Below are 60,013 nucleotides of genomic sequence, written 5' to 3' on the forward strand. Positions count from 1 at the left end.
AGTAGTTCGGAGCGCCAAAGTCACGTGATTTCAGTAAACGAGGCTTTGTTATATCATAAGTGTTTCGAAATTTCAATAATTCACGTGACTTTGACAGTTTGATAAGCGATCCGAACCACTGATTCGAAACAAAAGATTCATAAAGCTTCAAAACAGTGTTTTGAATTCACTAGATATTGTTGAAAAGTCGTTATTTTGGGGGTTTTTTTGGCAAAAAGTATTCTTGTTGCTTTATAAGATTAAGGTTGAACCACTGTAGTCACATGAACTGATTTAAATATGTCATTAGTAGCTTTCTGAGCATCTGATAGTGTAAATTAACTTGTCAATGCAGGCCTCACTGAGCCATCAGATTTCATCAAAAATATCTTAATTTGTGTTCTGAAAATGAACGAAGGTCTTACAGGTGTGGAACGACAGAGGGTGAGTAATTAATGCCATTATTTTCATTTTTGGGTGAACTAACCCTTTAAAAACCTGCTAATTTGCTTCTACATTGGGTGGGACATACTTTTCCCCTGCTCTAAATGTGAATTTTTTATATAATTCTGTTACCTAATAGAAATGTATTTAAAGATAAGAATATCTCAGAAGGTGTAAAGGTCAAAATGAGAACACTCTTCCTGTGAGATTTGCACAGCTTCAGGGGAATTCCTTAGTTCAAAACACAATCTCCTCGACAGACAGCTTTTACATGACACCTCACACTTTCCAGACAGGGAACACCTGTAGTGCTCATCAGGTCATTTGCAGTCTAAACAGTTAAAGAGTTCACGATACTACAAAAACCAACTGTCTGTTTGTGAACCAGACTGTGGATATCTGGGACATCTCACAAGATTTATCAACAACCTGGCGGTTAAAAGTCCAGACAATGCGGCAATAAATATTTTGTTTAAAAAAGAGAAAAAACAACATGCCTCAGAGGAGATGCAACAGACAAGCTAGTTTCCTTGAAAAGTCTGGAGGACTCCTCACAGGATCGACCCACAGAGTCTCCATCTGCATGAGATCATACTGTTCATAACATCACAAAATACACTGTGTCCATAATTTATGTCTGAAGAATCCTGCACAGCAGCCAAACATGCCTCGACCATGATTTAGGAGAGCAAAGTTTATATTTTGGCAATAATGTCCTTGGAGAATTGCCTTATCGCAGCCTTTTAACTGCTACATTTTTTCACCCCTATCAACCTCTGCTGTGCTCTATTTTGAAGATGTTACTGTTTGAAGTGACTACAGTACACTATTCATCAGCATATTCAAAACAACTGGGTTGAGCTGATTTGGGACGAATTTGAAATCTCAGTATCATCTTAAAAACAATTGCAAATGATTGGTGTGTTTCTCAAGTCAGCGTTGTCCCATGGCTAGTCTTTATTCTTTTGCCCTACTTTTTTATTTCTCTATGCTATGATGAAACATTTATTTTGCTTGCACATGTCCCACAAGAGTTCATACCATTTTATTTACAAGGTTCTAAAGGTTTTATTTGTCTGCTACCAGATACTTTAATTGGTGGTTCTTTAAATAAACCAAAAAATAAAGGCTTCAATGGTAATTTTGCAGCAGAAAACCACATTAACCATATGTACTTCTGTTGAGATGGACTTTCTTGTTTTTATGTAAAACTTTTAAAACTTTTAAACTTTTAAAACTTTTTACTTTTAAAACGTTTCTCTCACATAATAATCAAAACCCATCCAGTTGACAGATGTTATTGAAGGTTTAACCCTCCATAGTATCTCAAATTTTCAAAATGATTGTTATCCAGTATAGTACATTGCTGTTGTTTGGGCCAAATTGACCCCAGCAAAAGCATTGTAATAAAATAAAAATAAATAAATACAAACCCGATTCCAAAAAAGTTGGGACACTGTACAAATTGTGAATAAAAACAGAATGCACTGATGTGGAAGTTTCAAATTTCAATATTTTATACAGGATACAACATAGATGATATATCAAATGTTTAAACTGAGAAAATGTATCATTTTAAGGGAAAAAATAAGTTGATTTTAAATTTCATGGCATCAACACATCTCAAAAAAGTTGGGACAAGGCCATGTTTACCACTGTGTGGCATCCCCTCTTCTTTTTATAACAGTCTGCAAACGTCTGGGGACTGAGGAGACAAGTTGCTCAAGTTTAGGAATAGGAATGTTGTCCCATTCTTGTCTAATACAGGCTTCTAGTTGCTCAACTGTCTTAGGTTGGGTATGGGTAAACTTGGGTATACCTTTCAGCATTGATGGTGCCTTTCCAGATGTGTAAGCTGCCCATGCCACATGCACTCATGCAACCCCATACCATCAGAGATGTAGGCTTCTGAACGGAGCGCTGATAACAACTTGGGTCCTCCAGTTTTCCAAAAAGAACTTCAAATTTTGATTCGTCTGACCACAGAACAGTTTTCCACTTTGCCACAGTCCATTTTAAATGAGCCTTGGCCCAGAGAAAACGCCTGTACTTCTGGATCATGTTTAGATATGGCTTCTTTTTTGACCTATAGAGTTTTAGCCAGCAACGGCGAATGGCACGGTGGATTGTGTTCATGACAATGTTTTCTGGAAGTATTCCTGAGCCCATGTTGTGATTTCCATTACAGTAGCATTCCTGTATGTGATGCAGTGCCGTTAAGGGCCCGAAGATCACGGGCAGCCAGTATGGTTTTCCGGCCTTGACCCTTACGCACAGAGATTGTTCCAGATTCTCTGAATCTTTGGATGATATTATGCACTGTAGATGATGATAACTTTAAACTCTTTGCAATTTTTCTCTGAGAAACTCCTTTCTGATATTGCTCCACTATTTTTCACCGTAGCATTGGGGGAATTGGTGATCCTCTGCCCATCTTGATTTCTGAGAGACACTGCCACTCTGAGAGGCTCTTTTTATACCCAATCATGATGCCAATTGACCTAATAAGTTGCAAACTGGTCCTCCAGCTGTTCCTTATATGTACATTTAACTTTTCCGGCCTCTTATTGCTACCTGTCCCAACTTTTTTGGAATGTGTAGCTCTCATGAAATCCAAAATGAGCCAATATTTGGCATGACATTTCAAAATGTCTCACTTTCAACATTTGATATGTTATCTATATTCTATTGTGAATAGAATAATATTATATATTTGAAGAGTTTGGTTCCAAAACGCGATAAACGCCATTTTCAAAAAATTTGAGTTTCCGCCAAAATCAGTATTGTATCTGGTCGGTATTGAAAAGTCATTTATTAATTTTGCGCAAAATGCGATATCCGTTGTGTTATTCTGTCATGTTTTCTCCCTTTCTTTCCAAAACGCGACAAACGCCAGTCTCCCTTCTCTGCAGAACGCGATATATCCGCTCAACCAATCACAGCGCACCATTCCATGCACTGTAAACAGTAATGGCGGCGCTCTGAATACACCCCGCATCCTTTATCTACTTTGTACTTTGTGATCAACAAAAACAGAAAAATGAATAATTTCGATGAACATTGCTGAACCTGTGGTGCTTTCTGCGGTGGGGAAGAAACGCAAGCCATCGAAATCATTTACGTGAGGAGATTAAGAAGGCGAGGCACTCGAGTCGGGAGGAGGAAAAATGCCGGCTGTTGCTTGTTTCACGACAGCATCAAACTTCTATCACGCTCCCTAAACTGAACTGTTTATTTTAACCATGCGGTGACGCCAGATACGCCTTGATCGGTAATGACAAACAGAGACATAATTCATTTATAAGATTAACAAGATGACTCGTTGAATTCATTTTGGGAGCGACGAATGAATGTATTTTTAGTCAAATGCATGTACATACGATTAGTATTGACAAAGTTCAGAGGCTGTCATATATGTGAATCAACTTACTTTCAATATGAAAAATAACTTTTATATTGATGGATTAAGTGCATTTTGAAGAAAAAAAAATCAAAACAAAAAAACGTGTCATGCATTTATTGCATTTTGGGGAAAAAATAATAAATTTTTATAATAAACCTTTGAAAATCAAAATCTAGATTTGAATTTTTAATGTTTTTATAACCAAAAGATGCTATGTGAAAGTTTGAAACAGAAAAGAGTGGTTTTCATTTTGCCAATTTCTTGGTAAAGAAAACACCTTTTTACTCAAATTAATCAAAATGGATTTATAGCGTTTTGGAACCAAACTCTTCATTTTTTTATACTATATACATACATATATATATACATACATTTATATGTAATAATTGTATATATTTTTTATATTATAACATCATAAAATTAATATCATTGATGTCATTCGGAGTAACCAATATAAAGGGACCATTTTGGATCAAGTCATGCGGTCAATATCATGTGACAGGATGTGACAACATTCAGACACCTGCAAAGGACCACATGGTCATGAAGCAACGTAACTAACTCTATTTTAACTATTTGAAAAATGCATGTTTTCACTTGCTCATACTCATGTCCCGAAACATCAGGTCATTCGGTACAACCACTATAAAACTTGTAATATTTTAAAAACTTAAAAATTAAATATTTGATTGTCATTTTGCTATCTAGCAAAAGTTAGATAGACTAGTTGGCTAGATATCAGCCAGTTAACATTGTTAGAAAATATAGTCATTCTGTATAACCAAAAGTGTCATTCGGTAAAACTGAAATTTTGGTTAAACCGAATGACTTTTTTGGTGACAAATTTTGTCAATCTTGTAAAAAAATGACAAAAGCAGTGTTAATTGATTATAAAACCACATAGTCTCATTGTTAACACTGAATAAAAGTTTAAAATTAATTATATTTTTTTACACTTTTAAATACCTTATTCATCAATAACCCATATACAAAGTTGTCGTGAAACTCTAGATGGTGCAGGCTAATAGGTCCTTTAACTCAACCTGCTCGTAATCACATCATTATCTATAGGACACAGCTGATTGGTTCATGCTGTATCAGTAGCCAATGAGCTTGCATACTCAACCTTCAAATACGCAGGTAGCATTTGCCTTACACACTAAAAACTCCTGGGTCAAAAATAACCCATAATGGGTTATTTTTGACCCAAATCCTGGGTTAAAAAGGGACCAACTAATTTCTGGGTTATTTCAACCCAGAAAAATGGGTTATTCTTTTTGACCCAACTTCTGGGTTAAATACCTAACCCAAATTTTGGGTTAAAATAACCCAAAATTGTAGTTAATATAACCCAACTTCTGGGTCAAAAGAACAACCCCAATATCTGGGTTGAAATAACCCAGAAATTAGTAGGTCCCTTTTTAACCAAAGGTCAAAGGTAAAAAATAACCTGGGTTACTATGCCAGTATGCCTTATTTCAGAAAATAAAACTTCAGGCACTTACACACTTCAGGCACTTTTACATTTTTATTGCATTAAATTAAACTCTACATAAACTCTACACACTTGGACCTATTTATTTTAGGTCACACTGTAATAACATTAGACATTAGAAAAAATAGAAAAATAAACAACACATTCTCTCTCAAACATTTGACAACATTCAATAACTGGATTGAACTTGAGGGACAAGAGTTTTGATAGTGTCCTCATCTAAGAGAAGAAATGCCTCCTCATCTCTGTCTTCACCTGAAAGACAGAAAACAAGACAACATGAGTATTGTTAATAAGTCGAGACAATTGTGAACCACTCACCAGACACTCTTTGATTATCAAGCTAACAAATAATCACTTTTAAGGGAATGATGTTGTTGTTTTTTTTTTTTAAAAAAAAAAAAAAAAAAACGTGGCCCAATTTGCTAGTTAACTAATGTGGTTCTTTTGCAGCATTACCCATTTTGTGTGAATGACAGTCTATACTGTACATCTTTTCTTTCATTAACAAGTGTAATAATGACATTAATTCAAAGGTGAATATCTGGCCCATTATTATGCATAACAGCTTAAAGACAAGGCACAAGTATCTTTTAACTATAAGGGTTATTATAGAGATGCATTCCCCACTGTCGAAGAAGTTGTGACTGTCACAAAATCTTGCACTGACATATTAAAGCCATATTAAAGAAAATATTTAAGTATAGAGAGATGATATGAGGGCAGTTAAAGGGATAGTTCACCCAAAAATGAAAATGTGATGTTTATCTGCTTACCCCCAGGGCATCCAAGGTGACTTTGTTTCTTCAGTAGAACACAAATGATGATTTTTAACTCCAACCATTGTCGTCTGTCAGTCTTATAATGCGAATGAATGGTAACACAATTTATAAGAGTCAAAAAATAATCCAAAAATAAATCCAAATTAAACCCTGCGGCTCGTGACGACACATTGATGTCCTAAGACACGTTTGTGCGAGAAGCCGAAAATTATTTATATAATTTTTTACTTCTAAAACACCATGTCCAACTGCATTTAACAATCGCTTAGGTTTCTCGCACAAACCGTTTGTTTCGTGTCTTAGGACATGAATGTGTCATCACGTGCCGCAGGGTTCAGTTTGGATTTGTCTAAGCATATTTTTTGACTCTTATAAATTGTGTTACCATTCACTCGCATTATAAGACTGACAGACGGCAACGGTTGGAGTTAAAAATCATCATTTGTGTTCAACTGAAGAAATAAAGTCACCTACATCTTGGATGCCCTGGGTGTAAGCAGATAAACATCAAATTTTCATTTTTGGGTGAACTATCCCTTAAAAGTAAAACGCTCACCTCTAAAATTCTCTATCAGCTCAGACATCCGCCACTCAGTTAGCTTATCGGCAACAAAGCTGTCCATTTAAAATGACCTGGAGAAAACAATAGAGGTTAGCAACAATTTGAACACTTGACACACTTCTTTAACTCTCACTACTTAAGCCCGTAGAGCACTGTATAATATGATAAGCACAGCGCAGCTGGTTAACATAACTCAACTATTGTGTTGCCTCGTCGCTCTAGCCGCGGCTAAAGGGGGTCGCACACCGGAAGAGATGCGTATTTAAAACTGAAACACATTATTCTCTATGAGTGTACACACAACGGAAGCGCCCAGCAACGGTTCAGGACCTTGTTCAAAATCCTGCAGTGCCACGTACATAGATTTATATTAAATTTACACTTATTTGTCTCAAATCGTCGTTAATGTATATACTGACTTCACCATGTGCTGCAATATAAAGTTAATTTTACATTAATTTACAGTAATCAGCTGCATGAATAAAAATTGCTTATGTTATTGGATTTTCAGGTGATATTCTCAATTCATTCAGTTAACGGACACTCTGAGGTAAAGTGTTCAGACTGCAGACTCAGCAACAATTGTATTTAATTATACAGTACAACCATAACATAGTACTGACATTATCTTAATTCCACAATGTCCTAAAACATAACAATATTGCTGGCCATAAACTGAGAAAGTACATGATACCTCGAGTTGTCCTAGACGCGGCGCAGCGCGGTGCTTCTCGTCCGGTGTTCGACCCCCTTAACGCGGCATGAAGTCGCCACTAGCTGCACTGTACTTATCGTATTATTACGTTACGTCAAATTTGGCTGGGTGGTTAATAACACTTTCTTATTTAGTCTGACAAACTCAAAACACATATTTATTTTGACTTTACACAGACTTTAAGCTAGTTAATGTAGATGTTGTCGCGATATCCGCAGGCGGCTACATGCTCACCACAGAATTACCATGGTAAGCCATGGTCATTTTTTTAACAAATGGTGCTAAAATAGCAACGGGGACATGGACACAGACGTTTAACGTTACATTGACACTGAAAATACTTGCTTACCTTGAATACGCGACGAAGTTGCACCGAAGAAGCCCAGGCCAAAACGGATCGAGCGCGAAGCGACGGTTATTTCAAACGACTGTTGTGAGAAAATTCCAGAACAACTGCGAGAGAGAGAAAGCCAACCCTATAACCCAGAACATGGGTTACTCTTTGAAAAATAACCCAGAAACCCAAACAACCCATGAATTGGGTCAAAATATTAGCCCTATAACCCAGAAAATGGTTACTCTCTGAAAAAATAACCCATAATTTTAACCCAACACAAATAACCCAGAAAATGGGTTAAAGAAATAACCCAGGAGTTTTTAGAGTGTAGCATTGCAGCACGCTTTCAGAAACCCTCCACCTTCCCCAGCTCCACCTGTATAGATCTGCTACAGGTAATTCATTTATTGCTATCTTACAGCAGCAGCATGTCTTACTTTCTTACAGCAGCATGTCGTGTTTGTATTGCCAGTAGCAAGTCCCGTACTTGCTCCGAGAGTTGTCCTGACAGAAATGTATATATAATAATTTCTATTAAAAACAGAAAAGGCTGTTTGATACCTAAACCTTAAGTGTAATTTTTATTAATATTTGTATTTAAAGTGCCTTGAGACCCCAAACGGAGCATGGGGGTTTCAAAAAAAGTAAAAGAAAAAAAAAAAGTTGTCTGGGAGAGATTGGGCCAGATGTGTTTATATCTCCCCATTCTGCATTTATCTCCAGCAGGCATCTTGATTGCAGTTTGGCAGCAGATCAACAGCTGTATGTTGGCTTCACCTTAAGACAGCAACTGTGATTATCCACGCCTACTCTGAACATAGTGCTGATATTAACCCTAACACTCTTTACTAATGTGCTAAAGAAGTCCTCCCGAGATCCATTGCATCCGAATACACATAGTTATCACCTGGGCTTCGGTTTGTTCTTTATTGCTTGGTGATAAAAAATAAGTGTGGAAACAAAGAGTATAATAATCACCCACAGTAAAATAATATAGCTATGGAAAGAATGAGAAAATCTGTGTGATTTTCCAAAGGGTTATTTGCCAGAATTGTTGCAACCTAAAGTGGAAAAGCCATACTTTTTCCATGCATTTAATAAAATGCATCTTTTGCCACAAAAGGCCAGGGGTCTTGTGTCTCCAAAGGACTCAACAGCACCTGATCATGACCCATGATCCTGCAGCACTCAAACCGCACCACTGGAAGAATTTCCTGAGGAATACATGGCAAATTGATGGTTGCAGCAATGACTTCACATGCCGCAGATGACTATTCCCTCAAACTCAGCAGGGAGCTCTTATTTATAACCAGAGTGTCGGTAGATATAATCATTTTCAGACCGACGTGATAGAGCACCAGCCAGATGTGTGCGCACAGGCCTGCGACATCCAGTTCTGTAATTATGAAAAAACGAAGTCTCACTCATGGAATTGTAAAGAAAGGCTTGGAGTAGAGCACCAGCCATTCCATTATGCAGTTTAAATGTGGATATTCTTTCATCTTTCATTTAGGTCTGAGCTACTTCTGAGGTTCCTAATGCTTTCCTAGGATGAGTCCAAACATGTTTGTTTGTTTTGTCATCTAAAGACCCTCTTCTTGCTTCCCACACTTTGGGGATTTCCACAAAGAAGTCTGTGTGGAAAGACAGTTTCCACTATGCAGGAGAGGAGGTAAATAACCACACTAGCCGCTCAAATACTTTCTCTTCAAGTATGCTTTGGAACGCAACAGGTTTTGCTGGAACAGTCCCATCTGGAAGCCACTCGTTTGGGTCAAGAGACAAATGAGAGCTGGGGGAGGGGCCTGTCACGTAGGTGAACCTATGGGGTGTCCAAACAGGCTAAAAAAATTCACCACTATTGGTTTACCAAAAGCAAGTGAATTGATGGTTGTCTTGTATAACTGTAATGTGTTGAATTTAATTAAAAGTAATTTACAGCTGTTCAGAATTGCAATTCTTTTGGGAAAAAGTTAAATTTAAGTTTTAAAATAAAAATATATATAAATGCTAATAATTATTATGTCAAAATTTGTACTATATATAAAAAATACTTGATGATTTATATTATATATAAAATTAAAACTATACACATTATTTTAATATTTCAATCATGACAACTCTCGGAGTGAATTATTTCACCAGTATTTATTGGCACGGGGCATGGAATGTACATATGCTTGATTCTGCTGCTGCTAAGCTAATACAAGAACTTGTTCAGCTTAGATAAAATAACATGCTTAAAGGACATGCTGCTGCAAGAATATGTTAAAACCCCAGTAGCAGGTGGTGCTGGGGAGGAGGAAGGGTAAACAGAAGTTTACATTATTGCGCAGCAGGGCGATCGAAGACTAGGGAATGAATATATATGGATATGCGGATTAGGAAGTATGTCTGGTTGGCTAATGCCTCAACGGTAGAGGAACCAATCAGCACTCAGAGTTTCATGACTGAACTATGTATTTATGTATAAACGTATACTACCGTTCAAAAGTTTGGGGAGAGTATAAGATTTATTTATTTTTTGATTGAAGTTTCTTATGCTCACCAAAGCTGCATTTATTTTTATCAAAAATATAGTAAAAACTGTAAAATCGTGAAATATTGTTACAATTTAAAATAACAATTAAAACTATTAAATATTTTTTGTGTGCCAAAAAAAACTAAATAACGACTTTTTAACAATATCTAGTGACGGCTGATTTCAAAACACTGCTTCTGAGTGTTACGAATCTTTTGTGTCGAATGAGTGATTCGGATCACGTATCAAACTGCCAAAATGCTGAAATCATGTGACTTTGGTGCTCCTAATCACTGATTCTATTCAAAAAGCTCTGGAGCTTCATAAAGCAGTGTTTTGAAATCGGCCATCACTAGATATTGTTAAAAAGTTGTTATTTTGTTTTTTTGGCGCACAAATATTCTTGTCGCTTTATAATATTAAGGTAGAACCACCGTACTCACATGAACTGATTTAAATATGTTTTTAGTATCTTTATGGATCTTGAGAGAGGAAGTACCATTGCTGTCTTTGGAGGCCTCGCTGAGCCATCAGATTTAATCAAAAATTTCTTAATTTGTGTTCTGAAGATGAACAAAGGTCTTAAGGGTTTAGAACGATATGAGGGTGAGTAATAAATGACAGAATTTTCATTTTTGGGTGAACTAACCCTTTAATTACTGAATAAAAGTGTTAATTTCTTAAAACAAAAATTGTATACTGACCCCAAATGTTTGAACAGTAGTGCAAAATAAAATTTTATATTATATTGTTACTGTTTTATAATATATATAAAATATAAAATTAATTATTTTATAATGTAATATTATATATGCATATATGTATGTATGTGTATTTGTACGTATATATACACACACACACACACATAAATACATATGTGTTTAATATTATAAATGAAAATATAAAATTATTTAAATCTTTTTTGTTTGGTCTCAGTGACTTCAGCTTTAGCTACAGTATTAATGCTCCTGAGCTTTGAAACCCATGGAAAAGTCCTTGGGATAGAGTTTCGTCTCTGTTTTGAAGGCCTAACACAGTTGTCACGGTGTGCTGAAACAGGGAATGTGACGTGCATGTGCGGTGCAGATGTTGGATTCTTGGTGGAGATGAAAGTGAGGTGGCATTGGATATTCTGTGCCCACTCAGACCTCCCTGAGCTGTTTACTCACACGCCCACGCGACGGATCCAATCCTCATTATAGTATGACACAATGAGAGTGGGTCTACAGACATTGCTTATGGTCTGGATTGAGTCCTGTTCTCCATTTGTGCTTTTACTCCAGGGGGTGAAGTGCTCTCACAGAAGCACACATGTAATGGGATACCCTTCCATCCAGGATCCACAGACCAAAGCTGTGCAGACAGATATTTCCACCATATGGAAGTGACTCAAACCAAGCCAAAAGAACTTTTTTATATATAAATCCCTCTTTATGTTGCTCTGAAATAATGATCAAGCTCCAGAATTCAAATCTCATCCATGCTGCATGCGGAATGAGCTGTCATACAAATATTCTTTTTCAATTTTTCTGCCAAGTTCTGTAAATGGAGTTTGTGAATCATGTTAATTCAGTGATTTCACATATAATCCAATGAAAAGTTATTCAAAGAACATGATTTATCATCAAGGGACATCTTTTGTTTATCTGAAACAGATTTGCTGATGTCTGAAACAGGAGTATGTGTTTTTAAGAGCTGGAGAGTAGTTCCATGTGCAGCTCAATGTCAATACTTTCATTATAAATCTTACCAGCACCAGTGAGAGGATCTGAATGCCAGCACAAGTTTTGTTTGCAATTTATGCTTGCGAGTTCTGCTGGGCCAGCAGAAGAAATCCTTACTGTTGAGCTTTATTAAAAAATTATATTAAAGCTTATGACACTATTTGCTCTCAGTATGGCACTTGTTAAACTTAAACCTCCCTGATCCAATGCAAAAATCTCCTTTGTGGTGTAAATTCTGCATTAGAAATCTTCAGACACAAGTACAAGTTTAACCCAAATACCACACAAAAATGCTTGCCAAACATCACATTCTCAGGACATTTTCTTAAGACAAGCATTTCTTTGTTGTTACTTTAAAAGAAAAGGAAATAGGTGGCAGAATGCCTTATTTTTATATTGTTTCCTAAGTTATTATGTCATTGCAACACCTCATTGTGGATGTTTAGAGGAATTCAGTTTGAATGAATGCACCTGCAGACCTTTCAGTCTTTACAGGCTCATTAGACAGAGCATATCCGTTAAGAGACAGTCTGGGTGAAAACATACAAGAAGTCTTTTATGTGAAGGGTTACCTGGTTGTCACCTCATTATGGGCTATGCCTACACAGGCCTTTATTACATACATGTGCATGTGTGAGCTCTAAATCTTTGAATAGGGACGAATGCACACAGCAGGGAATGATGATTCTAAGGTGGTATAGATGATGATTACAATGGAACAAAAACAGTGGCTAGACTCGTCAGTGCATGTCCTACTCATCGTATTTCTGTCATTGCTTTACGTATTGAGGCAACAATCCTCACACTCACGATCAAACACACCAAACGCCTGGCACGCAAAAGCATTGGTATTGATAGGGACAATGTTGGGGAACTACTTTGAAACTGCAGTTTTTGAAGTAGAAAAAGTAAAGCTAACCTTTTGAAAAAGTGAGAATATTTCAGAAATAACTCTAAATCTATTGATCAGAGTAGCCTATTTGTCTGGCACATGATTGTACATGAATTGAAAAATGTAAACTAAACACATCGAATAGTAAACACCCTAAAGACAAAACATGATGAACATCAGAATTTAAAGGTGCCCTAGAATCAAAAAATTAATTTATCTCGGCATAGTTGAATAACAAGAGTTCAGTAAATGGAAATGACATACAGTGAGTCTCAAACACCATTGTTTCCTCCTCCTTGTGTAAATCTCATTTGTTTAAAAGACCTCCGAAGAACAGGCGAATCTCAACAGAACACTGACTGTTACGTAACAGTTGGGATCATTAATATGTACGCCCTCAATATTTGCATATGCCAGCTCATGTTCAAGGCATTAGACAAGGACAGCCAGTATTAACGTCTGGATCTGCACAGCTGAATCAACAGACTAGGTAAGCAAGCAAGGATAACAGCGAAAAATGGCAGATGAAGCAATAATAACTGACATGATCCATGATATCATGATATTTTTAGTGATATTTGTGAATTGTCTTTCTAAATGTGTCGTTAGCATGTTGCTAATGTACTGTTAAATGTGGTTAAAGTTACCATCATTTCTTACTGTATTCACGGAGACAAGAGCCGTCACTATTATCATTTTTAAACACTTGCAGTCTGTATAATTCATAAACACATCTTCATTCTTTATAAATCTCTCCAACAGTGTGTAATGTTAGCTTTAGCCACGGAGCACCATCAAACTCATTCAGAATCAAATGTACACATCCAAATAAATACTATACTCACATGATCCGACGCATGCATACAGCATGCATGACGAACATCTTGTAAAGATCCATTTGAGGGTTATATTAGCTGTGTGAACTTTGTAAATGCACTGTATTATAGTCGAGAGCTCGGGGGAGCAGGGAACGCGTGATTTAAAGGGGCCGCAGCCTGAATCGGTGCATAGTTAATGATGCCCCAAAATAGGCAGTTAAAAAAATTATTTTAAAAAATCTATGGGGTATTTTGAGCTGAAACTTCACAGACACATTCAGGGGACACCTTAGACTTATATTACATCTTGTAAAAACACCTTAAACTAAATATATATTTTTACAAAAAAGATGTAAATGCCACACAGGTACTTTTGGGTAAGGACTCAAATGAACTTGTGAATTGTTTTGTTTAATTAATTGTACTTCCCACTGCTACAAATGAATGAATGATTCGTTTATGAACCGAGCTGTAAGGTGCAGTTACATTTACCTTTGTACAGCAAAATTTCCATGTGTGAAACACAGCCGTCTCAATAGGAATCTACACGACTGAGAATTTCGAATTAGGGATGCATGAGGGCGAAACATTTCCAACACTCTTAAATGTTGAACTCTGAACATGCAAATTTCCATGCGATTGGGAATTTTGTGTAAAGAAGTTTTTCATGTGGATTCACTGCACTGACAAACAGAAAGGTGCTTGGTTTGAAAGTGACTTCTGTGTGAGCTGTGCTTCATACAATGCTACTCTTTTGACAATCAGTGTTGGGAAAAGTTACTTTTAAAAGTGATGCGTTACAATATTGCATTACTCCCTGAAAAAATAACTAATTGTGTTACTTTTGCATTACTTTTTCTCACCTGGGCTGTGCTTGTTTGTTTGATGAAATTCTATTATGGCAAATGTAAAGACCCTTTCACACCAAAAGTGACATGAATAAGCCTCCGGCTTAAGGAAGTTCAACCTTACTCTCAAGATGAGGACAGTAGAGGTGTCAAATGGGAAAACAAATTAACTTGCATTACTTTTTTGAAAAAGTAGGGGTGAAGTCAGCTAAAATGCACCACGTTTTGGTAAATGACTTATAATACTATCAAATAAGCTATGCATGAGATCTAATGATATTTTTTACAAATTAGCATGGGTCTCTTAAATATATAAATGTGAAAAAGTATAATTGTTTTACAATTATGAGAGTTAGGGTATCAGCAGGTCCCTGCTTGAACCATGGCACAACATTCAGGTAAAATGGGCCAAAATGAGATCAACACAGGTAATTTTGGCTGAAATCATTTTATTTTTAACAGTAAATTGACACTATTGTCTTTAGTGTGCCATAGCAACAACACTATAAATTTATTTCATTAAATAGAAAGTTGAACGAATATTTCATTAAAAATGCAATTAAAAATGAACTGATCATGTTGTACACAGGTGTGTGTTTCAGTGCATTGGTCTTTTGTGTGCATGTATGTGTATACGCTTGTCAAATATCTGTCAAATGTTTTGTTAAAGATTAGAACATCCTTGACACAAAAAAAAAAAAAAATCACTTTAACATTTCCTGTAGCTATATAGGTCTTAACATTGTACTGTACTGACATCTTTCTTTCTTTCCCTTTCTCTTCTCTCTTCCTATCTCTCTGTTTCTTTTCTTTGCTTGTCCTCCTGCCACACTGTCTGCAATGCAATTTTGTTTTTAAAGCCTGTTAAGATTTTATATGGATACTTCTAGGCCTATAAACCTATTTTCACCTTCAGTTTCTGTGTAAAAGTGTGTGTGTGTGTGTGTGTGTGTGTGTGTGTGTGTGTATGCAGCCCATTTTAGCTGAAAATTGTGGCCCATTTTAGCTTAACCAGCCATTTCTAACTAAAATGACCTTTTTCACAAAAATTGAAGTTTCTTTTTTAAATTAAACTTTTTTATTTGAAAGAGCATGTCAAAACATTGTTCATAAACCTTTGCTTTGTTGGTAAGCTTACTTATTGCTTTAGTACCTTTATTAGTGATGAATGAAATTGACTATGTCAGGCTCACTTTCCTTACAATTTCCTTGACAAGCTTCATGTAACACTCTGCCCTGCCCGCCTTAAAAAACTCAGACCAGTCAAAACTATTGTTACATGTCAACAAGTGTTGAAGCAACAATACAAGATCAGTTATTGTGATTGGCTGTAAAAACGTAAAGAGATATGATGCTACAACCTTATTTGGCCCATTTTACCTGATAGCCCATTTTAGCTGACCAAACACCTAACTCAGATATTTTTTTGTAAATCTAAGAGTAATGTGTTACTTTACTAGTTACTTGAAAAAAGTAATCTGATTACGTAACTTGTGTTACTTGTAATGCGTTTCCCCAACACTGTTAACAAAAGACAATTGACCTTTTTTTTTTTTACCATACTTGGCCTTCACATTTCACTTTCACTTCATTTTCAACAAAAGTTGAACATGACATATTTTTCTGTATTTTTATTACATGCTTTAGTGGTGCCAATGTACCCAGTGAACAAAGGCCTGTTCCAGTGTATGCAATGCTGTATGTGTGTATGCGTCTGATAGCTAAACTAGCAAATGTCTTGTTAATCATTCACATAAGTATATAAACTATAACCTTACCACAGGATGCCAAATGACACTTTGTACTAACTTGGAAAGATTATAGACGCATGATTTGCTTTCCAAAAAAAGAAATAATGTAAAGCAAGAACATTTTTTCTTTAAATATTTTTATTGAACTGTCTGGTGGCAGATGTGAAGATGTTCTAATTTAAATTAGTGCTAAACACATTTTTTGTTCCAGCCAATGTTGATGCAAACATGCAAAACAAAGTGAAGTAACATCTGGTCAAACGGCAGTGACTATAATATCCGTTCTCTCTGTCTCTTTTACCTCCTCCAAAGCTGTAAATGCTTTAGTTTAGCCAGTCACAAAAGGACATGTTTACCTGAACTTCACTCCAATATATCACCTGTATTGACCAGTGTCCTGACCCAGCTGACAGTGTTTACTCAAGACCACAGGCTGTCTATTTGCTTTCTCCACCAGTGAAGCTCTCCAGCACATGTGCCCAGCGGCGATGTGCTCCCTGAGGAGGTCACATACTTGGGCCACCCAGCAAGAAACACATCACCTGGAAATAAGAGCTCTGATGAGCCACAGCTGGAGGATCGTCTCCTCGAGAGGTTCTTCACTGTGTAATATGCCACTTCTAGCACTGTAAACATTTCCAGGTCTGGAGTATGGAAACCATTACATTAATTTTGTTAGAGCTCCTCTTCAGATCATCAGTGTGAAATAAAAATTTGTGATGTGATTTATGCAGGACTTCTCCAATCATTTAGTCCACTTAAACCCCTCCTCTGCAAGCTCACATTCATCTGCCTCCTCTTTTAAATGCAATGCCCACATCGCAAAATCCAGTCATTAAGTAGTATTTCAAGATGAACATTTACAGGACTGAAGCAACTTGATCACTTAATTAATATCCATACATCATTTTATTAAAATCATATATGATAAAACAGGCTTTTGAGGAATGTTTATTTGTACATCTTTTAATTATTGTTATATTGCATTGCATTACTGTTTATGTTTTGAACCCCACAATTAAAATGACAGAGTTTTGATCATAAAACTCACTACTCTAGGCACCGCTATATAGCAATTTGCATTTTGGATCATAACTTTGGAACCCCAAGGGCAAGAATTGAAATTTTTCCCCCTGAATCCCTGAGTCAAGCCCTACAAATATATCTTTCATTTCTGTCTATAAAATGTCTTCCCACCATATTAGATTTTATTAAAAACCTACTTTTTTAAAGGCGTAGTTAAATAACAAGAGTTCAGTACATGGAAATGACATACAGTGAGTCTCAAACTCCATTGTTTCCTCCTTCTTATATAAATATCATTTGTTTAAAAGACCTCAGAAGAACAGGCGAATCTCAACATAACACCAACTGTTACGTAACAGTCGGGATCATTAATATGTACGCCCCCAATATTTGCATATGCCAGCTCATGTTCAAGGCATTACACAAGGACAGCCAGTATTAACGTCTGGATCTGCACAGCTGAATCATCAGACTAGGTAAGCAAGCAAGGATAACAGCGAAAAATGGCAGATGGAGCGATAATAACTGACATCATCCATGATATCATGATATTTTTAGTGATATTTGTAAATTGTCTTTCTAAATGTTTCGTTAGCATGTTGCTAATGTACTGTTAAATGTGGTTAAAGTTACCATCGTTTCTTACTGTATTCACGGAGACAAGAGCCGTCGCTATTTTCATTTTTAAACACTTGCAGTCTGTATAATTCATAAACATCTTCATTCTTTATAAATCTCTCCAACAGTGTGTAATGTTAGCTTTAGCCATGCAGCATAGCCTCAAACTCATTCAGAATCAAATGTAAACATCCAAATAAATACTGTACTTACATGATACGATAGGCTGCATGACGAACACTTTGTAAAGAACAATTTTGAGGGTTATATTAGCTGTGTGAACTTTTGTTTATGCTGTTAAAGGCAAGCGCGAGCTCCGTGGGCAGGGAGCGTGAGCATTTAAAGGGGCATTTCATACAACTCCATAACCGTATGATCCATGAAGTCGAAAATTGGTATAATGCATCTTATTTGGTGGATGTCCTAAAATATCCTCCAATATGACTTGGATACTTAAAAAAAACATGGAAAACAATCAAATTTCAGTGGCTGATAACAGCAAATCTGAATGGAATACAGTTACAAAAATTGATATATTTGTACATTGTGTGAAAATGAATATATGTACCAAATTTTGTGAAAATCGGCCTCAAGGTGGCGCTATAAGTAACATTACAATTTAACAATTAAAGGATTAGTTTACTTTCAAATAAAAATTAGCCCAAGCTTTACTCACCCTCAAGCCATCTTAGGTGTATATGACTTTCTTCTTTCTGATGAACACAATCTGAGAAATATTAATAAATATCCTGACGCATCCGAGCTTTATAATGGCAGTGAATGGGATCAACGAGTATGAAGCTGAAGAAAGTGCATCCATCCAAAGCAGAACGTACTCCACACAGCTCCGGGGGGTTAATAAAGACCTTCTGAATTAAGTGAAGCGATGCATTTGTCTAAAAAAAAATTCATATTTTACAAGTCATGAAGTAAAATATCTAGCTTCCGCCAGACCGCCTTCCATATTCAAGTAACGAAGAAAGTGTAAACTGGCGTCGTGTCAATTACACTTTTTCCGTAAGTTGAATAGGGAAAGCGCAGGACGTATAGCGTAAGCTTTTTGAACTGCAAGAGTTTTACATTTTCTTCATTAGCTGAATACGGAAGGCGGTCTGGTGGAAGTTAGATATTTTACTTCATAACTTGTTAAATATGGATATTTTCTTACACAAATGCATCGCTTCGCTTTCAGAAGGCCTTTATTAACCCCCCGGATCCCTGTGGAGTACACTTGATGGATGGATGTGAAAGGAAACACTTTCTTCTACTCATACTGTACTTGTTGATCCTGTTCACTGCCATCATAAAGCTCGGATGTGTCAGGATATTTATTAAATCAGATACATAAGGCTTGAGGGTGAGTAAAGCTTGGGCTTATTTTCATTTGAAAGTGAACTAATCCTTTAAAGGGATAGTTCACCCAAAAAATGAAAATTCTGTCATTTACTCACCCTCAAGTTGTTCCAAACATGTATGAACTTCTTTCTTCTGCTAAACACAAAAGAAGATATTTTGAAGAATGCCGGAAACCAGTTGATGGGCTCCATTGACTTCTATAGAAGGCAATGTGTGAACTATTCCTTAAACTCCACAACATAATCAAAATTTTCAATCAAAATTCTTCTGAATTATTACTGATGAGCCCCAACTATAGAAAATCAAATTTTTATGATTATGTAAAATTTGCCATTTTAATTTATTAAAAAACCTACCTTTTCAAACTCCTGGGCTGTTTGTCAGACCACTTTAAACACATCATCTTTAGACCATGCTGGCAAAAAGATATCAAATGAATGTTGATTTTTAATAATAATAATAAAAAATAATGATAATAATCAACATTCTCATGACTTATTATGACTAAAAAGTCATTCTGAGCAAACATGCTTAGTTTCATGAATTTCTTGAACAGCAAATTCTAAAGTGACCATATAAAAAAATATATAAAAATATACAAGCATATTTTCTAATTTGTTAATGAATATGATCTATAAATCACATGAAGAGTTTAGGAATATATCTGGGAGTTGTGATTTAATCAGACGGTTTTTTAAGAGGGCGCTACGCCTTTAAGAGTTTTCGAGCGCTGCCTGCGAAACTTTGGGAGCCCGTTGGACTGCTGCACTTTGGATAATGAAGGAAGTGACGAATCCGCAAGACTAGTAGAGAGAGGCAAAACTCCAGAGGAGAAAAACAGAAACCAAGATTGAAGTCAGCGTGAAGCGCAGTGTACTGAATGAACGCGAGCGTCAGCGGCAGGAGCACGCGTCGGCAAGAGATCCCGAATCAAAGTTCCCTCAATGAGAGAGAGGCGCGAGACGAGTGCAAACACCAGATTGATCCGTGTGTGACGCGGCTCTCTTAAATGTTTATTTACCAAACGTGAAAAGTCTCTGGACCTGTTTAAAAAGACTTTATGAATTCATTTGTATATCCAGCTTCCAAAAAATATGGATGAAGTTGTGAAAGTGGAGCGGCTGTGATGTTTTGAGGAGATAGCGGAGTCTTTCTGAAGAGTCTTGTGGAATGAGGCGAACCGCTTCAGCGACTGTTACTCCAGTGGATTCTCCTTCTGAGCTCGGAGTTTGAGTTTTAGGATTATCTGGAATGTTTGCGAGGTGGATTTCACCGGGTTCAGTTCGGTTAACTGTGTTGGTTTGGCTGTTCACGCTGTCAGTAACTCTCGGGTCTGCTTCTGAGCTGAAGGTTAGGGTTCGTTTGGCCGATGGACAGATCACTGATGAACTTCTGGAAGCGGACAGTGAGAAAGACTCCATCACTGTGGAGTTTAAACAAGGAGATGGGACTCTTATAACTTTTGTGGCCGATTTCAAACAGGTAAGTTGAAAACTGTGGCCATGATGTGTTTGTATAATCACATTGTCACGTAATGTCACAGAAGTGTGCTGGAATGCTGGACTTTTTCATGATTATTTTTTCCCCCTCCATTCATAGTGGGTGAATGTCAATTTCTGCATTTAACATTTACATTTAACAGGCCTAAGTCTTATTATATTTCATATTAAGAAACACTCAAAATTCTCTATTATTTGACAAACTTGGTAAACAAAAATTCTATGTCCAATATCTTAAAATACTCTTAAAATTATTTTAAGAAGCAGAAGTTGTGAATGTGATTTTGGAGTTCCTCAACTTTTGCACTTTTTTTATACAGTTAAATTAATATTTGTCTAGTTGGCTGGCACTCTAATCCAAAGCAAATTACAGTGCGTTCAAGGTCGGCTATCTCCTTGACCTATTAGTTTGGATGATTTTACCTAATTCTTTAGCTTTACTAGAAACATTTTTAGTAAACAGTTACATTTATTTAATTAGTTGGTTGGCGCTTCATTCCAAAGCAAATTACCGTCTATTCAAGGTGTCTCCACAAAACCCATGAGATTTGGATGTTTTTACCTACATTTCTAGCTTTACTGCATTTGTCATTTACCAGATCATCTACAGTGATAAAGCCTCAAATCTTGGTGATTATCTTGTAATTTGAGAAGTGGTTACTTTTCCTTCCTCGTGCCATTAAAGACAGTGTGTCTGTGTTAAATCATCCACATTAGTGATGAACTTCTGACCTGAGGTCAGATTCTTTCACTGGTGATCATACCATCAGGATTAGCCGTGGCACTGTCACTGCCCTCATCCGCCTCAGTTCAGTCACGTCAGCAGCCCTCTGCCCCTCGCGTCCCCTGATCCTGCACAGACGTGGTCAGCGTGGGGGTTTGGATCACATTTGGGAAGGCTTGAACTTTTCCTTTCCTTCTTTTTATCAGTTCCACTGGCGGGCCTGTCTCCATTCTTCTCGCATGTGGTTCTCATCTTGTGTTTCCCCTGTATCTCAGGGATTTATGGAAAGTTGAATTAATGATGACTTCCAGCTGCTGTACTGGATTTACTACACTGAAAGGGCTTTAACAGGATGGAGGAAGACAAATATTCATTCATTAGGAATATTACTGAATGAAGTATGGTTATTTTGGCACCCTCCTAATCAGGTGCTAAGTGAACCCTCTGGATTTGATTTCCAAAGCTGTAGTGTTTTTCTTTTATCTTTTCTTTTCTACAAAGGCATTTGATGGCAGATTTGGCATAGCATAGCTCTTGGTTTCTTTCATTTATCAGACTGAATGCTGCTTTCTGTTGTTGCGGAATTTACATGGATGAAATGCCAACCTTGGCATATTTTAGACCAGATTCAGCAAATGAGTATTGTATTATTTATTTTTTACTTGCTGCTTTCTTACTTGGCTACACTTCATAATAATAATAATAATAAAAATGTTTAATTTGTTAAAGGGTTAGTTCACCCAAAAATGAGAATTCTGTCATCTATTACTCACCCTCATGTCGTTCTACACCCGTAAGACCTTTGTTCATCTTCAGAACACAAATTAAGATATTTTTGATAAAATCCGATGCCTCAGTGAGGCCTCCATTGACGGCAAATTAATTTACACTTTCAAACACCCAGAAAGCTACTAAAGATATATTTAAAACAGTTCATGTGACTACAGTGGTTCAACCTTAATGTTATGAAGTGACGAGAATACTTTTTGTGCACCAAAAAAACAAAAGACTTTATTCAACAATATCTAGTGATGGGTGATTTCAAAACACTGCTTCGTGAAGCTTCGAAGCTTTACAAATCTTTTGTTTCGTATCAGTGGTTCGAAGCGTGTATCAAAAGTCACACGAACCAATGAAATTTCGAAACACTTATGATGTAACGAAGCCTCGTTTACTGAAATCACTTGACTTTTGAACCACTGATTCGAAATCAAAAAAAGACGTGACTTTGATGGCATAACTGGACCAACTAGTGGACTGATCTCGTTGTACAGCATCAGAAATGCTGTTTTGGTCATTCTGAAATGTCTGAGCAAAGTCTTTCACATAAAAATAAGTCTACAGGCTTTCATAGACAACTTAGGAAGTCGAGGAAGGTCTCGTTTTTTAAGTTTCAATACAAGCTCTTCGCACATTGGCAATGAAAAGGCAATTAATGCATGAAAATCCTGACATATAGCCCCTTTAATGGACCAAAGCTTATATGAACTAACAATGAACAGTTGTATTTTTATTAACTAACATTAACAAAGATTAATGAATACTGCAACAAATATATTGCTCATTTTTAGTTAATGTTAGTTTATGCATTAAACCCTTTTTTTTCCACTTATTGTACCACTTTTTTTTTTTTTTTTAAGTATATATAAGTGTTTATTTACATGGCATCATTAAGGGGTACTTTTAAGAATGGAAAGCTTCTGACAATTGCAAGTTATAATGTCAGAATTGCGGGATATAACCTTAAACTCACAATTGCGAGAAATAAAGCCAGAATTGTGAGTTTATATCACGCAATTGCAAGAAAAAAAATCAGAATTGTCACAAAGTCGCAATCACCTTTTTTTTTTTTTTTTTTTTTTTTTATTCAGTTGCGGAAACAAACTTTCATACTCTGATACAGTTTACCCATCTCCACAAGTTATATAACAGTGTGTTGTTTTGTTAGTGTTCAGTTCCAGTTTCAATGGAAATCAGATGAGATGGGAATATCACGCATATCTACAAGGAAATATGTCAGTGCTTGTGGCCATTTTTTTAAGCATACATTTTCATAATATAAAAAAAAAACCATATCTGAGTAACAGACTGGCCTTTTTTCCAGTTTGTGTGGAAAAAGTGTGGGCTCTATCAGGCTCTTTTACCATTTGGCCTACTTTGACTCTTTCAAGCTGCAGTAATTAGAGTAACACATCACAATCCAGCGGTGGCTGTTATGTGGAAGAGAAATCCTATGTGTGATCACATGAATCTTTCATCTCTAACACAAGCTTTTCTATTAAACAGTTCCGTTGTCTTTCTAGTTGTATTGTGTTTCTCAGCGCTCTGCCTCTGCCCATCGACAGCATATGCAGTAGAGAAGATGAATTCATATCAACTCGCATCTGATGCCAACCGAGGAGCCTCGCGGTCTGCTTTTTTGCTCATCTCCCTATTGGGATATCTTTGACCTGCTTGGACACAAGCCAACCCTCCTCTTTACTTTGAAATGTTATCAGCCCATAACGTTTGAGCTAGCTGGAAACTTTATTGTGTTAGATTCAACTTTAGGGCAATCATTTATTGTCGCTTGTCTCAAGAACGTGTTGTGTTGGCTCTTGAATTAGCCACTCATCAGAAGTTCAGTGGAATTTTGAAGTTGTTTCGCTTTTAAATTTGTCGTTTTGTCACTTGTGGGAACTTGTCTGTCTTTTATGTCCAAGTTTTTCAATCGGCGTGCTGGGTCTTTGGATGCCATCCAGTTGTGTGAACCTGCCCAGTCCAACCTGTTTCAAAATGTCCCACTGATTCTGAGACATGTGAAATGGAGAATGTGACCTTAACTACACACCGCACAGGCTTGAACAACCACTCTCATGATGACACAATATATGTCTAAAAGATTTATGTCAATATGAATGACAGACCACACCCGTTACAATAAAGGAACTAAAACATTGCATGACTGGTGCAGTATAAATATTGCATTGTAGTGTTCTGGATTTAGAGATGATTTTATTCATCAGAACAACACATTTAAGAAAATGGGGCTGCTTACAAAACTGTGTGTGGTGTATCTGATAACTACAGTTCAGTTCATGTTTTCATGTTCAAGTGTGTCTGCAACAGGCAGGACATCTTTGGCGGCCCCTTGGCTAAAAGCTGATGTCTTTATTCAGGCAGATGTTGACCCTTTGAATGCTGCTGAGAAAGAAGAGGCCTCATTTACCCACAGACACTGTTATGCAAAGTGCTGAACCGTTCAATCAGTTGATCCAGAGCACATTCGAGCAGTGTTAATGTTAAAATATTTTGAGCACTGGGAAATAGAAATATGCAGATTTTTTTTAACCTTAATTTTCTTGCACTTTCAAGTACAGCAGTCTTCTTTTAGCACAGCAGTCTTTTACTGTGTGTTGCGATTTGGTAAAACTCTTGATTGCAGAGCACAGATTGCATTAAAAAATCCCTGTGTGAGCTCAAATGGACTGTCTTCATGTTTCATAAATCATCACAAGCAAATTTCATATCATCACTTTGATTGCTGAAGATTGCTTTCTTTGTAGCTTAGCTGCATATAGTATACGTACGTAATCAACGTGGTAATTTCTTCCTCAGTCACTGGTTTGAATGATATACGGGTTTACAACTTTTTTGCCAGTGGTGGAAGAATTCAAACCATAAATATGTTATATAATTTTAAACATATATTATTTCTTGCACTAAAAATATGAAGATGAGATTTTGTTCCTCGTATTTCCATTTTGGTGGCTTATTGCATTATATATCTCGACATATGTTTTACCATTTATATCATTTTGTTTTGAATTACTATTGAAGCATTAATCTTTCTTTAATCATTTTATGTTGTAGTTCATAATAAAGTTGCTGGGAATCTGCCTTGCAACTTAATTTTATTGGTAACATTTCAGTATGGGGAATAGGGCTGGGCTATATATCGAATGCTTTTGTCACGCGCATTTCGTCAGTAAAGCCGGTTCCCCGATTACCGCTAAATCGATCACCTGCTTTCAAATGGAGCGGCATTTAATAGACAGAGCCGTAGTTCACTGACAAGCCACGCAGTATCGCGTTCAATATCGACGGCGATTCATCTGCGATATGAACGCGATATTGCGTGGCTTGTAAGTGATCTACGGCTCTGTCTATTAAATGCCGCTCCATTTGAAAGCAGGTGATGGCGATTTAGCGGTAATCGGGGAACCGGCTTTACTGACGAAATGTGCGTGACAAAAGCATTCGATATATCGCCCAGCCCTAGATGGAAGCACTTTCTTTAGCTTCATACTCGTTGATCCTGCTCACTTCCATTATAAAGCTCGGATGCGTCAGGATATTTATTAATATAACTCTGATTGTGTTCATCAGAAAGATGAAAGACATATACACCTAGGATGGCTTGAGGGAAAGTAAAGCTTGGGGCAATTTTCATTTGAAAGTGAACTAATCCTTTAACCACTTCAACAACTACCTATTAATAAGCAGTAAATTAGGAGTTTATTGAGGGAAAAATCATAGTTAATAGTGAATATGTTCCCCATACTAAAGTGTTGCCATACTCACCAAAGCTGTTTTTTATTTGCCTTAGGCACTTGGTGAGTGTTATTTTGGACCCTGCTACCAGAATTAGTTTGCATAGTTAAACATGCTTTTTATCATTCAGGAAGAGCTGTTAAATCCACTCCAAAGCGACAGCCACATGAGAATAAATAACCCATGATCTGTTTGATTCATTGCTTTATGAATCAAGCCTTGGGTTACACCAGTTCTTCCTAAGTCAAACTTTCCGGTGAAAGACATTGTATAACCCAGGGTTGCATTTTTGTTTTCTTGATGAGGCATATTTTCATGGAAATGAGATGTACTTCCTCTTATAGTTTACAGGAACAGCATGAATCGTCCCTGCTACGTTTGGGTCTTGTCTTTTCTTCTCCCACGCTCTGACGTCTCCATCTGGGACTTGTGCAATACCTTTAACTTGGTATGGGGTGTTGAAATATTGGCGTAATGTTTGTAAAGAGGCATCAGCTTTAAGATCTTGATTTATTAAACTCTTAAGCTTTTGTACCAAGTCCAGATGTTTGGTTAGTTTTAAGATGGTTGTGGAAGAAGTTAAAAGCCAGTAGGAGGTAACGCCATGATCTTGACTAGAGCAGATGCCAGATGAGCATAAATCATTGAGTGTGAAGCACAATCAGACAGCTGAAACAGGGTAAAGACGTCCCTACCCCGCTCAAGTTAGCCACATGCCAAATAGGAGATCAAAGGTCACATGGAGACAACCCGGTGGAAGCAATGGTCTTCCATTACCATAAGAGCCAAGTGTCTCTATTTTTTGCCATGCTCTTTGGGTTTTGGTGTCATATTAAGAGGAAATCCTACTTTAAGATGTTGCCAAAACAGAATTGCTTGTTTCCTTCTTCATTGACTTTTTAGTGCAATACATGTAATGTTTTTGTTCTTAAGTGTGTAAGACCTCAAATTCCTCTTGTACTTAACCACCACAGGCATTTCTCCCACGCTCTGTCTTTTGTCCGAGGTTGCTGTTCATCAGAGCGAAAGGTTAAATGCTGGCATGCACCTGTGCCTTTTCACCAGCCTTCTTATAAAACCAATTAAACATCTCTGGCGTCACATAACGAGCTGTAATCCAGTTAAACTGAAATTCTAGACAATAGCGTTTCCGTAATTTCTCCTTGAAGAGGAACCACATTTACAATAAACATTTTGCATATCTGTTTCTTCTGGAACATGTCTGCGTGCCTTGTTATTTGTTTGTATTAATCTTAGGCTAAATCTTTCCCCTAGTTACCTTTAACTGCTCGGGATGTTTGGTTATATGCAAAACTGCTGAACTTTGAAGTCTTGCCAATCTGGAATTTTGTTTCACAAGGGAAATTTCAAAGCATGCATACCTGCATTCTGAATCAGCCTTGATTATTTCTATCTAATGACTTGCCTTAAGGGAAAAGTCACCAAAAAATGAAAATTGTCACCACTTATGTCTCACCTCTCATGTCGTTCCAAACCTGTATGACTTAATTTCTTCTATGGAATAAAAAAGAAGATATTTTGAAGAGTGTTTCAACCGTTTTTGTCTGTACAATGAAAGACAATGGGGTCCAAAACAACTTTGTAATGACTCATGCCTTGGAAATGTCTCTGAAACGTATTTTACTCGGTTCAATATTGGCGAACATGCGGTTATGTGGTAGTAAAAGGGTCTCAAGGGAGCTTTAAAGTTACCTTCAAATGTCTTTGCTATTAATACAGATATGTTGTGACTCAGGTAGCAGCAATAAACATGTCAACAGTTGAATGTGCTGTTGAATTTACTAAACTGCTGGTCCTTCGGAAAACTGACTGTTTTAAAAAGAGTGTTTATCTCTAATATAGCACATAATGAATTGCTTTTAAAACAGATTTTCAAATCTATGGTGCGTGAAACCTTGCATTTTCATACGCATGTTTCGGGCCTAAGGGTAAATGTTGTGGAATTTGGAGACGGATCTCTAATATCTTTCATCTAATCAAATTAATTCATAGATCTGTCTGTAGTTTACACACATTTTGAATACAAGTCAAAAGCTGCTAAGGGGTAATTGAATGTAATAAATCATGTAAAAATATATCATCTTTTTTTGGAAAATTAAACATTTTATCAAACTTTGATAATTGCCTTAGTCTTTTAAACATCTGAGAAAATAGTATTCAGACTACATTTTATAAAAATCACCTGTCTGTTGTTTTATAATATATATTACATCAGCATATGAGAGTCAAATTAGACGACTACAGAGACTCACGATAACTCATTTAACAGTTAACAAAAAAATTAAAAATGTAAATTTATTGAAAATATTCAAATCAGAATATGTCAGAATCAGAATGCAGAGTTTTTGCATAAAAATTGTCAGTCAAAACCAATACATGTTGAACGAAGTTCACTAAGTTTTTCAGTTGGATTGGGGTTTATTCTCCTTAGCATGCAGTGTGAAATATTTCATTCCCTGATCATTCTGATTCAATTTCAATTCAATTTTCCCAGAAAGTAATGACGCATTCAAAACATCCGGTTGTGTGTTTTCCAGGAAATGCATGTACTTGCTGGATCTCTGCTTCTGTTAAATACTACCATGTATTTTGCACGTTATTTTTTGATGGACGTATAAGTCAAGTCAAGTCAAGTCACCCTTATTTATATAGCGCTTTTTACAATGCAGATTGTGTCAAAGCAGCTTTACATTGATAATTGGTATATAATTTTTCCTTTTAAAGAATAGTGTCAATGCAGGCAGGTCAAAAGCACTGTTGAATAAATGTCAAGGATACTGTTGAATATCAAATGTCAAGTCAAATTAAATTAAATTAGGGCTGCACGATTAATCATATTTTATCACGATAACGATTGATTTTAAAGCTGCAGTAGGTAACTTTTGTAAAAATGTATTTTTTACATATTTATTAAACCTGTCATTATGTCCTGACAGTAGAATATGAGACAGATAATCTGTGAAAAAATCAAGCTCCTCTGGCTCCTCCCAGTGGTCCTATTGCCATTTGCAGAAATACACCGCTCCCGGTAATAACCAACCAATCAGAGTCAGGAGGAGTGTCTTAGCAGTGTCAATCAAGCTCGTGTGCACGCTGATCACACTTCTATCATGCACAGCCACAGTGCACAGCGTGTACAGGCATTCAAATTCAAGATTACCGGTGTGCAGCAGCTTTGCTTATGGCGGACAAACAATCCAGTTTCGTACGTATAATACCCCATAAAGTGCGTATCATATGCACGCGAAAAACTCATTTTTGCGTACGGTATATATTCTACGAGATTACAAACTCATACTATTGATACGCATTTTCGTGTGATCGGGCTAGTCATGATATGCAGTTTTAAGATTTTTTTCAGGCGAGAATGTGCTGGTTTAAAGCTCAAAGTTGTGGTTAATTGATAAAGATAGCGCCTTTCTGAAAATTTGATCTGACGTTGTCGGAATTTTGAGATCCAGGCGATCACCGGACTCTCAGCGCTCATGTACCCAGCGGAGAGCAGCCTTACCTCGGCTAATCCTTCTGACGTTTGCCGCTGGATCCGTTTTGGCTGAGGGCAACGTGACGTTTCATAAATTAATATATATGGCTATTTAACTTTTGTATCATACTAAAGCGCTGATTTTGTACGCTTGACTGAATTGTTTGCTTTATTTCTTATTGTATATTTTTATACCTTTTTATAATGGCTATTATTGAACATTAAAACTGACAAATAGTATTACATTTAATATGTTTGAAATGTAAACGAAAAGAGGAAGGGTTGTTTAATATTTCGTTTTGTTATAAATATAAGCAGACATTGCAGATAATTCATCACTCGTTGCCTGAGGCTATTAATATGTTTTTGTTTGTTTCTTTAAATTAAAATTAAAAGAGGCAGAGTGGTTTAATAACAAATTTTGTTTTATTCTTGGCTAAAATATACATACAGAGATAACCGGAGAAGCCAGTTATTTGCGTACTGTAACATTAGTTACCGTTGTTTTGAGGACCAAGTTTGTAGTCAAAGTATGGAAAGGCCATAGTCAATGTATATCATATTGTTGATGTTTTGTCCATATCAGTGAATGTGCTATAACTGTTTAAATCCGCCGTCATCGGTCCTGCTTGCTTACTAGCCTGCGTGTTCACGGCAGGCTCCGTTGTGATGGGGGAGGAGCTGTGGAGGGAGGGCTGTAGCGCAGCAGAGAGCAAGGGGGAGTGACCTGTGAGTTGTGCTTGTTCAAATTTTCAGGCTAAGTCGACGTTTTCTAAAAACTCCCTACTGCAGCTTTAAATAACCGTCACGATATTGGCCCGCTCTATGAAAATGAACATAATTTGGAAATATTGGAAGTAATATTAGGAATTTCGCTGGTTTATCTTTTTAAGTTCCTAAAAGGTCTGTGAGGGGAGAACTATGAGACTTTTGAAATGCTTTTTGCGTAGTTCATTACACTTATTTTACGGAATGAAGTTTATTTTGTGGCTTAAATAAATTGCATGTTACTCAGAGACATGTTTGGCTGGTCAAAAATAATACATTTAGCTGTTGCTTTTCAAAGTCAAGTTCATTTTTTACCAGGAAAGGAGTGGTTTTGATGCACAAGTTGTTTTTATTGTCTCTTAAAACAAAAAATCTTTTTTTTTTAAACCCATGAAAATGCTGATCCTGTTTTAAATAGTGAAAAATAAACTGTTGTTCCGTTATTTCCCCTTAGAAGATTTTTGACTTTGAGATGGTAATGCAGATGTTAATAATGCATGTAATGTGAAGTAGATACCCTCTTGTTTTGCACAACATTTAGTTTTCTCATTTCTCTTGTGTAATTCGTGTTTATGTTTTGTGCAGAACAAAGTTTTTTTAATGACAACGTGCATTATATTGCAAACAGGGATCTTAAGCAATTCCACCTAAGGCCTCTGGGATAGATATTATTCATGCCAGTTGTTACAGAAGAAAGCACTTGCAAACCTAAAGCAACCATCTTTATTGTGGCAGAACAAAGAGCATGTTTTTGACATGTTTTTTAAAATCATTCATCAATGTCATTGCATAGTAGTGTGGCACAATTAAGAAAAATACATTTTATATCTTCTGTCGTATAGTTGCTCGTCTCTAGAAATTAATTTAGAGGGTGTTTTATGTTTGAGACAGAAATGAAGTTGGAAGGCTAGTGTTATTGAGTTACAAGTTCAAAAACTTCCAAAACGAAGCATAACGCAACGAGAATTGATGAGCTTCCCAACTTGTAGTGTGCACTTGGCTTTAGTTATGTTAAAGAGACAGTTCACCCAATCACATAAATTCATTATGTACTCACCCTTGTGCCATTCCAATTCTGTTTGACTTTATTCTGTGGAACACAAAGCAGGAAAAATGTTGTTTTGGACTCCACTGACTTTCATAGGATGGAAAAAGTTTCAAAATATCTTTGGTACAGCAAGAACACAAGCCAACCTTTCATCTATGACTTTATAGTTCTTGATAATAAATCAACATCGGCTATGTCTGATGTGAATTTTAATGGCATAGGCAACATTTGGAACTGACTGTGAAAGCATTGCCAGACTTTGTGATGATGCCACTGTCAGACGTCAACAGCATAGTCCAAACAAACACGCCGTGATCCTGCAGCAGGAAGCAGGACCAGGAGCAGAAGCTAATGTTTGCTTTGACTTCAGAGATATATTTCTTCAGGACTGTCAAAATAAACTCTTCTGCACTAAGATTTATGTTTAGTCTCTAATCTGGTCATTTGGCGGACCTGGGCAAGGTTGGAGGTTGAATGAATGAAGAACTGAGCTGAGGATCTACATGACTGAAGTATTTACTCACTAACCCGGCTTAGACATGTTCCTGCATGGAGGGGGTCAAACAGAATTGTAACAGGACCCCAGAGGAAAGTGGAAGAGATACTCGCCTCAGATAAGGAAAGAGGAAATTGCAGAGCAAAGAAGATAAAGAATAGTTGTAAAGAGAAATCAATGATTGAGCTACTGATCACCAGCTTGCATCAGAAGATGTGAGTGGTTTACCTGTACAGTGTCAACTCGCAGGGTTTCTCCCTGTTGTCATCAAGGTGTTTGCAAAGCAGTGACGCCAGCACTTCCCTGTAATTAAATTGAGTGCCTAGACCCCCCCCCCCCTCACCCCACCAACCCCTCTCTCAATTCCTTAAACCAAACCGACTTTCTGCCGACTGGGAGGTCCTTCTAGTGCCAGAGCTTAAAATAACAACTGCCGGCTCACTCCCCCCCTCTTGTGTTTGCTGATTGTTCTGTCACCCATGCGGTAATTCCACCAGGTCTGCCTCCTCCGTCAGTTTAATTACGTTCCTGCTGCTTCGTCCTCTGAAGGGCTTCCATGCAGAACAGTTCTTCACTGCGCTATAGTCTTAAGTTATTATTGGATGTCTGTCATTACATGTACTGATTCACAGATTGGGATTTGTGTACTTATTACTTCATTTTGTAAAGTGTCTATGTAAACGTAGTCTCGCGTAGCCAGAACTTCAGACTGACGGCAGAAGGTCTGGACTCTATTGCACATTTCATTGGCCAAGGATTGCCCAAGAGGACGTTTGACTGACATGTAACGCAACCAATCATAGTTCGTTTTGTTCCACATCATTTTAAGGGGCGTGAAAATAATATAAAGTCGATGTCTCTACAATAACAGACCGGTGTGCATCGAATAACTTATATATTCAAGAACGTTGTGCAAGTTTACTGCAACAATGGAGCCGCGAACTTTACATACTTTTGAAAATCCAGCGTTAAGTTGATCCTGGTAAGCGCTCATTGTTACAGTTGTAAACACAACTGCGTTCTTCTTCCACGAGGGGGTTTGGCATCACGTTTCCAGGCGGACCATTAAAGAACATGACACACACGTCTCCTGGACATCCTGCTGAATTCAACCAACCAGGTGACAACTTCGAAAATCCTGAAGTGTTTCCAGTTAAGTGTGCCATATGCATCAGACGTTCAGCCAACGGTCCGTGGGTGTGACGTCTGAGGCTGAGACTAATGTAAATGTAATGTAATGTCTATTGTGAACATAAATAAGAGATGCTAGTACAGTGTAGTTGCTAGTACCTAGCATTTTGAGCGCTGTTGAACGGATTCTTTAACACCTCTGATTGGCCATTGTGTTTATGCACTCAACAGATAATGTCTGTGATTTGCTATAATGATCAATGCTTCAAAAACTTGTAAATAGACATCTTTTATGCTCTTCATTGAGCACTTACACAGCTTCACATGGGAGCGTTTGAAAGCGGACATCTATCATCGGATCGCTGTTGAGCATGTGAATGCAATGGCCAATCAGAGGTGTTTAAGAATCTGCTCAACAGTGCTCAAAGGAAATGCTTGGGGGAAATGTTGGTATCGTCACATTTTTTTTAAATTTTAGTACCATCTTGGTACCAAAGTCAGTACTTTTGACAACCCTAGTACATATTATGCATGGTAGTACTTATTGTACCATTTATTGTTACTTTCCTAGAAAAGTCTTAGCCTAAATGAGGTGAAGCATTGGGAAAATACACTACCGATTTTTTGTAATGTCTCCTATGTCCAAACATTTGCTTTGATGCTTTGAACAAAAATACAGTTAAAATGTTCTTGTATTTATTTGTCAATATGTAAAGTGATTTATTTATACTTTTTTTTTTTTTTAACTATTATATTGACAATTGTTTTCTTTTATTTTATTTTTAAATACCACTCCTAGTCCTCCATTAAAATCAGGTCATTTGTTCTCAAATTTTTACCATGTATTTGTAAGAAAAACATTTTTCATTTGGATTGGAAAGGAATCACAAAGGCAATCACAAAATCATTAACCGGACACATTTGAAAATTTTCATTTTACAATGCTAAATTCGCCTTACTGCACATGTGTAAAAGCTCAGTGAGATGATACAGATGGAACAGACAATCAAGTTCTCATTATTCTTCTGGCAGGATTTTTTTTAGTTTAGTATCTCACCATTCACTGATGCATTCAGGTCGCACTCAATTACCATTATATGTTTGGTCGAAAACTCAGCTGCCCTCATGTTTTCAGCAATTCTGAATATATTTATTCATCTTTACAGGACTGTGATATGAAGAGTGTACAAAATAATAATGTGAAAGTGAATGGCACATAACAGGCACAATACTGGGTAAAAACAGATATCTGTACAATATGCGTGACATGACTAAACCTGTCATCATTTTTAAAAGCTTATGTTTTCACAGAATGCCAAAAGGGAGAGAAAAAGATGGGTTTTCAAACTAAAAAGTATTAGTGTGGACAAGACAAAAGTTTTTCTGCGGAACTGAATTTACCTCCTCTGGGAAAACTATACAAATAAGAGAGCATGTAATTCAAGTAGAATATTAGAGGAGGTGAATGATTCTTGGCTGTCTATCTGTCACAGGCTCAGTGAGACTGCAGTTTGGGGGTTGACCAACTCTGGAAACCAGATGGAAGGTTCTAGAAAGAGAATGAGATGAGAGCTCCAAAGCAAACAGAGACAGCTTTGGCTTGTTTATTTTGATTGTTTGAGAAAACCTCCTACTTTGCGAATGAAACCCTGAAAGCTTGCTCCCTTCTGTCGGCTTGGTGCTCGAGACCTTACTGTGAAAAACAAGAGGAGGAGGAGGGAGTGAGGAGAATGTGTGTGTCTTCTGCTGGCAGAGTCATGAGGATGCCAGAGCAAGGAGAAGCTGATGAATGGGCACACAGGTTAATGGCCCTGCTCTCCTCTCTGGGGTTTCCCATAATGCCTTTACATGGAAGTCTTTATGGGCACGGGGGCACTGCCAGATATTTGGTGTGGTTGCTAACAGCAACTCAGTCATGTGCTGAAATATACAGCGTCTCTCTGTTGTTCTGGGCTGAAACGCTATAAAATGTTGTAATGAAGATCTGACTATAAGCTTGAAGGTTGACGGCTGACATTCAAATACTAAAAGGCAAGAATTTAGGAGCCCAAATGAATAAAATTGATGTGTATTTGATAGGGCTGGGATCTCATATGAGTGACCGGGTGTCCCGCCCTCGTGCTAGTAAACGTCGTCAGTGAAGAGATGTTGCCACAAGAGGGAGGGGAAGTTTTTTTTAAAATAATTATGTGCATGAAGAAATCGTTTATAATATACAGTGAAGTATTCCATAAAAAATAAGAGTTGTTCATTTTGATTTTGTAGTCACTTTAATAATCCCAATTATTTTATTTTATTAAAAAAATTATAATCAGGATTATTATTCATAATTGTTTTCATTTGAGAATTTTTTTTTTATAATTTCTTTTATAATTAGTAGAGATGCACCGATGCTACATTTCTCCACCGATACAACAGCCGATTATTCAGAATATCTACCGATAATTTGATTTTATTAAGGAAAAAAATCTCTCCCAAATGATTCAGATTATGCTTAAATAATCGAGAGAATCAGAAATCATGATCACAATTCATATATGATTAATCATGCAGCCCTAGTATTTGATGCCATACAAGTCTCCAACTCAAAGAGTTCAGTATTTGTAGTTATAATGTAACATTATGTCTTAAGGAGTGGCACAATTTAACGAGGACTGCATGTTTTTCTTCTCAGGATGTGAAGATCTTCCGAGCGCTGATCCTGGGAGAACTGGAGAGAGGGCAGAGCCAGTACCAGGCGCTCTGCTTCATCACAAGACTCAACCACAATGAGATCATCCCCAGCGAGTCCATGGCCAGACTGCGACAGGTCAGTCTGCTGCTCCCAGGCTCCCTCGGTGGCTGATGACGGGGCAGGGAGAAGTCATTGGGGTGGAAAGTTTTGGAGTGAGGGAGCAGATCCGGGGTGTTAGAGTTGAGCTCATGGGTTAACTGTGTTGCATAGGAGTGTGATGTTTTAAATTTGAGATCTCAGAGGAAAAAGGCTATAAAAGGCCTTTGATGAGTAGTTCCTGGGAGGGTGGCCAAGGTCCTAAATGTGTGAAAATTAAAGGTGCGATAAAAGACTGGAAACATCTAGCTTTAAAGAATGACAGAAGTAATACTAAAAATCGTTCTTTTATGTTTTGCAGAAAAATCCCCAGGCCATCCGCACAGCAGAAGAGAAGAGAAGCACGGAGATGCTGAGCATGAACGTAGCGGTCAATTTGACACGAACGTGGCAGCTGAGTGCCCACATCCATAACATGTGCAGTGTGGCCCGGGAGGCCGTGTACACGCGTGAGGCTGATGTCAGACACTGGCTGGACAGAGGCAAGCATGCTTACTGAGATCCCTTAATTACACCCTTCCAAACCCAGCAAACTTAAATATAACGCTGACATTATGTTCTTCACATCTTAACCCTCTAAAGCCTGATGGGGAACACTTTACAATAAGGTTCATTTATTAACATTAGTTCATGTATTAACTAACATGAACTAACCATGAGCAATCTCCCATATATCAGTGCTTCCCACACATAGACTTTACTTGGGCGGGCCGCCCAAGTATATTTGGAGACACTTTTATTATTTTTATCCTCTTATACTTTTATATCCGCGCAAGATAATGAAACCATCCGCAATCGATTAACTAGTCGTTTCGTACCTGCTTGTTATGTGTGTGTCAGAACTGTTTACTCCCGCTAACATTCCCACAGGCGCTGCATGTTGCAAAGTCACAAGGGGCGCTGTTGCGCGTTCTACAAGCTTGCGCAACAGTACCTCAGACTGCTTCAAAGTGATTGTCAATCAATGAAAAGCGCAGATTTATGCCAAACGAATGCTAATGAACTCAAGTTGATGAATTATTACAAAGTCTACTTCATGGCCTTTATATAAAATGTTTTAGACGATTGTAAGAATCTGAAGGATCAGCCTGCAATAGATCAGACATTTCAAAATAAGAGTCCCGATGTATTTCGGGCTTGTTTATAATTAAAAGTCACAAGCTAAGTTTTTTTCTTTTTCTTTTGGGCATTATTGGTATTTTGGTTACACAATAAATTGTATTTAATTTGATTTCCATTTAATTCATAGTAAATTATTGTAGTCTCCCCCACAGGAAGAAAAGACTAAGAACATTATTTGACACATATATTATTCATTTTATAAATTTTACTAGTAAAATCTGTGTCCCATTCACTGAGAGAGTCACTATATGACAGCAAGGAGAACATACGAAAAGGTGAACCAAATGCTGTAATTTTGGATAATTTACAATGCATAATAATGCATAATATTAGTATGTAATTAAATGTAATTAAAATAAATTTCAATAAATAAAAATACTGTTAAAAATCACACATTATTTGTTTGTCACATGTAGTAGACGATTTGTGTGCCGTGGGTAATAGGAGGATTTTTCGCCCGGCTATATATATATATATATATATATATATATATATATATATATATATATATATATATATATATATATATATATGTATATAATATACTGATATTTATATCTGCCAATCTTTCTAGTTCTTAAATCTGATTGGCTGAGAGCTGTGCAATATTCTCCCAGTATCAGTACTGGTACCGTTTCACCATTTGTATCACTCTACTTGGAGCGACTGTCATGACAGTCAAGCAAATCCACCATATTTTTAATAAATATTACTATTGTTATGTCACAAAATGTAGTTTAAAGAGTTTTTTTTAGATGAGAATGTAGTTAATAAGACCTCAAATATTTGATTCATATGTGACTGTGGGAAATCCCCTTAACTTTAAAAGGACAAAGATATCGCTTTTTTTTTTTTTTTTTTAATAATAGATTTAATATTATGGACAATATTATACACTTGTTCAGATAATCTCTCTCTCATAATTCCATAATACTCTACATAATACAGTAGTCTTCAGTGAAACGATTCAACGTTCCTTCGTTACTAGTTCTAATGTGGCATTTTAGAAGGAGTAACAGAGGCTTGGGCTCAACTTTTAAACTGTCAACATGAGATTTGAATCCATGGCAGAAGGAAGTAGTTCTGCACAAAATAGTGTTTTTAAAGACACTCCGTTGTTGTTGTTGTTATTTATTCACACACTTGTGCCGTCGAACTGTTGTATAAACACAATGTCACACTCGTAGCCATGCGATATACGGCTGTGATTACCTACTGCCCTCTGCCGCCAGATATTTCTCATACTGTATATAGACTGGGAACTTTTCCACATCAAATGTGAACATTTTGGGAAGAAGGATCTGTAGTAAATCTAGTTTATTGTAGTCAGAACTTGTACAGATGCATTACTGTTTTAACTGGAACATATCACTGTAGCACCTCACTGACCTACACTGCTTGAAGCACAATGATCGTTAACTATAATAAACGATTTTTCCGATTCTTCAGGCGTCGAGGGTTCCATGTTCGAGCCTCAAGCAGTGGAGGTGCCAGGTCTGCAGAGCTGCGGGACAGTGAAGGACCTGTGGCAGCCTTGCTCCTGTAGCTACAACCTCAGACTGGAATGGTACCCCTGCCTGCTAAAGTACTGTCGCAACAGGGACGTCTCCGGCAGGGGCAGCCCGTATAAATGTGGCATCAAAAGCTGCAGCAAAGGCTACCAGTTTACTTACTATGTACCGCACAAACAGCTGTGCCTGTGGGAGGAAGAGACCTAGAACCACATATGCTTCTACAAAAACATATTTAATGTGACCTTTGAGGTTTCGTTCACCTCCGAGCCTTTAGACTCGTGCCTTCTGCGCAGAAGAAGTTATGCTGGATGGGTGTGGATGGAGTGTGATTTGAGCTAATTTAGTTTTTCCAGAGCAGTTGGCCACATCTTTGAGCTGTCGACTTTGCATTTAAGCTGGTCAGTAGTTTTAAAGCTCTTACCAGCACTGTGGAATGAGTATCTTTTGAGTCTTCACATGCAGACCCAAGTGAGCAACCTGTGAATTAGTCAGAGTATAACAAAATCTTAAAATTAGCTGGATCTCGTCAGGTTGCCAATTTTCATTTTTTTCTGAAGCTGGAATTATTTATTTTGCAGTGGGAAATGATTAAAATCACTTAAGCACAGCGCACATGTTCAGAGAAAATGCCCTTTTCTCTCTTTTTTTACGTTTTCTTTTTTTTTTTTTTTCAAGTTCTGTATTTTGACTGTTAGATTTAAAGCACTGTATTAAGTTAATGGTGGACTTAGACATGCTTTGATTAATTTTGGTACAGACAAAAAACGATACAGAGTCATTCTCCAAATGATTCAAACAGATTCAATCATGTGAATTTTCTCACCTCAAGTCTTAATGCTGGCAACAATTTGGGACTCTTTGGGGTGTGTTTTCATCTTCATAAGGATGGACTTGTCTTTTTTCGCATTGCACAACAGTATCATTTAAGGTCCTATTGGATCATTATTAACTTATAGTTTGAAGTATGGACATAAGTTGGGAGCAATCAACGCTGCAAAAGTAGCATGGGAAACCAAAGTAATGTATGTTCTGAAAACAGAGGGAGAGAAAGTGAGAGAACAGACTGATGAAATCCTGCTCAGATTGTTGCTACTGTGCATCCAACACTGCCATCTTCTGGTTATGGAACATTATTGTCACTCAGGCGCCTCCTATCAATATGACCTCAGTACATCGACAGAGCTGTGAAGCCATTACAAATATGGATTCACATCCTTTTGTGTGGTATCAAATGTCCTTGAAGATTTCAGCGCTTCAGAAGTCACTTCAAGTTTCAATAGGACCAAATCCACAGACTAAGCTCTAATAATGAAGAAGAGAAACAGTTATTGTTTCACATTTCACTACATTCACCTTCAACTCATTACTCTTACTATGCGAATGTTCACTTTTAACGTACACATTTGACTCTGTTGTAGTTCATTGTACTAAAATGTTTATACTGATTTATTTAATTTTTTTTTTTTTTTTTTCCAGAGTTAAAGTGTTATGTTAAAAGTGTTGTTTGAGATTACACCTCCCTAACCGACAGCTTTTGTCTGGGATTCAAGTGCCTTGGTGATTCAGTGTTTACTGATTCTTTTTGAGGATAAAGCTGTTATGAATAAAGTATAAAACTATTTTCCTATGAAAATGAATATGAACATTATATGAAGTAACTTTAAATAAAAGCTCTTTTAGCAAAGTGTCATATAACTTGTCACTTTTTATTTTTAGAAAAGCAAAATTGTTTTTAAATGCGTAATTCAGCCAAACAGTTATAATATTTCACAATATTGCTGTTTCTACTGTATTTTTACTTTAAAAAAAAAAAAAAAAAAAAAAAAAAGCAGCCTTGGTGAGCATAAAAAAAAATTGTACCAATTTTTGAACAGAAGTGTACTTGAATCAAGGTTTCTTAACATTTATATGGTATTATTGTGTCAATTTAATGATTAAACATTATTTAATGGAGATAGTGTTATTGAATAAATTGATAGCTATTCACAATGAAAGGTACACCCATATAGTTTTCAACCTTTTCTAAGGAAAAACTACAAAAATTTGTAACTGCTGTTTTTCTGATGCCACAGGTTTTAGCTGGTCTCCCAGCTGGTTTTAGAGGGGTTTTGGTTAGCTAGGAGACTGGGAGACCAGCTCAAACCAGCTGAACACCAGCTAACCCAGGCTGGGAGACCAGCTAAATCCAGCCTAAAGGATTAGTCCACTTTCAAATGAACTTTTCCTGATAATTTACTAACCCCCATGTCATGCAAGATGTTCATGTCTTTCTTTCTTCAGCTGAAAAGAAATGAAGGTTTTTGATGAAAACATTCCAGGATTTTTCTCCTTATAGTGGACTTCAATGGCCTCCAGACGGTTGAAGGTCAAAATTACAGTTTCAGTGCAGCTTCAAAGGGCTGTATGTCCTACGCTTTCCCTATTCTACTTATGGAAAAAAAACGAAACTGGTGCCACGTTCGTTCTGTAAGTAGAATAGGGAAAGCGTAGGACATACGGCGTAAGCTTTTTGAAAAATACGTAAAGCGGAAGCATGTGTAAGACATTCAATTAGGTTTATAAAGCATACAGTTGTATTTTTTTTTTTTTTTGAAAATGACCGATCATTTCACTAGATAAGACCCTTATTCCTCGTCTGGTATCGTTTAAAGCCCTTTGAAGCTGCACTGAAACTGTAATTTTGACCTTCAACCGTCTGGAGGCCATTGAAGTCCACTATAAGGAGAATAATCCTGGAATGTTTTCATCAAAAACCTTAATTTCTTTTCGACTGAAGAAAGACATGAACATCTTGGATGACATGGGATGAGTAAATTATCAGGAAATTTTTATTTGAAAGTGGACTAATCCTTTAAACCAGCTAAAACCAGTCAACCAGCCTAGGCTGGTTTAAGCTAAATTTTTCAGCAGGTTTTGGTTTTACTTTACATGTTGCACTATATAGGCTATTCTAATTTGTAATGTTTGTTTTTGCAGATTTAGCGACATTTTGTAGTCCCCTTGAAAAAATGAAGCCCTCCTGTATTTTAAGGTTAAAGTAACCATAGTTACCGCCAAAATCTACTTCCAAGTTCATCGCTATTATAATCAAACTGTGGAAATTTTATCAGCCACAAACATTGTTTGAATCGAATACAATGCTGTTTTTTTAACGGCTCTGCAGCTGTAAGCGACGACGTTTTGTTTCGGGTGCTGGGGTTGAATTGACAACAACATGGAGTTGGTTTCCATTCCGTCGTCAACGGCTGGTTGTGAGGGACGCTTCTCTTTCGCGTTCCGTACCAACAGAGGTCGCCCTGCTGTAAGGATGTGTCTTCCTCTTTGTTGTCATCCTCGCTGTTGACCAGTCGCTGAGTGAATGGGTGTCTGAAATGTGGCTTTTGTTTGTGTGGTGATTTGCGTACCATCTCCAAGACGATGCCGGAGCTGAACACTGAGATCCCTCAAGGCCTCGTGTCGGGTCCATTGCTGCTTTTCTGTACGTGATGCTGAAGCGGGAGGCACAGAGGAAGACAGCATCCATGCTGAGCACTCAATAACTGTCCGGCCTGTCAATGAACATGCTATTGAGGTGACTATTTTAAGAGGTATATACCTTTTTTTCCTTTTTTAAGAACGGATTTAATTTCATGGCTACACGTTTAACCTGCTCGTCTTAATTTAATTAACCTCAGCCAACCCACAGCTCAGAAGATTAGCTTAAGACTGGATCCATCAGTATCTGCGAGCCAAGAATCTTAAGATATGTGATTATTCCATTTTAATTCATTTATTTTACATTTAAAAAGGTCATTTACATTGCAAATTTCTATTTTATGGACTTTTTAGTACCATAACTGTAGGGATGGGAATAGTAAGGAATTTAACTCCTCTTTTAACAATTCTTCTAATACGTTTGAGGACAACATTTGGAAGTAAGTAAAGTCTGTTGCTAAATGGGGCTAATTTTATATTCCAACACAAGATATAGTGGGGAGTGTTGAACACAGGATGTAACAGTTGTAACACTGTAAGTTCAACAAGTTAGAAAAGAGCTGTGGTGATGTCCTCAATATCATAAACTCCCATCAGCTTTTTGAGCTCACAGGAGAAGTGGCATATGACTGTGAACGACACTGTAGATTTTATTACCAAAAAACAAACACAAAACCTATTTTCATGTAGGAAAGCAACTTGTTTTGTCAAGATTATTTTTTTTTTTTGTCTAGCAATCATTGTATCATAGATACAATTATTTTACTTCCACAACCTAAAGTAGCTGTTTCTCTAGTTTAAATTGATGTTTTGCATTCATGCTGACTTCAAAACCACATGCTAAAACAGTTACCAATGTTATGGCTGTTTGGGGTAGGGATAGATGTAACAGTTTATTAAAAATATTACAACTAACCCCTTATGATGAGTCCAACTAACAAAGTATACCTTTATTGTCCATTCTGTTTGTCACAGAGTGGAAATTTGTCTCTGACACTGGTGTCATACATATATGCACAAGTACATCCACATGAGTGTTTATAACAACAAAAAGACAGATTTAAACAGAGTTACACTATCCACATCAGCATTCCTAACATATTTCCAAGCATACCACAATAATATCATCAAGGGATTTATGTGTTAAATGTGTTTTCAGTGTAGTTCATGTGCATGTCTTCTTATCAGATAAAAATGCCTTAAAGGAACACTCCACTTTTTTTGAAAATAGGCTCATTTTCCAACTCGCCTAGAGTTAAACAGTTGAGTTTTACCGTTTTCGAATCCATTCAGCCGATCTCCGGTTCTGGCGGTACCACTTTTAGCATAGCTTAGCATAGTTCATTGAATCTGATTAGACCGTTAGCATCGCGCTTAAAAATGACCAAAGAGTTTTGATATTTTTCCTATTTAAAACTTGACTCTTCTGTAGTTAAATCCGACGGAAAATAAAAAGTTGTGATTTTCTAGGCTGATATGGCTACGAACTATACTCTCATTCAAGCGTAATAATCAAGGAACTTTGCTGCCGTATCATGGCTGCAGCAGTGCAATGATATTACGCAGCGCCTGTGAGACCCTGCTTGCACAGGGAACGTGCCTTGCAACCATGGAGACGTTTGTGAGAGACGCTGCGTAATATCATTGCACTGCTGTAGCCATGGTACGGCAGCAAAGTTCAGCAGCTTAGTACACGATTTAACTACAGAAGAGTCAAGTTTTAAATAGGAAAAATATCAAAACTCTTTGGTCATTTTTAAGCGCAATGCTAACGGTCTAATCAGATTCAATGAACTATGCTAAGCTATGCTAAAAGTGGTACCGCCAGAACCGGAGATCGGCTGAATGGATTCGAAAACGGTAAAACTCAACTGTTTAACTCTAGGGGAGTTGGAAAATGAGCCTATTTTCAAAAAAAGTGGAGTGTTCCTTTAAAGGGTTAGTTCATCCAAAAATGAAAATAATGTCATTTATTACTCACCCTCATGTTGTTCTACACCCGTAAGACCTTCGTTAATCTTCAGAACACAAATTAAGATATTGTTGATGAAATCCGATGGCTCAGTGAGGCCTTTATTGAAAGCAATGCCATTCAAACTCTCAAGGTCCATAAAGGTACTAAAAACATATGTGAAGCAGTTCATGTGAGTTCAGTGGTTCTATCTTAATATTATAAAGTGACGAGAATACTTTTTGTGCGCCAAAAACCCCCCAAAATAACTACTTTTCAGCAATATCCATATGGGCCGATTTCAAAACACTGCTTCATGAAGCTTCTGAGCTTTATGAATCTTTTGTTTCAAATTAGTGATTCGGATCTCCTATCAAACGGCTAAACTGCTGAAATCAAGTGACTTTGGCGCTCCGATTCACTGATTCGATTCGTAAAGCTCTGAAGCAGTGTTTTGAAATCGGCCCATCACTATATATTGTTGAAAAGTCCTTATTTAGGGTTTTTTTGGCGCACAAAAAGTATTCTTGTCGCTTTATAATATTACGATTGAACCACTGAAATTAACATGAACTGCTTCACATATGTTTTTAGTACCTTTATGTATCTTGAGAGTTTGAATGGCTTTGCTCTCACTGAGCCATCGGATTTCATCAACAATATCTTAATTTGTGTTCTTACGGCTGTAGAATGACATGAGGGTGAGTAATAAATGACATTATTTTCATTTTTGGGTGAACTAACCCTTTAAATTTACTTTTAATTTAAAAAATAATATTTTATTCATTTTTTTATTGTATTTTTTTTTATTGAACCTGTTACGAATAAGAATAAAGGCCCATTCACACCGATGATGATAACTATAACGGTAATGATAAAGATAAAGTTATAAGAATTTTTCTAAATATAAAAGAATAGCATAGTCACACCACAACTATAATGATAACAGCTTAGAGGAACAACAGAACGATTTTTTTCCAAGCTGATGAACGACAAAAAATTGACAGCCAATCAAAATCCATCCTGCTTTAAAGAGCTTGAGCATTTAAAGTGACAGACGACAAAACTGCAGGGTGTGCTTAGAATATAAAGAAACGTTATCGTTCTTGGTGTGAACGGGCCTTAAGAACCCTTTCTCATTTCTCAAACCCTTCATACATATCAATATCCTGATAAAATAACCTAATATTGACATAGTTCAACAGGTTCACATCCGAGGTTTGGACAAAATTAGGATAAAGAGCTGTGGATAAGGTTGCCACAGTTACTTTTGGTCTAGTTTTGACACACCCAGATACAAGCCAGACTTTAGTATTTCTCAACTGTTAATGTGAAATCCACTGATACCCCTTCAGACATACTCGAGTGGTTTTAGCGCTTATTCCACATCAGAATCAAAGGGAAAGTACCATTTTTATTTCAGTCACTCAAGCATTGTGGTGCTTCAAGTAAGTACTTTCATGAATGCATGCATCCAATCTAATTTTAGTAAAGTGTTTTCTGAATGTGACAGCTCATTTTGTTTGATTAGGTTTACAGAATAAAGATGTCGCCGCTGGTGCTGGCAGTCGGAGTATGCTTAGCTGGGTGGATTGCTCTATATGCTTTGCTGTGCTATACAAATGGGACTTGTGGCTATGAATGGAACTGTCGGCTAGTTACACTATTCCATGGCATCCTTGCAATCTGTATAACTGCTTACCTTGGATACATAGATGGACCGTGGCCTTTCACCAACCCAGGCAAGATGTACCAAATGTTAATATATGGGTGTGCGACTGTTAAATGCAGCTAAGAGGTGCAATTACAATTGCATAAATAATTCTATGGGATTCATATTTTAAATACAGAATATTCAAAATGAAAATATATGCTATGGTAAAAAAAAAACGTATTATACATTAAATATGAAACTAAAACCATCAGTAGTTGTTGGAAAGTGACTGAAATCGCATACTAAGTAGATAATGAATTTGAACTTACTTCACAATCTCTAAAGTCGGCATATTGTGATGATCTTTTCTTCTCTATCGTGATGCATATCCGAGTGAAACAGCTTCTCGAACAAGAAAAGTAGGGCGGGACTTTATTTTGACTATCAGGAATTGATTGGATGGTTGGCTTGCTATCGGTCGACCTCATGTGAGTGACAGGTTGTCCCGTCCTCACGCCAGTAAACACGTCATCAGAGAAGAGATGTCACTACAAAAGGGAGGGGAAGTTATTTTGAAAAAAAAAAAAAATAGAGAATTTATATGCTGGCACCAAATATAGATATTTTAATTAATAAAATAAGGCACTCTCAATAGATTTCCCTGCTCCCAGCGTCGCTACTTCATGGCTCCTCAAGGTGGCGCTCAACACATGAATGAAGGAAACGTGGACATAAGACATAACTAGCCTAAGACAAAGAGGTTTTTAACGGGATGGCATACAGCAGTGTAAGTAAAATAATAGATGCCCCGGCCATATTTAAATCCAAAGTCTGCAAAACTTGCACGTTTTCATAGCAATATATTGATTATCACAGAATTGCTGTATCGTGATATTATCGGTATCGTGAGATATGTATCGTATTGTGAGGTACCCTGTGATTCCCACCCCAAGTTATGAATACTATGAATTTGGACATTCTATTCTTTTCACGTACTGTTTTTCGACTAGGGAAGTAGGTATATTCACTCTTAATGAGTGAGCCATTGAGTCATTCATTCAACTGATTCATTCAAACAGCTGATTCATTACAAAACAAAGTTTATGAATGGGTCATTGAATCATTTACTCAACCGATTTGTTCAAAAACACTGATTCAGTAACAAAATAGCTTATTTGAAACTATTTACATTGATGAATTATAACGAAAATAGACAATATTGTGTATAAAATGTATTTATTGAATTGTTGAATAAAATCAATATCACATTTGCAATCGTGCTGATATTCTGCTTGGTTTTGTTTGATTTGATTGACATCAATAATGTCAGCTCACACATTGTTAAAACAACAATTACGATATTATTGTAGACAATATATATCGCACACCCCTAATATGCAGCATATATAATTTTTTATTAGCATTGCCATATTGCCTTTTTTCATGACAAATTCTCATATTTTCCTATATATCATCTGCAGGTACAAAAAACACCCCTCTGCAGATCACTGCAATGGTAGTCAGTCTGGGCTACTTTATCTTTGACATGGGCTGGTGTGTGTACTTCCGCACCGAAGGCCTGGTGATGCTCGCTCACCACACCATGAGCATCCTGGGTATTATGCTCACACTGTGGCTGGGGGAGTCAGGCATCGAGTCTTGCGCCGTATTGTTTGGTAGCGAGATCACGAACCCCCTCCTCCAGACGCGCTGGTTCTTGAAACACTCCGGCCGCTACGACAGCTTCCTCGGAGACCTGGTGGATGTTCTGTTCGTTCTGCTGTTTGTATTCATGCGCATTTTCGTCGGCGGCAACATGCTGTACTGCGAGCTGACCTCTCCGAGACCCAAGTTCATCATCAAGTGTGGCGGTGTGGCCATGTATGCACTGTCCTGGGTGTTCATGGCTGACATCGCCCGTTTCGCATACCGCAAATCCCATGTCAAATACCAGCACTGGATGAATCGTCACAGGATGGCAGAGGTCAACGGGCAGCACATGAAGAGAGACTGAAAGATCTCTTAGATGCAGCCAGCAGATTGGCCTTTCGTTTCTAACACTGGAGAGAAGAATGAGAATCAGCTTTACAGCTTATAAAGCTCTGCCGCTAATAGATGTTTACATTTTTTAAAAAAGGATATCAGCCATTAAAGTTCACTTCTGGCTGGTAATAATAAAGCCTGCACATGGGAAAATATCCATGCTGTATTAGAGCCTTTAAAAAGTCTTGATTGTTTTTTTTTATTATTTGCCATTATGATTAACTCAAAATTCTTACAATCAAATCTAATGTGATATATTTGTACTCATAATAAGGAATTAAGTGTTTAAACTGTTAAGCACTGGAAATATTTGATATTTTTGTAATTAGGAATACTACTTGTGATAAATTTTAATTAGTTATATTTTAATTAGATATGTACATTGTTTCCCATTAAGCTTTTAGTATGTGAAATATTCAGAAATGGTCATGAAACTCTACTAAATGTTTCTGGAAGATTACTGAATGATTTGTGTATGATTAATGACTTGAATGAAAAAGTAAATCCAGAAGTCTTGTTATTGAAATGTAACCATTTTCAAATTGTGAAGTTGAGTGATGACTTATTGTGAATTGACCACACCAGTTGATAAAATCAATAAACATCATCATTATCATAGCCATAAATCAGTTTGAGTTATTCATGTATTTTGGGTGTTGTCTCAATCCACGTGTCAGATTGAACATAACTAAATTATGTTGTACCGTGTGTGTAATTGTTTCATACATACAGAAGTTCAGATTAGTGGATATTTAATCACTGTAACTAAGACCTTTGTGACAAGAATTGTAATTCTGACCGACAGCAAGACGTTTCTTTTTGTGCAGATCTACTAACTGATTAAAAATACATTAAGAAGCCATACAGAAATTCATTAGAGTGTATTCAAGTCATCATGAATGTGTTTAATTCTGAGTTATAAGTCATTAAGATATGTGTGGGGTTTAAGAAGTGATTTTTGTTTTGTTGAGGTAGAAATCTTTTTAAGCCAAGTAACCCAAATAACATTTGGTTCGTCCAGAAGTGGTGCTGTTTACAAAAAAAAAAAGAAACCTATACTGTTTATAAAAACAAAAACAGTAGCAATACTTACTCTACATCGAATATAAGTGCAGTTAATATTTATAAAACATATTAAATATGTTCTGTATATACAAAAAAGTATTATATTGTTAGGTTTAACAGTAGGCTATAGCAAGTCGGGAGGCTTGTACAGCTCAGGGCAGTGTTTCCCAAAAGCATCGTAAGCCTAAGTTGATCGTAGCTCCATTGAAACCAATGGAGCTACGATCAACTTAAGCTTACAATGCTTTTGGGAAACGCTGCCCAGGTCAGTAATGGAGGAGGGAAAAGGGACTGAAAGATCTATTAGATGCAGCCAGCAGATTGGCCTCTCGTTTCTAACACTGGAGAGAAGAATTTTTTTTTTTTTTTTTTTTTTTGCTTGAGCCTTATATTTAAGTGTATTTTAAACAGTGTCTTTTTCTTATTATTATTATTATTATTATATCTTACATAGAGTAGCCTAATTACTAAAAATCTATATCCTCCTGGGACCCAGGAATAGACTTCTGTCCTCTGTAGTGGACATTATATTTTAGTGATTTTCTCTGATATCGTACGTGTCACAGTTTTAAAGAGCACATTCACAGCCACAACCTGTAAAGAGCACATTCAGGGCTTTGCAGAGATACCAAATTTTTAGAGGTTTCACTATGACAACAACAACTTCTTGGTCTTTAAATATGACTGAAAATGAAAATTAGCACTCTTACGGAAATATGATAATATTTTGTAATTATCATTTAAATTGGATCTCAGGAAAATGTTATGGGTTTTCAAATCAAAATATGACTTTCTGTTATGAAACAGGGCATTGATTTCATACCAACCCAGTCTCATATGAAAATGTATCCTGACTACGTTGGTCCAAAGTGCAAAACGTAGAGGGGTTACAATAATGGCCCTTAAATTGTATGACTGTTACATTTTTTTTTGCCTATTGTTTTGCGTCCAAGTCACGTGACTTTAGAGAGCCCGGCCGTGAGAACAAAAAACATGGCGGACGTTTCTCTACTTTTTAGTGAAAAAACAATATTTGGAGTTAGTTTCTGCATAAAAATAAGTTTTGATTACATTTTTAGCGAGAAATATATATTCTATTTTCATAATATTCACTCAGTGAATGTACATAATCACTCGCTTGCGTTGTTGCAAAGATTTTTCTGATCTCGCCAGAATAATGTGAAACTGCTACGTTTTGGTTGCTATGAACAATATTTTATTTTCTGCATCAAAATAAGGTTTGATTACATTTTAAGCAAAATATATATATTTTATTTTCATAATATTCACTCAGTGAATGTACATAATCACTCGCTTGCGCGTTGTTGCAAAGATTTATCTGATCTCGCCAGAATAATGTGAAACTGCTACGTTTTGGTTGCTATGAACAATATTTTGAGTTAGTTTCTGCATCAAAATAAGGTTTGATTACATTTTAAGCAAAAAATATATATTATTTATTTTCATAATATTCAATCAGTGAATGTACATAATCACTTTCGCTTGCGCGTTGTTGCAAAGATTTATCTGATCTCGCCAGAATAATGTGAAACTGCTACGTTTTGGTTGCTATGAACAATATTTTGAGTTAGTTTCTGCATCAAAATAAGGTTTGATTACATTTTAAGCAAAAAATATATATTATTTATTTTCATAATATTCACTCAGTGAATGTACATAATCACTGCTTGGCGCGTTGTTGCAAAGATTTATCTGATCTCGCCAGAATAATGTGAAACTGCTACGCTTTGGTTGCTATGAACAATATTTTATTTTCTGCATCAAAATAAGGTTTGATTACATTTTAAGCAAAATATATATATTTTATTTTCATAATATTCACTCAGTGAATGTACATAATCACTCGCTTGCCGTTGTTGCAAAGATTTATCTGATCTCGCCAGAATAATGTGAAACTGCTACGTTTTGGTTGCTATGAACAATATTTTGAGTTAGTTTCTGCATAAAAATAAGGTTTGATTACATTTTTAGCGAGAAATATATATTCTATTTTCATAATATTCACTCAGTGAATGTCAACCCGTTCTCACTCCTGACCGTTCTCACGCTGAAGAAGTCTCCTTCAGAACACATCGCGATATTTGGCATCAGTTCGCGTGTGCTGGATGTTGGTAAGTAGTCGTAAATACGCTGTTCTAATGTTTGATATAATGTCTTTTCTGTTTGCAGATATTAATCAGATTAACGTTAGCTCCCTCATGTTCAGTCACTGCATTATATCTGTCACCTCCGCTGAGGTTTTGCTTTTCATTGCTTTCTATATTAAATACTAAACTAGGGTGATTAAACACTGTCACGTGACGTGCAATATATTGCACAATATATATAACATATTCATATCAGTTTCAAAGTAGTACAAGTGTAGTTTCAAAATGGTATTTGTTGTAGAAGCACGGTAAAAAACAACACTTACCATGCTTTTTACCACAGTATTGGTCGTTTTAATGTGATTTTTGTTGTAAATACAGAGTGACCACAACACTTATCATGCTTTTAATGCCTAATAATGTTAAATCCAAAAACTGTAAGGTCAATAAGAACTTCTTTCCTATATATATTTATATATAAACCTATATATTATAAATAATGATATTTTCTTTTCTCTTGTTTTAGCTGAAAAGACAAAAAGGGCCTTTCGGAAATGGATGAAGGAGACAGAAAGCTGCAAAGGCAAATAATTGCAATGGTATGTGTGTGTTGCTTTTAACCCTTTATCAAACATTTTATCAAGCATTTGTTAAATAGTCTCACAGTAAATTAAAATTAAAGTCAAATCCTGTACATATTTATCACCTTATTTGTAAATCAGTTGTGCCCCTTCTTGGACAGTTGGACGTCCCACACATAAAAGTTTATATTAATTCCATTGAATTCTTTAAAATGATTACAGATTGGGCCCAAAATGTTCCAATGATACATGATGTCTCTCTGCACCTCATAACTACCTCTGTTTGCAAGAGTGGAAATTATCATTTGACTTTGTCACATGACATCAGATATTCGATTATTTTGTCATAATCAAAATAATTGAATATCTGATGTCTATTCAATATCTAATCAGTTACACTGCTGATAATGTCCTGCTTGCATGTGAAACATGTTATTTATTTATTTATTCTTTTAAATATAAATATAGCTTGCTATTAAAGACATATGTTTAATCATGGAAATGCCCACATATCAGTGAACTTATTACATAAATGCATTTAACATTTAATTATGCAACACTCTTTACAGAAGGAAATCCTACAGTTATGTGTAAATTGACAACTTGAATGTGATGTAATAAATTTACCTTCCTTTCTGTCTTGCAGGATTACTTGCAGATTACTTAGTCCTTCTTTTTAGGATCTCTACAACATCAAACTCAACAGCTCTTTTAAGAGCCGACCCTCACAAGAGCTACTAGTGAGTCGCTGCAAACCTGCCGTGATCAGCCCTTTCCAGGTAAAGTTTCTAGATATTTAAATCAGTATTTACTCATCAAATGCTCTCCTGGATGGTATGGTAAATTAACTTATTTATAACTGTCTCAATTTGTATGTTTTAAGAACAAGAGTAATTGCACACAGAGTAAGTAGAGACTTTCTTGTTTTTCTGTGCAGAGAAGGAAGACCAGTCCTTATATCAAAGCAAGCTCATCGAAGTCCTTTGTTTAGGGTGAGGAAGGAACATGACCATCTCATGCCCAAAGAAGACAGAAGTCCATTGGTATGTCTTGTGTTGAGGCAATGCTGTAATATGTAGTACAGAATTTAATGTTGTTCTCTCAAAGGACTATTAAGTTCTTAAAAAGTTCTTAAAAACTGTTCCTTCTGTTTTTTTTTGTCTGTTTGTTTGTTTGTTTTTTTAGATAAAAGCAGACAGGGAAGCTTTGGAAGATAATGAGTTAATATAATATAATATAGTATAATAGGAATTAAATAGTAAATGTTCTTTAAATTATGTGTAATACTTTTTTTGGCTTGAAATAAGGCCTTATACTGCACAGACCTAAAACATTGTATTTGTGTTTTAAAACAGATAGCAAGTGAAGTCACTAACAGAAGATCCTAGAGGAAAAACGACTGATGTGCAGCTACGGAGGAACACAAGAGGCAGAAACTATGCATGGCCATGGCTTCTTCATGAGTACGGTAAGTCCTGTGCCTATTCTTAATTCTTGCCTTAAAGTTTTTATTGCAGTATTTTAACAATTTTACATTGTACAGGTTATCACTTGGTTTTTGACCAAATTATGCTCTTGAAACAAGAAACAGAAGAGTATGTTGTCCTGAAAGAAATCAAGGCTCAAAAGAGAGCATGCCTTTCTAAAAGATCTTTTAAAACAGGTTGCTGTTAATATTGGTAAAACAGTTTTTGTTCAGTACTTAGCTTACAGTCTGTGCTGCATTTTTATTATAATATATATATTATGTACTGCTGTTTTGTAAAGTTAAATCAGGAACAGGCAACTCTAGCCCTTTTGCTGTCTCCTTTTTGAGGTGGAGAGTTTACCTCCAACCATAATTGAGCACACCTGAAAATTTTAACCAAAGTCTTCAGGTGTACTTATAGACAGTTATAGGCAGTTGGGTTTGAGGTTGAGGCTAAATCTACAGGACCGTGGACGCTGAGGGCCAGAGTAGCCCACCACTGTTTAAATCATGCAGAACATAAGCTGACCTGGCTGTCCATTAAACTACTTAACTTGAATTGTCTGTGTTTTTTTGTTTTACTTTTAGACCAGGACTGAAGAACGCCTGACAATGGGATGTTAAGACTTCTTCCTCTGGTTGAGAAAAAGCTACAGCACATCAGTGATCACATCTTCTGGTCATTAGTTGTACTGTAGAGTACAACTGAACAAACTGTTTAGAAGAAGAAGAACATGAACATGATAGAGACATGTACAGGGAAGAGCAAGAACCCAGTTCAGCTGTGATAATGAATCTTTATTTTAAACTCAATATCAAATCTGTTTTCTGGATCATAGTTGACTGGATGGGATTCTGTGGCGCTCATTTGTGCAATAGGAGTAAAGTCTGTGAATGGATTATTATGACGTTAACGTATTTTTGAAGACACGTTTTTATTTATCTTGAATCTCATTTGTCTTTATGCAAATTTCAACCTTATGCTGTATCCTCCAATAAAGTGTTGTGTAATAAATTATGATGAACGTGGTGTTTGGTAGAGTAAATACAATTTAACTAAGCTGAGTTTATTTCATAATTTAAAAAAATGACATATAATTTCCATGATTGTTTTACTTATTAATACATAAATATATATTACATAAATATTTTCGATCTAATTCATGATATTTGGGACAACAATGCACCAAAAGTTGCATATACTTTCATGTTGTGACAAGGATGGCAGTTTCCAGATAAATAAAGGGAAGGAATGTGAATAAAGAGAGGCTGCAGTGGGTTATACTGATACAAACACTTCAAGCAGAGTTGAAGAAGATCGATGTTGATCATTCTGGTACATCTACTACTGCATTCAAAATGACAGCTGGACATTACTGATGTCAGGCATGTGAGGAGCAAGAAGAGGGGTGATAATGACATTTTGGCACAGTTTCTTATTTTACTGAATAGTGCATTATCCTTGTGTAACAGTAATAGTGAAGTGTAAATATAAATAGTTTTTAGTTTACTGCCAACACTGGCAGCTGGATAATGGCAAGTTGTGGGTTCATCCATTATATTTATTGGTGTTCATACAAAAAAAAAAAAAAGCAAAGAAATAATCAACTACTATTCAATTAATCAATTATTATTATTATTATTATTATTATTATTATTATTGTATTACAACATTTTGTTATAATATTTCCATATTTCATCAGATGGTCTCACAATACCCATCAAAAACCTATACAAGCATGATGTTAGAATGGAAAATGAGGAAATGATAAAATACTCCAATATTTAAATGTGATTCAACAAAGTTTGTTATCCATGATGAGGAGTACACACCTGTGTAGATTTTAATGCCCTTCCACCCCCAAGGGGCCAGTACCGGCCCCTGGAAGAGCAAAAAAATGCACATTTCAAATGGCTGTAACTCAAAGTCCGGTTAGCGTATCAAAGAGAAAATCAACAGGACAACTGCTTATGCTATGATTACTAAATAATGTTGGGCACAGTTTTCAGACATACATGGAAAGCTGGCATAAAGGTTTTTTAATAGTGATTACAGTAAAATATTACATTTCAGCCTGTCCCTCATATATGTAATAAATGTTTGCACAATAAACATATTTAAATATCGAGTTGTCCATTAAAGATCTTATTATTTTAACATTTATCATTTCTTTACTAAACGTTTTAAACTACATTACCCATATGTCTCTGTCATTCTATCAATGAACGGGAAACATGGCGCTGTAGTTCATTGAGAAGCTAGGGTTAGGGTTGGGATCTCGGTAAAGGAGTAATTTCTCACAACATGGAAACACTTTATAGTTAACTTAATGTATGAGTAACGTAATATTCACACTAAAACAAACTTTGTAAGATAAAGCGCCGTTTTATATGGGTTGAAAGGTAGTCCAATCACAGCGAGTTCTGCGATAGAGTCACAGCCAATCACAACACAGCTGAACAGATGCGTCACGCTTACTTGTCCATTTATGGTAAATGACGACAGATCTCCTTCGGTTCCGGCTGACGAGAAAGATTCCTTAAATATATAATTAATCTAATTAAATATGATAAAAATCACATTTTACAAACGAAAGACTCCTTTGTGTTTTAAACTGATGCATAAATATATTTGAAAGAGATATAATTGCATCTACTAAAGTGCTTCTAACATTTACAGTAGATATGTAGTATATTAAAGGTATACATTTAATCACTTATTTATACCATTCTTCACCATTTGAACTCTTGGAATTAAAATAAATATAAATAAAAGCATAATGAATGTACTCGATTTTGTAATCATATTCCAATATGTAGTGTCAAAGACAAATGTAGGCCCCAAACTACTGCACAACAGTATAAAAATCAGTTAATTGAGAGAAAAAAATATATCCAGTTACAGACGCAATCTATTATAGTGAAATATAACTACACAAATCGATATGATGAAGTATTATTTTTACAAACCAAGAGATGAGATAAAATTCCATGTGAAAATATGTTTCTTTAAAGAATAGGGGGGAAAAAATAACATTTTACATTCTCAACTTTAATACAATATAATATTGTGTTTATTGTTCACTTTTACTGTAACTAAATGAAAGGCAAATTCAAATAGTTAATGCATTTTATAAATGTTAAATATTTTCAGCAATAAAATGCTTCTATAAAATACATTCATGGGTATGTTACATTTACATTATCCAGGTACTGATATAATGATACCATAGATGTAGTTAAGGTGGACATTTACTATAGTGACACTGTAAAAAAAGGTTTAATGAAACAAAATGCAAGACATTTTCAAGTCCATCTAAATGAAGAGGTAACAAACTCACAGAATAATGTCCAGAATGTCAATGTGTCATTTCTGTAATACTCTATATCAGCACCAAACAGAATTAAATAAATATTGATTGTTCTCAGAGGGTTTTCCTGAACACTCTCACTAACTTCAATTGTTCGGACAAACACCTGCTATACACACATGCAGAAATACATATTTGACTATAGTCGCAGCATTACTAGAACTTTTACCAAAACTCCGGATGAGCACTGGTGCTTCTTTGGTAAAGGCAAGAATATGGAAAAAGATAAATTACTATTTTCAATATTGGTTCTGCACGTTTCAAGGAGATCATAAGGAGGAGTCCACGTGAAGACTTTTAAAAACTGTGACAGAGTGAAGGGTGCACCTCCCTGGACACACCCTAAGCATGACCAAACAACAACACCCAAAGACAGATATGAAGTGGACACCACCAGGAGAATGCAGGGGAAGACATGGAAACGAAGGCCTGAAGAATGTTGGTGTCCCATGGGAAGATGTGGAGAATGTGGTCACAGATTGGATACGTTGGAGGACACTTGTTACCCAATGTGCCTAGCACAGCACTTGATGATGATCTTGCACTTGTGAGTTCATACATAACCGTAGGATTTCCTTCTGTAAAGAGTGTTGCACAATTAAATGTTAAATGCATTTATGTAATAAGTTCACTGATGTGTGGGCATTTCCATGATTAAAAGTATAGCAAGCTATATTCATATTTTAAAAAATAAAAAATAAAAATAAAAAAATAACATGTTTCACATGCAAGCAGGACATTATCAGCAGTGTAACTGATTAGATATTGAATAGACATCAGATATTCAATTATTTTGATTATGACAAAATAATCGAATATCTGATGTCATGTGACAAGTCAAATGATAATTTCCACTCTTGCAAACAGAGGTAGTTATGAGGTGCAGAGAGACATCATGTATCATTGGAACATTTTGGGCCCAATCTGTAATCATTTTAAAGAATTCAATGGAATTAATATAAACTTTTATGTGTGGGACGTCCAACTGTCCAAGAAGGGGCACAACTGATTTACAAATAAGGTGATAAATATGTACAGGATTTGACTTTAATTTTAATTTACTGTGAGACTATTTAACAAATGCTTGATAAAATGTTTGATAAAGGGTTAAAAGCAACACACACATACCATTGCAATTATTTGCCTTTGCAGCTTTCTGTCTCCTTCATCCATTTCCGAAAGGCCCTTTTTGTCTTTTTCAGCTAAAACAAGAGAAAAGAAAATATCATTATTTATAATATATAGGTTTATATATAAATATATATAGGAAAGAAGTTCTTATTGACCTTACAGTTTTTGGATTTAACATTATTAGGCATTAAAAGCATGATAAGTGTTGTGGTCACTCTGTATTTACAACAAAAATCACATTAAAACGACCAATACTGTGGTAAAAAGCATGGTAAGTGTTGTTTTTTACCGTGCTTCTACAACAAATACCATTTTGAAACTACACTTGTACTACTTTGAAACTGATATGAATATGTTATATTGTGCAATATATTGCACGTCACGTGACAGTGTTTAATCACCCTAGTTTAGTATTTAATATAGAAAGCAATGAAAAGCAAAACCTCAGCGGAGGTGACAGATATAATGCAGTGACTGAACATGAGGGAGCTAACGTTAATCTGATTAATATCTGCAAACAGAAAAGACATTATATCAAACATTAGAACAGCGTATTTACGACTACTTACCAACATCCAGCACACGCGAACTGATGCCAAATATCGCGATGTGTTCTGAAGGAGACTTCTTCAGCGTGAGAACGGTCAGGAGTGAGAACGGGTTGACATTCACTGAGTGAATATTATGAAAATAGAATATATATTTCTCGCTAAAAATGTAATCAAACCTTATTTTTATGCAGAAACTAACTCAAAATATTGTTCATAGCAACCAAAACGTAGCAGTTTCACATTATTCTGGCGAGATCAGATAAATCTTTGCAACAACGCGCAAGCGAGTGATTATGTACATTCACTGAGTGAATATTATGAAAATAAATAATATATATTTTTTGCTTAAAATGTAATCAAACCTTATTTTGATGCAGAAAATAAAATATTGTTCATAGCAACCAAAACGTAGCAGTTTCACATTATTCTGGCGAGATCAGATAAATCTTTGCAACAACGCGCAAGCGAGTGATTATGTACATTCACTGAGTGAATATTATGAAAATAGAATATATATTTCTCGCTAAAAATGTAATCAAAACTTATTTTTATGCAGAAACTAACTCCAAATATTGTTTTTTCACTAAAAAGTAGAGAAATGTCCGCCATGTTTTTTGTTCTCACGGCCGGGCTCTCTAAAGTCACGTGACTTGGACGCAAAACAATAGGCAAAAAAAAAATGTAACAGTCATACAATTTAAGGGCCATTATTGTAACCCCTCTACATTTTGCACTTTGGACCAACGTAGTCAGGATACGTTTTCATATGAGACTGGGTTGTTTCATACACGACCTCTGTAGAGGACACCAGGACTTAAATCATGTTTATCAGGCATTTTAGGAGATGCGAATAGGGAAAGAAATTATATATCAATATTCCTATTAATTATTAGATATTATTATGGAAATTTTGCCAATTATTGCTCCCATTATTACACTTCTTGTTTCATTACATGTTGCTCCAAGAACACATTAATATGCAAATTAGATATGGTGTATAGATGCATTGTATTGAATGGAAAAAAAAAACAATGTATGATTATTTTACCCACATATTGCATAAAATGGTAAAATGGTATATCAAACAATTCCATTATATTTTTCATAACATAATTGAGAATCATCTTTATACAAAGTTTGGTTAAAAACAATCCTGAAGCCTAAAAATTGATTGGTAATTAAAAAATAAATAAATAATAAAAAAAAAAAAATATATATATATATATATATATATATATACACACTACTGTTCAAAAGTTTGGGGTCAGTAAGATTTTTTAATGTTTTAAAAGAAGTATCTTCTGCTCACCAAGCCTGCATTTATTTAACAGTAATATTGTGAAATATTATTCCAATTTAAAACAGCTGCTTTCTATGTCAATATACAGTAGAGTGTAATTTATTCCTGTGATCAAAGCTGAATTTTTTATCAGCCATTACTTATATTTATTATATATATATATATATATATATATATATATATATATATATATATATATATATATATATCTCATTTCATGTCATTTATTTTTTTTTTTTAAAACATTAGTCTTGGTGTCTACTACAGAGGACATAGCATAACATATGAATAAAATATAATTTTTCAAATGTTATTTTTCATTTGTTTCTTATGCTCTATACAATATAATGACGTGAAAAAATACTAAATTCAAAAAACTTTTTTCTGGGTCTAAGGAGGATATAGTCATTGACTTTTCCTCTTATAATGCTTTATACACACAAATGATGGTCTTGCACGAGTTAAGGTTTTTGATGAAAACATTTTAGGAGATGTGAATAGGGAAATTATATATCAATATATATCAAGAAATTATATATCAATATTCCTATTAATAATTAGATATTATTATGAGGTCCAACTCGTTAACGCGTTGCAGTTTTGCGAACGTCCACCATGAGGCAAACTAACATAATAGTTGAAAAATGTCGCACTTTTGGGCTTGAAGTTAATTTAATTTAATACCAGTGACTGGCTCACATTTTTCAACGGAATAATATCTTTTAGCCAGCTGTAAATCTGAAAATTCAAGACTTTTACTAAAAAAAACATAATAACACTGAAAAATGGACGAAAAGTGAACGCCTTGTCCAAATACTGTTTCATTCAAAATATGTATGTTTTAGCGTCTGTATGAACAAAATACTAAAACGTCT

General features: G+C 36.1%; 2 protein-coding genes and 2 long non-coding RNA genes across 6 annotated transcripts; 3 read left to right on the forward strand and 1 right to left on the reverse strand.

Annotated features, from left to right (window-relative positions):
* Positions 1-5,244: 5,244 nt before the first annotated feature.
* On the reverse strand, positions 5,245-7,786 carry LOC137005268 (uncharacterized). Its single transcript, XR_010892219.1, has 3 exons — positions 7,730-7,786; positions 6,660-6,736; positions 5,245-5,576 (listed from the first exon to the last, which is right to left on the reverse strand). It is a non-coding gene; the product is annotated as an uncharacterized lncRNA (long non-coding RNA).
* A 12,296-nt stretch (positions 7,787-20,082) lies between these two features.
* On the forward strand, positions 20,083-40,203 carry oafa (OAF homolog a (Drosophila)). The gene is made up of 4 exons (XM_067365322.1): positions 20,083-20,753; positions 35,650-35,784; positions 36,107-36,287; positions 38,377-40,203. The coding sequence occupies exons 1-4, from the start codon at positions 20,523-20,525 to the stop codon at positions 38,643-38,645; spliced, it is 816 nt and encodes a 271-aa protein (XP_067221423.1). The 5' UTR covers positions 20,083-20,522; the 3' UTR covers positions 38,646-40,203.
* Positions 40,204-41,492: 1,289 nt separating this feature from the next.
* On the forward strand, positions 41,493-48,216 carry tlcd5a (TLC domain containing 5a). Of its 3 annotated transcripts, none has more exons than XM_067365794.1 (3): positions 41,493-42,028; positions 45,398-45,608; positions 47,002-48,216. In XM_067365794.1, the coding sequence occupies exons 2-3, from the start codon at positions 45,413-45,415 to the stop codon at positions 47,532-47,534; spliced, it is 729 nt and encodes a 242-aa protein (XP_067221895.1). In that variant the 5' UTR covers positions 41,493-42,028; positions 45,398-45,412; the 3' UTR covers positions 47,535-48,216. The 3 variants fall into 3 exon arrangements, with proteins under 3 accessions (XP_067221895.1, XP_067221894.1, XP_067221893.1); XM_067365793.1 differs by having other exon boundaries at positions 41,493-42,012; XM_067365792.1 differs by lacking the exon at positions 41,493-42,028 and adding an exon at positions 45,272-45,314.
* Positions 48,217-50,776: 2,560 nt separating this feature from the next.
* On the forward strand, positions 50,777-53,808 carry LOC137005290 (uncharacterized). Its single transcript, XR_010892220.1, has 5 exons — positions 50,777-51,335; positions 51,964-52,096; positions 52,255-52,360; positions 52,673-52,785; positions 53,374-53,808. It is a non-coding gene; the product is annotated as an uncharacterized lncRNA (long non-coding RNA).
* Positions 53,809-60,013: the final 6,205 nt, after the last annotated feature.

The sequence above is a fragment of the Chanodichthys erythropterus genome, chromosome 17 (genome assembly GCF_024489055.1).
Source record: "Chanodichthys erythropterus isolate Z2021 chromosome 17, ASM2448905v1, whole genome shotgun sequence".
NCBI lineage: Eukaryota > Metazoa > Chordata > Actinopteri > Cypriniformes > Xenocyprididae > Chanodichthys > Chanodichthys erythropterus.

Bases quoted from the DNA above. Each gene is read 5' to 3' on its own strand.
- oafa (XM_067365322.1), top strand. From the start codon at position 20,523: ATGTTTGCGAGGTGGATTTCACCGGGTTCAGTTCGGTTAACTGTGTTG. The intron at 20,754-35,649 runs GTAAGTTGAAAA...TTTTCTTCTCAG, and splicing joins TTGTGGCCGATTTCAAACAG to GATGTGAAGATCTTCCGAGC. The intron at 35,785-36,106 runs GTCAGTCTGCTG...TATGTTTTGCAG, and splicing joins CCATGGCCAGACTGCGACAG to AAAAATCCCCAGGCCATCCG.
- tlcd5a (XM_067365794.1), top strand. From the start codon at position 45,413: ATGTCGCCGCTGGTGCTGGCAGTCGGAGTATGCTTAGCTGGGTGGATT. The intron at 45,609-47,001 runs GCAAGATGTACC...TATCATCTGCAG, and splicing joins GTGGCCTTTCACCAACCCAG to GTACAAAAAACACCCCTCTG.